Source organism: Juglans microcarpa x Juglans regia, chromosome 2S (assembly GCF_004785595.1).
Source record: "Juglans microcarpa x Juglans regia isolate MS1-56 chromosome 2S, Jm3101_v1.0, whole genome shotgun sequence".
Lineage (NCBI taxonomy): Eukaryota > Viridiplantae > Streptophyta > Magnoliopsida > Fagales > Juglandaceae > Juglans > Juglans microcarpa x Juglans regia.
Genome location: NC_054597.1, coordinates 14,911,520 through 14,983,608, shown reverse-complemented (window position 1 = coordinate 14,983,608; position 72,089 = coordinate 14,911,520). Strand labels below are relative to the sequence as shown.

At 35.7% G+C, this 72,089-nt stretch overlaps 3 protein-coding genes across 3 annotated transcripts; all 3 read right to left on the bottom strand.

The window, feature by feature from the left end:
- Positions 1 to 14,723: 14,723 nt before the first annotated feature.
- LOC121251623 (nicotianamine aminotransferase 1-like) lies at positions 14,724 to 28,820 on the bottom strand. Its single transcript, XM_041150908.1, has 7 exons — positions 28,493 to 28,820; positions 20,559 to 20,898; positions 19,069 to 19,287; positions 18,877 to 18,936; positions 18,281 to 18,436; positions 18,108 to 18,201; positions 14,724 to 15,139 (listed from the first exon to the last, which is right to left on the bottom strand). Exons 1-7 carry the CDS (start codon positions 28,762 to 28,764, stop codon positions 15,021 to 15,023), a joined length of 1,260 nt encoding a protein of 419 aa, XP_041006842.1. The 5' UTR covers positions 28,765 to 28,820; the 3' UTR covers positions 14,724 to 15,020.
- Positions 28,821 to 28,872: 52 nt separating this feature from the next.
- Positions 28,873 to 35,060, bottom strand: LOC121253406 (probable serine/threonine-protein kinase PBL21). The gene is made up of 4 exons (XM_041153423.1): positions 35,021 to 35,060; positions 32,715 to 32,851; positions 32,026 to 32,149; positions 28,873 to 29,144 (listed from the first exon to the last, which is right to left on the bottom strand). The coding sequence occupies exons 1-4, from the start codon at positions 35,058 to 35,060 to the stop codon at positions 28,873 to 28,875; spliced, it is 573 nt and encodes a 190-aa protein (XP_041009357.1).
- Positions 35,061 to 35,150: 90 nt separating this feature from the next.
- Positions 35,151 to 36,909, bottom strand: LOC121253405. The gene is made up of 2 exons (XM_041153422.1): positions 36,676 to 36,909; positions 35,151 to 35,495 (listed from the first exon to the last, which is right to left on the bottom strand). Exons 1-2 carry the CDS (start codon positions 36,907 to 36,909, stop codon positions 35,151 to 35,153), a joined length of 579 nt encoding a protein of 192 aa, XP_041009356.1.
- Positions 36,910 to 72,089: the final 35,180 nt, after the last annotated feature.

Here is a 72,089-nt window from a genome sequence, read left to right as displayed (position 1 = left end):
GCCACCCATAATTCCATAATCCTTGAACACTGCGTTGCATATTAAAATACAATGCTCTTCTGCATATGACGTCGTCTCACATTAGTTTCATAACAATCTCCTTCTCTTAAAGAACCTTGTCCTCAAGGTTGAGAGTTATGATACAAGTCTATGACCAAGTTTCCAATCCCTTCCGGTAGTATTTCTTTGAAAGAAGCACCTAGTAGAGCCAATGAGACATGAGCAACGGACCCTACAACAAATTCCTTGCCAATTGCAGTAGTTGTGTTCCCAGCATCATTGCAAACAACACTTAATTCTGCCATGGCTTGCAAATCGACATGCATATTGTGGCAAGTCCAGTCAACCATTTCCCCATCATTTGGATCATAGATAGTGCCTTCCATATGAAAGATTTGAGTAGCAAAGGTTTTCTCACTCATTGAAGTGTAAAGATGATAATGATAATGATAATGCTTGATCGAATGGCTTTAAGAAGGAAATCAAGAATCTTTTGCTAATGGAGCCCCTTTGGGTCTGTTCTGAACTTCGAACATAAATGTGCAAATATTTGATTTTGCAAGTGTACAGGAAGTTGGCTCCTTTGAGTGAGACTTAAGGCACCTTGAATGGTATTCCTAAATTTTTTGGTCCTAGTGGTCGTAACAACTGAGAATTGTTTTCCCTTCTCTACTAAGACTGCAACCCAGACTAGCCCAACCAACAAGTAGCCCTTAGGAGTTGATGAAGGTTTGGCTGCCATGGCACTCACCCAATATCCATCATCAACAAACACATTGCCAACATTGCTAACTATATTAATAATCCCAAAAATGGGTCCTCTTGAATTCGGCTTGTCAATTAAGACCCTTTGTAATTCCCACTAACAGGGCCACAAGATTGCCCACCATGGGAAACTGGCTCCTCACACGTGCTTGATTTACTTTCTACCTTAACTAGATGTTTGCATATTATAGTGGGGCTATCTAGCTCATTGCTTGTCGTGCAAACCAAGTAGGCAAAGATGACTAAAATAATATTCACTATAACAGAATGTATATAGCTTGCCAGGAAGGTTGCTTTTAGTCCTCCAGCTATTGTGTACAAAATAACCCCTAGTGGTATGAGAAAACTAGCAGCATAAATGTTCACTCTAGTAAGTGCATTTACAATAGCAGATTCACCAAGAAGCAACATTGTTAACACTAATATTAGTGAAAAAAGAAGACAAGGAAAACAATGTGTCCGACAGTTCCCCAACAAGCATTAACAATTTCACAAATAGTATGAGCATGAGGAGCCTTTCTTTTTATCTCTATGGCCATTACACTAGAAAAAGGTACTTGGATGGTAGCTCCACTTGCATACCCTAAAGGTTTGCTAACACCATACTTGTTGAGGTAAATAGTCAAAGTCCCTTCAAGCATTTCGTCAAACAACTTAGGTGCCATTCCTTCCCTCCACACCTGTTTCAAAAACCCATTCAAACAACATGGGTCATACCCTCCCATTTCCAATGATTGCTCGATTATTGTTCCCCCAAGGGGAATTTCATAAATTACTAGCATCACTCCAAATACCTAAAGGCTCTCCTATACCCAGTACAACCAAAATGAAAATATATTACTCAATACAACCTTGTTACCATCTATCCCAAATTGCTTCAGTTGATGGTTTGGAATACTTTCAACAGTCTGGCGGCCATAAGCAGCGGTAAGCTTGTGTTCATATATTGCATTAGAAAATACCAAAAGTTAGGGATGATTTTCTACCACTTGAATCATCTCTTCCAAAAGTCTTTTAGGGATAACAAGCCCCTTGGGGCAACAAGATATCCACATGATTTTACCATCAATGAGCTCAGGATTAAGGTCCCTATGCATCACACCAATAAAGTGACATATATATACAACATTAACATGGGATTTGAGGATTTGATGAGGCTTGTGAATGTGAAAGTGGCAAATACGGGTCTTGCCCTTGGGGAGGATTATTCTAGGGTTAGGAATTTAAGATTGGGCATGAAGAGGAAAGAGGGAAATCTCTTTGGGATAAACTCTCGTACGCACTACCGCAATATCTTCCACCTCCACTGCACTTTCTATGTTCTCCTTCGTCACCTGGTCTTGCCACTCCACGAAGGATTCTTTTAATTGTTGCTTGAAAACCTTGTAATTATCATGTGTTCGGTCGACCAAATTCCTGAGCTGCAAGATTGCTTCAAGAATTCCTTCCATGGATTTTAATCAGTAGCATGTTTTCTTGCTACTTCTTGAATCTTACCCCATCCTCCATGAAGGATCGTATGCCTCTAATGCCAATTGTTAGAAACCTACTGAAGTTGTTGCAATCTTCTATTCAAGAGTTATACATAAATATTGAAAAATATATTGTCATAAGTTTGGGATTGATTCGTTGCAACCCAACCTCCAAAAGTTCAAAGTTCTTACAAGATGGGAATTCAACTTCTCGTCTTTCCCAATTTCTAGGGCTTATATATGGGACAACCGTTAACTAAAAAAAATAACATGAAGTAGTAAATGGAACTCTGGAATTTTTAATAACTAAAAATAGAAAATTATTGTGATCTTGTCAGACATATGCCCAATGAGCTGATAGAACACATAACCAAATGTTGCTTCTAGAATCCTTTCCGAAACACCCACGTATTGAGCCACCCATAATGTCGTAATCCCTGAACGTTGCGTTGCATGTTAAAATATAGTGATCTTCTCCATACGATGCTTTCTCACGTTAGGTTCAGAATTGTGCCATTCAGCGAGATGGCCATGCTGATGTGGTGTTCAACAGATCTATGAGGTGCCCCAAGTTGACTGACTGGAGAAGAAATGTGGGTTTCTAAATAGTATTTAGAAGTAAATTTTACCGTATTTATTTCTAGGGATGGTGGGGATCGACGTCTAGTCTACCCGACCCCGCGTTCAGTCCGGCATTAATATATATAGTTAGATTATAATGAAACAATGTCGTTTTGAGTGTCCTAAAATGGCGTCGTTTCATCACAGTGTTAATGAAACCTTTCCTCCTAAGTGTCTCGAGTCCGCTTAGCTTTCTCTCAATCTCTCTCAAGTCTCGGACCCTCTCACTCTAGTTTCAACCTCTCTCTCTTAACTCTCTCACTCGATGTCACCAAAGCCCAAAACCCCATCTCCCTCCATCTTTGTTAGGGTTTCGGATTTAAACCCTAAACTAATTCTTCCATTGTAGGATGGGTTTCAATCTAAAACACTAATTTTGAGTTTTCAATCCTAAACCTTAATTTATGTTAATGTTTCGGATTTAAACCCTAAATGAGGGGTTCAAATTGAACCCCTAAGTTAAGTCTTACTTTATATGATTGGTTTCAATTTGAAACCCTAATTTATTTTAGGGTTTCTAATTGAAACCCTAAATTAGGTTAGGGGCTCATTATGAAACCCCTAACCTAATTTATTTTGGGGTTTCAAAACTGAAATCCCAAACCTAATTCATTATGATTTTAATTGTTGTGTTATTTTTGCATCATGCTAGGTATTTGGGAGTTTGTGAATCCATAGATTGTAGGTCAAGTCTGAATACTAGCACATATGCTAGCTCCCTTACACCTACACCCACCCCTATCCCCACACTCATGAGCCCACCAAATAAAAGAAAAATTCCATCATGTGAGACACTTTTCCAAGTTAGAAGATGGTGACCTCAATGACACACAAGCAAAGTGTTATCATTGTGGTAAGGTTCATGGATGTCACTATAAACGACATGGTACATCTCAATTGAAAAGACAAGCTACTATTTCGGTTTGTAGAGGATGAAGGGTTACAAGCATTTTCTAAGTACTTAAAACCTAAATTTAACATTCCTTCTCACCACATGGTGGTGAAGATGTTTTTAAATTATACGGTGTACTGAAAGATTTATTAAGAAACCAATTGAAAGGTCAAAAAGTTTGTCTCACAACCGATACATGGACATTGGTCCAAAACTTGAACTATATGTTTTTGACTGCTCATTTTGTAGATAGTTATTGGCGGTTACAAAAAAAGATTCTTAAATTTTGTTTAATCATCAATCACAAAGTAAAACCATTAGGAAGGTGATGGAGTTCGCAATAGAGGAGTGGAGTTTGAAGTGGGTAGTGACAATAAGTTTTGACAATGCCTCATAGAACGATACTGCACTTGAGTGTTTGGAAAATGAGGTTAGAGAGGACAATACCGTAAATATTGGGTGGTGAATTATGTTTGATGTTATCCACATATTCTCAATCTTATTGTGACCAATGATTTGAGAGATGTTCATGAGTCAGTTGCAAGAGTAAGAACTGCAATGAGGTTTGTGAGGTCTTCACTGACTAGGCTTGAGAGGTTTAAGGTGTTTGTTCGTGCTATGGGCATACAATATAAGAAAATGTTGTCTTGAAATTCCTATAAGATGGAACCCAACCTTCTTGATGTTGGAGATGGCCGAGTAGTATAGATTGGCCTTTGAGGTGAGGAGGACATGCACCATTTCTGGTTCTTTGTATGTAATATCCAATAAATATTGTCAACAAGTTTGTTAGGTTAAATAACAATTGGATGAAATGTGCATGGGTGCTGATTCTACATTATAGATGATGGCATTGAACATGAGGCTCAAGTATGAGAAGCATTAGGAAGATTTGAATAGAATCAACATTTTCCTATATGTGGCTATTGTTCTTTACCTGCTGTACAAAATTGATGACATGGTATATGATTTGGAAAGTGCTAAGGGGAAGGGAGGGGCAAATCAACTTGCAGTTAGGGTTAAGAATACTCTCAACAGGTTGTATGATGAGTTCTTCGCATTTAGGTGTGTTAATATAGAGGTTTTATCATCTACCGCATCGCTGTCTCCCAAAGCCGATAGGCCAAAAAAGCGTAAGTGGGGGGTATGAGGTTTGCAGCAAATCGGACTTGAAGAGACACTTGTCAACGGACATACAGCCACAAGCAGAGTAGTTTGATATCTTAGTTTGATGGAAGATAAATGTTGTCAAGTATCCTGTCCTTGGAGAGATAGCCCACAGTGTTTTGGCTATCCCTATTTCTACCATAGCCTTAGAGTCAGCCTTTAGCACCGGGGGTGCATACTGGGCCATTTCAAAGTTCATTGTCTTCTAGCATTGTAGATGCTTTGATTTGCACTTAAAATTGGATCAAATGGAAGTTAATTCAGATTCTGGAGGTGGTAGACTTTGGAGAAAACAACGAAAATGAAGATGTTGATCAGCCTGAAAGCGATAATCGCTCTTAAATCATTATTTTGCTTTCGCTTATAATAGATTGCGTTATATTTATTTGACAAACTAAATTTCAAATTCAATTGTTGTAGGAACAACTTCGGGAAAGGAGACTCCATCTCAATCTACATCAGTTGTGATTTGACTTTGATAAAATATTATTAGTTTGTTAAGTTTGTTAGTTAACTCTTTGTAGTGTGCACATATTCTCATATTCTCTTATTAATAATTTTATTAATTCATATTCTTTTTTTTTATGTTTATTTTCTCAGGTTTTATGATGTCAATTGCCACTTGGAGCAACCATATCTTCTTGCTTCAAGCCTACATGCATTGTTCATGTTGTTACCTTTGTTTCATTATTTTTAAATGTATTTCAATTCTTGAAACATTTTTATTCATTCAAGTTTTTTGTCAATTTGTAATATTTATAGATTAATTTATAATGATTTTAGATTAATGTGTAATAGTTTATAGTACTTGTAATAACTTAGAATTATTAGTTAGAATTTAGAACTTAGCACTTAGCAATTTTATTATAGAACATTTAATTTGATGTTTGATGCATTTAATTTTAATTTATGTTTTATGTATTTAATTTATGTATTATTCAAATAGGTCTTAGGCCAAGTTTGGCTCAAAAAAGGGATTTTAGATCCAAAGATAGCTTAGAAATAGGTTCAGGCCATCTTTTAGCCCAAACTAGGTTTTGAGCCCAATGGGCCAAGGCGGGGGGGTGGGGCTGGGGGCCAACTTGCCCTCTACCCATGTGGGAGTGGTAGTATTGGAACCCAAATTTTTTTGAAAATTTAAAATATCCTCTAAATTTATTCTTAATTTTATGTATATAGAAAATGGCCCCTTCAAAAAAGTCATAATTCCCATATGATGTCCAACATTTTCTAAAATCTCTATATGCATAGAAATGCTTCTCTCCAATCTTTTCTTATAGTCCAAAAATTTTGTCTAGTTTCTATATATTATCCATTTTCAAGGATATGTGTAATGATCCGATCCAATGTTATTAGAGATGTAATATGTATAATTTTATTGGGCCTAAATTAAGTTTAATGAGTGATTTGGATTTAAGCTCATTTAATATTTTAAGGACTAATTGGGCCCTATTTACTTAGTAATTGGCCCAAGAAATTTTCTAAAACCCCAACGATAATTATTGGTCAAGTTAAACTCATTTTAAAATTTAATATCAGCCACTAGAATATTTATCATTTTAAAATCATCCTTGATTGAGGTCTCCTACACAATCTGAGTCACTTCGTGTTCTGTCTTGAATGAATTGCTGATTCTATCTGAAACTATCATGTTTCGTAAACTTTTAACCACTAACTGGATCAATGTTTACATCATATAGATTAACTAATCATTATACAATTATCATTTCTACAATTTCAGACCTTTATAAGAAATTTGTTCATCACCCTTCCTCTTTTCTCGGTGATCATGGCCAGTCTTCACTCTGTGGTAGACACAAAAAAAATTCCAATCAAACACATCGAATACTCTCTCCCATCTATATATACTCCTCCTTGACTCTACAAATTCAAAACACAACAACAACCCACTCACACACATCACCGTAACACTCTTGACATTAGAAATTTCTTCACGCCAAATAAAGTGCCGAAAAACCACCACAGACTAAGACACTCATTAAATTTTATAGCCAAACCACCTCACTGAAACAGCCAAGAGATACTTAGGAAACACCGTTGGGAGTGCTCGAATAGTCTCATAATCTACTAGCTAGCATTCTCCCATTGATTTCGCATTGCTATAGTGAGCACATGACCACCCTTCCTTTCTCGAACTGTCTTGAGCACCTCGTCACTAGCTTCGTCGCCTTAACCCCAGATCGATTCCATCATTTCTGGCCCATCGTACTGTCACGTACTTCCTTCAATCCAGCAAGAACACACGCCAAACAACATAGAACTCAGAACAAGAAAAGGAAATAAAACCCAAGAATCCAAATCTTGATTCTTGGAAGAGGCTTTCGAGGAATCTCCAACCTCCAATTGAATCTCAATCTTAACAAGTCTGGACATTTACTAGGATACAATTTTACAGTTCTTATACTCTTTCTATATTACAAACCAACTACATTTTATCACAGCTAAGGATAAAACGCAACATCAAGATCTTCATTCCCACATGTTGTCTCTTGTCTTCAAAATGCATAGCTTCACTTAAGTTCACCACGCACCGTTTTGATCTCCTTTATGTTAAATGTAGTTGCACCCCAATGCACATCTTCACTTAAGTTCTTTAAGCATCATTTTGCTTCCTGTTAGCTAAAAATCATTGCTCAACTCGATCCTTCTCAGGCCATTAGACTACTTCTCAAACTTAACCTTACAATCTCCTCCCCTTTAAGGTACTTGACCTCAAGGCCCTTACAATTCTCCCCACTAAAGAACCTCGTCCAAAAGGTGTGGATAAAAGGTACGCAGATTCCATAGTAGCTCCCAAGAACTATCTTCCATAGGACTCCTAACCATTTCACAAGCACCACAGTAGCTACATGATTGCATACTTTCTTTAGTCTTCTCTCTAGAATAGACTCAAGCTTAGTTTTAATTTTTCCTTGTGAATCCAGAGGAGGGAGTGTAGGTAATGGAGTGATATTCTGCCCTAGCTTCCTCTTCAAGCATGACATATGAAACACTAGATGTAGTTTTGGAGAACAGGGTAAATTCAACTTATAGGCTAGTATCCCAACCTTCTCAAGGACTTGAAAAAGGTCCAAAGAACCTTGTAGCAAGTCTCAAATTGTGTCACATCACCACTGACTTCTACCAGTATGGTTGAAGTCTCAAGAACACCCATTCTCCAACCTCAAAACTCCTTTCTGTCCTCTTCCTATCAGCAAAGATCTTCATCATCTACTGAGCTTTACTCAGTTTTTCCTTTAACAACCCCAAAATCTGCTCCCTTGACCTCAATTGTTGATCCATTATAGTATTAACAGTAGTCCTTGGAATGTAAGAGAGTAACTTTGATGGCAAATATCCATAGAGGTCTTCAAAAGAACATACATCAATTGAAAAATGACAAGTGGTGTTATAACACCATTCTGCCATAGGAATCCACAGACTTTATTCCTTTGACTTGTCATTGGTATAGCATATCAAATACCCTTCCAATGCTTTATTTAATGCCTCGGTTTGCCCATTAGATTGTGGGTAATAAGCATAACTAAAATTGAGTGAAGTACCTTGTAATTGAAACAATTCTCTCTAGAAAGTACTTGTGAAAATTGAGTCTCTATCAGAAACAATGGACTTAGGCATTCCATGTAACTTAAAGACTCCAGGAAAAAAATACTTAGGTTATTTTACTAGCTGTGTAAGGGTGAGCAAGAGGGAAGAAATGAGCAAATTGGGCTAGTCTATCTACTACTGTAAATATCATTGTAAATACACTAGAAGGGGGCAAACCCTCAATGAAATCCATGGAAATATCCAACCGTGGAGAAGTAGGAATTGGTAGTGGTTGCAATAGTCCAGCTAGATGGTCAATCTCATGCTTACTGGTCTAACAAACATCACACTCCTTTAAAAGTTTTCTAATGTCCTTTCGTATGCCTTCCCAATAAAAATCCTACTTAGCTCCGTGCAATGTTTTGTGATAACCCACATGCCCAGCTTGTGGGTTATGATGTATATTATGTAGTACTTTAACCTTGAATGGGGAATTCTGAATCACCACTAACATCCCTTTTCTCAACAGTAAACCCTGTTTAATTGTGTAATGTTTTGGACCTTCTTGGCCCTGGTGAAGTCTCAAATAGATATCAATGAGTGTTGGAGAGAGTTGATAGCTTTACTTTAATTCCTCAATCCAAACAGGTGTTGGAAATATAATCAAAGCAAGAGTAGCTGTTTCATCTTTTGTTTTTCTTGTAAGGGCATCTGCAACCTTATTATCCTTTCCCCTCTTATAATCAATAGTAAAATGATAACCCATCAGCTTTGACAACCACATCTATTGAGCCTCAATCCCCACTCTTTTACTAAAACAAGTACTTCAAGACCTGTTGATCAGTCTTAATCTTGAAAGCCCTTCCCCACAAATATGGTCTCCATTTACTGATTGCATATACAAGTGCCACAACTCTCTTTCCTATGTTGATAACATCATGGCTTTACTCTTCAAAGCTTTGTTGTAAAAAGCAATAGGTTGGCCTTCCTGCATGACCACAACTCCCAAGTCAACTCCACAAGCATCACACTTAATCGTGAAGCTTTTAGAAAAATCAGGTAACCTAGGGACATGAGGTTCAGGGACAACTTCATTCAATTGCAAAAATGCTAGGGTTGCTTCTTCATTCCAAACAAATGAATTCTTTTTTAACAATTTAGTTAATAGGGCTCTATAGTCCCATAGTTCCTTATGAACTTTCTATAGTAGCATGTAAGGCCTAAAAAACCTCTCAATGCTTTCACAAAATTTAGAATAGTCCATTCCAACATTGAGGCAATTTGGAGGGGTCAACTTTAACTCCATTACCAGATATCACGTGGCACAAGTAAACAATCTCTTCTATTCCAAATTTGCACCTGGACATTTTTACAAAAAAAATTGTGTTGTTTCAACACCTCCAACACTAACCTGAGATGCCCCACATGATCCACCAAACTACTGTTGTAAATTAGAATATCATTGAAGCAAACCTACACAAATCTTCTCAAGAAGGGTTTAAATATATTATTCATTGATCTTTGGAAATTAGTAAGGGCATTAGTAAGGCCAAAAGGCATTACTAAGGACTCATAGTAGCCTTGATGAGTTCTAAAGGTTGTCATCTCAATGTCTTCATCCTTGACTCTAATCTGATGATAACATGATCTTAGTTCTAGCTTATGAAAAAACCTAAGCCCTAAAAAATTCATCAAACAACTCATCAATGACAAGTATAGGAAATTTGTCTATGATGGTTTCTTGATTTAATGCACGATAGTCTATACACATTCTCCAACTGCCATCTGCTTTCTTCACTAATAAAACTAGTGAAGAGAAAAGGCTTTGGTTAGGCCTCCCAACCCTAGATTTCAACAAATCTTGCACAATGTTTTCTATTTCTCCTTTTTTTTTTTTTTGGTAGTGTGGATATCTATAAGGCATAACTGATATTGGGTGCAATTCCCTCTTTCAAGGGAATTTGATGCTCAAAAGCTTTCCTTGGAGGCAGTCCCACTGGTTCCCCAAAGGCTTCTTTAAAATCCTCAATAACCTCTGCCACTTCCTATACTTGACTTCCAAGTTTTTGACTTTGTTCTACTGCCATCAACTGCAGAAATCAACCTTGTTTTTCTAACCAAAGAGGACTTTAAGCAATTCTCTTCAGTTTGCACACTTAAATTGTCACAATTCATACCCTGCAATGTTTCCCTCAACTACCCCTGCAAAGAATCCATGGACATTTTGGTGAAATCCCAATTAATGGGTTTCAAGCTCTTCGACCACTAAACTCCCAACACAATATAACAACCTCTTAAAATTAATACATGAAAAGGAATTGTGAATTTAGAGCCTTGAATCTTGATTACTTCCTCACACCTTCCCTTGCTTAACACCTTGTCCCCATTAGCCACCCTTGTAGACTAGAATCACTACGGATTCTTAACTTGGCTCTCTACACCACAAGTAGATCCAGGAAGTTGGGTACTTCGTGAATCCACTAAAATTTCTTCTAAATAGGCTACAATCCTTCCAAGCAATCTTATAACATTGCTATTAGGATAACTTGAGATAGCATGGATGGATATCTCTAAACCTTCCTCTTCACTCACTTTCTTTTCTGCCAATCCACTTAGTTCCTCACTATCTTCCTCAAGTTCTGGTACTTCTGCTAATTGATCATCCACTTGTAAGAGATAAACTTTTGAAATCTTACACACATGTTGGATTCCATTTCTCTTCACAGTAGTAACAAAATCTCTTTCTTCTTTTTTTAATCTATTTGTACATATGAAATTTTTCTAATTGGGACACTTGATTTCTGTGATCTATTCCCTTCCCACAATGTCTCAGACCCCTTAGTATTTGTTCCCCCACTCCTTCATTGCCTCTTGGTTGTCAACAAATATTCTTCTTGGATTTTTGCCAATCCAAAAGTTGCATTGAGATTAATAAGATTGACATTCATACAGGCAACTGAATCTCATCCTTTAACCCACTAAGGAAGTAGCTCAATTTATGCATTTCAGATAACCCTTTAAGCCTATTGGACAGACCCTCAAATTTAGACTTGTAAAAAACCATAGATGATGTTTGCTTGAGGCGAGTCAAAACCTCCATAGGATCATTATAAGTTGTGGATCCAAATCTAATTTGTAAGGCTTTTACAAAAAAAGTCACACCCAGTAAAAATTCCACAATCGATAGCATCCTAATACCAGACTAGAGCCTCACCCTCCATATGGTATGAAGGCATCAAAAACCTTTGGTTTGAAGGCATTTGATGAAAATCAAAATGTTGGGTGGCTTTAAAAATCCACCCAGTAGGATTGCTCCCAACGAAATGAGAAAGTTCCAACCTCACTCCCTTAGGTTGAAAGAATCTTTCTTTACTATTAACAATTCTAGCCTCATAAGGACCATCCTCTGGGGATTACTTGATGGTTCTCAACTAGATTTTTAATCATGTCGGTAAGCTGATCTAACCTGTCAGCAATGCCATGGATTACATGAAGATGGTCATCCAATTGCCTCTGCAGAGCCTCCTACTGCTACTGCATCCCTTCTTGGTGCAACTTCAAGTTGTTCGAGTTCCTTCCGCCGTGAGGGGATCGACCTCTCTAATACCAATTGTCATGTACTTCCTTTAATCCAGCAATAACACAACCCAAACAAGAACAAACAACATAGATCTTAGAACAAGAAGAAGAAATGAAATCCAAGAATCCAAATCTTGAGTCTTGGAAGAGGCTTTTAAAGAAGCTCCAGCCTCCAATTGAATCTCAATCTTAACAAGTTTGAGCATTTACTATGATACAAGTTTCCAATTCTTATACTCTTTCTATATTACAAAATGATTACGTTTTATTACAGCTAAGGATTAAATGCAGCGTCAAGATCTTCATTCCTGTGTGTTGTCTTGTCTTCAAAATGCACAGCTTCACTTAAGTTCACCATGCACCGTTTTGATCTCCTTTCTGTTAAAAGGCGTTGCTCTCCAAAATGCATAGCTTCACTTAAGTTCTTTACGCACCGTTTTGCTTCATGTTAGTTAAAAACTATTGCTCAAATTGATCTTTCCCAAGCCATCAAACTCAGCTCTCACAGCTCTTTTCCATCTTTCTTGATTTCTCCTTCTTTCTCTCTCTCATGTTATTCTCTCTCTGTCTCTCAATAACTTTTATTTCTTTAATTTTTTTAACATCAGACTTACCACCAAAAACCTACACTAGAAGACAAGTAGCTTTTTCCTTCCTAATTATCGAGTAGCCTCCCTAAAGCATGTCAGATTTGTAAAGGAATATTATTGCAGCCTCCCATAAAGCACATTCAAACTTAGAATGATAGTTACAAAAAATGCCATCTAGCCTATTCCGTAAAGCATAACCCACTACTAATTGAAGACCTTATTACATTATTGCCCTAGTTTACTTCTAAGCCATGGCAGGAAATCAACATTTTGGGCTTGATTTCACCTAATGATTTAATGCGAGATTTTGGAATTAGCATTATGATATAAATAGCTTGATTATAAATTAGGATTAGCATACGTTAGCTAGTTATATATATTATTATTAAAGTCAGTATTTTGGAAACCAATATTTATGTAACACGCATGTCATATTTGCAAGCACGTCATTCATCATAATTCATGATCATGTTTCATTTTGCATATTATAGTTATATATGTATTATGTATGTCATGCATCTTATGTTGTATAAGACACGTAAGCTTTCATAAGACAAGTATTAAGATACATATTAAGATTAATCAGATGGTCATTCAGATGCATGGTACCAATGTAGTTAGGGTGGATGTGCAAGTCATGGACTCAAACGTGATTCACCATAGTATATTATTATTATATCAAATCAGCGGTTCCCCTTGTGGCCACAAAATGTGGCCCAGTGCACAATCTTGCACACAACGTTAAGTGTCTTGGCCAGTATGACAAATATGATAAGTCATATAATTCAAGACAAGCCATGCATGTCATAAGCATACGTAGATCATGATTTTAAATTCTTAGCATGAAATATTTTATGAAAAACCTTACGTTTAGTATGTTTACGTTATGATCAGTTTCTTATTGAGTCTTCAACTCATTTTAGTTTATTTTATGTTTTTAAATTACTCCAGGTGAGAATATTTATGAAGACAGAGCTACAGAATGAGACTTGGCCCAGGGAAGAATGGCAGAGGCCTAGATCATGCACAAAACTTTTAAGTTATGATTTTGTTAGTAACAAAGTTTGAGAAATTTTAATAAGTGCTTCCGCATAGTCTCTTTTATATTTTCAGTATTTTAAACGATTTTATTTATTATAAGTAACTTTATACCTAGTGCTTCTTTTAGAATAAAAGAAAATATTTTTAAAGTCAAGGTCAATAGTAGGACTTTAAAAATATTTCTAAAAACTTCAAGGTCAATACTTTAAAGAAAATGATTTATTCATTATGATTTTCATACTAAGATTTCTAAAAATGACGTCGTTCTTAACCCTAGGGGAGTGGGGTGTTACAATGTGGCTCCATCAAAATTAAATTAAATCTAAGCTTAGGAGAAATGATAAACATATTGATATGGACCCCAAAGTTTTTTATTATACAAGATTATGCTTCTTAATATGGAATTCAAAGTGAAAATACAAGAAACGTCATTTAAGGTTGATGATCTATGTGAAATTAATAGTTGAGAGGTTTTATTTTCTAGATTTCATTGAAAAGAAAAGAAAAATAGTTAAGGTCTTAATTGGAGCATTTTATGCTTAATCTGACACAAAAAATCTAGATTTTACATTAGACTTGATAAATTAGCTTATATACTAGAATAAAATATGGTCTTAGGTCTAAACGATCACTTGATAGTTTCTATGAAGAAAAAAAATTTAAAATATTTCATTACAAAAATAATAATGGATAAATATCATTGCAGGAAACATTGTCATCAGAAATCAGAAACCTGAAACAAATATTAAGTTGTTTTTAGAATTTTATTTCTAAATGTATGTAGCAAATATCGAGATCTAGTTTTATATATAGTTATGTCTTTATGATTTTTCATGAAATTAAGATTATATGTCATTTTTTTATTTTACATAAATGTATCATATAGGAGAAAAGTTGGCTACCCTTTAAAAAAAGTTATAATGATAGGTAATGATTAGATGAAAAAATTTGAGACTTTAAATTGAAAAGTGTATTTGAATAATGTTTGGGAATATGATGAGATGAGATGGATTCCCAAATGAGACTTTAGTCAATTCAACAAAAAGATTGACTGAAATCTTATCTTTTATGTATTGCATAAGAGTATGGATCATACAACGAGATGTTGACCAACATAACAATAACAACACAAGATCATGCAACAAGAAGTTGCCGATCATCGTCCTCTGTCTGTTATGCCTCGTTTGAGTAGCAAAACATCAAAGAGAGAGTTTTATTAACAAATCCCATCACAATTATTTTTCCTGAAATTCATGGAAAGCACTACGAGAAACCTGCTTGAACATGAGATCCAACGCATAGTTGTTGATCACCACCGCTCAATCTTGTAACTTTGAATAGATATTATTTTTTCTTGGCATGCCTTTGACAGAAGGCTGTAATTCTCTCGAGTCCGTCTTCAAGAGTTGAAGGATCAATTGCGAAAGTTATGCGCAACCAATTTCTCATTCCAACAGCGGCCCCTGAAGAAAATAAATTAGTCACCTCGTTTGTTTTTACAACTCTTTTGAATTCATATCATCTCATCTAATCATTACAACTTTCTCAAATTTCCACACAAAATAAAATAAATAATTCAACTTTTTCAAATCTCAAAATAAAAACAATATTAAAAATATATATTATAAGAATATTTTATTCAACTTTTAATTTTAATTTCAATTTTTCTCATCTGCGAAAACGAAGTTTCTTCTCTCCATGTTTTCACTCGTATCTATAATAAAAGAGATGATGCTAGGATTTTACTAGCTGAATTGATTCTGTATCTGATTTATATGTGCAGGTGTGAATATTCTACTGTTATGCCAAAAACTTTGAATGATAATTAAATAAGATAATTAAATTTTAGGAACTTTGACTCTCCTGTGCAAGTTCTGGCTACCACACGGTATTGTTTGTATTCATAATAAGATACATAATTCACAAAAATAATAAATTATGTTTAATCACCATAATATTTAAGGCTCCATTTGGATGGTAAGAGCATTTCAGAATATCTAAAAATATCTGTAAATAGTAATGAGTTAAAACGTTTGCATGGGTTTGGTGTAAGAGTGTGGGTCCCATTGAAAAAGTGAATAGTAGCGAGTTTGAATGTGCGAAGTAAGTTGAGATATATTTTAACTTACTATGGAAAGTTAAAAAAGAGGTAGATCCCATTAATTGAGATGAAATAAATTGTGTTTGGGATGTGTATTCTCATTCGTTCGAAAATATCTTAGATAATCTCCGATATTCTCTAAACCCAAATGCAACCTAATTTGATTTCCCCAACTCCCAACTCCCCGACTTCCTACTGTACCATCCAACTTTCACATATCTGACCAAACTTTAACTCATTATCAGATCACTCTAGTCCGAAGTTTTGGTTTCAACTTACCCAGCCTGCTACTAGAAAAGCGTACCAGAAGGCAGTTTCTTCCTATGTGAAAAATTGAGTCTAAACACACCTTACTTGCACTACCACATCTAAATCATTCCAAATGTACCGTTTAAATATGCATGAATTAGAAAAGCTAAACCTCTCACCATCCCCTACTGTGTCTACAACGCCCAAGCAGCTACACCCACTTTCCTCTCTCTTTTCAATCACTGAAATCCATCTTCTTATGGAACTCATGAGTGATCAATGTTTTGGACCCAAATCGGGTCCAAAAGACAAAGAAGTCCTGATACCGGCCATTCCATCAAACAACACAACTTTTTTAAATCAACCTAAACTACACAATCCACCAATCATAGAACTGTGAACAACATGGTTCAAATAAATACCCTAACAAATCATCTCTGAGAACGTTTTCATCACCTAATTCATCAGCAAATCTTTGCAATTAGCATCAACAATCATGCTGAAAGTGACCACACTCAACTCACACTTGGCCTTCACCATCCTCCTTTGCAAATCCAAAGCATCACCAATCTTTTTACAAAGCCCATTAAGAAAAGTCCCATATATAATCAGACTCTCCATGCCCATTTTTTAACTTAATTTATCGAGCAATTGTGAAATACACAATCAATCTTTAACCAAAGTACTATTTGTCACCATCCAGCTCAAAGCCCCCCACTCCATAATTTCCCCAAATCCGTAGTACTTAATTGCAATAAAATGTAATCAAAATGTTCAAAGCATACAATCAGGCTCAACAACAGCAGAATTCAACCTTCTATGCATCAGCCAATTGCCAAAAAGGGTTGTGCTTGAACCAATCTATTAAAGTATCTCTATGCGTACTGGGCTTTATCTTACCTACTTAACAAACAACCCATACATAATATCAAAACTACGATAGAATCAAAACAGTTTTTCCCCTGCATTGTTTACAAGATTGGAATTGGATGAACTTTGAAAGAGTCTGTAAAAAGAGGGTTTTGTTATTTTGACTGATTTATTGAAGTACCTTTCACTCTGTCAAGTCTCACATCAGTTCATTGATAGCTAAACTAGGCTTTATAATGATTCCAATTTGCCCCAAATGTGACTTGGATGTGATGACCCTCTTAAGTCACACATTAGATGGGAAATCTTTGATAAAGGTGAATGAGTATTATACAAATGCATTGAGTATCAAGTTCCACATTGGTTTCTTAGCAGGTGGAATTGGACGTTATTATGATTCCAAGGAGCTCAAATTATAACCTAGAAGTGGCTTGGATGTTTCCTTAAATTGTTACAAATGGTATTGGTCCTACATTAGTAAACCATGTGGCACTGCATACTCAATGCAAGGTGGCCTCAACAAGGACATTAGAAATTAAAGTGGGTGACAAGGACATTAGAAATTGAAGTGGGTGAGACCATGATTACCCAATAAGTTCAACATTGGGTGGGAAGAGATCTATGATAAAAACGCATTGAGTGTCAAATCCCATATTAGTTCCTTACTACGTGGAACTCAACTTTATAAATTATTCAGGACTTTTTCTTGGCTCTTTACATCAATAGCTAGTACTTTTTTTATGTAAGTAAGAAATAACATCAATAGCTAGTACTTACAACCTTTTTCATGTTAGTCAACTTGCAGTTGCATTATAGGGCTAGTTTAGTCACCAATTGAAGCGAGTGAAAAGAGAGAGATGGTAGCGCCAACAGGAACTAGCCATGAAAGAAGATAGAGCACAGTTTTTATCACTGAAGTAGAGGAAACAGACACACTTTGAAGCCCTTAATTGTTTGACTGGATGGAATAAAGTTCAACTTACTATACCTGTGTTTTTTATTCCCGTAGAGGAGAGGGTGTGTGTGTGTGTTTTGTAGTTGGTATTCATTTAGACACAAAATGGTGCATTTTGCTTTGGTTTAGTTTTGTAAAGACTCAGTTGTTTAGTATTATCATCATCATCATCATCATTATTTCAATCCCCAAGTTCACCTAGTGAAGGAGCTCTTGAGTGACACATCTAGGCGCGTCACAGAAAGACCTTGCATACCTGGTAAAACAATAACTGATTCCTCTTTAGCCAGCTTGAGACAAAACTCCACATCATCATTAATGTCTTCCAATGATGAGATATTTAGCTTCACCTGTGACAAATTCTATAATCAACATCTTCAAATTTTATTATGTTGTATCACAAATATGCCAGACATTTGATGTCCTTACCATCACAAACATGGATCCCTCTGGTTTGTTTGGGCAAATAATGCAAGGGATTTCCTTAATTCTATCATAACATGTGTATGCAGCAACCCTAAGGGCGTCAATAGTTTTTGAAAAGAATTCCTCCCCAGATTTTTCAAGGATGTGTGGAATCGCACCCTGATACATAAACAACCGCTGTTACATTTCAAGCAAGAGAAGGCAGAGAAAAACACAAATGACTATAGTATTGCCCTGTTATTACGTCAAAGAAAAAGTGCACATTGATGATGACCAGATAATTCTTGAAACAAATTCTTGTATGTAGCCACATAGTGGTAGAATCCACCCATCCTTCCAGCCGAAGAGCAATTTAGCCTAAACCCTACGTATAGAGTAAACTCCTGGTTGGGTTTAGAGGTAATAGGAGCTTTCAATATCATTATTTCTCTAATCTGCTATCTAAAGAAATTCTTCTATATTATCTTTCAGGTAAATTTACATGAACAGGAATTAAGAACTAAAGTATATATTAAGCTCTAAAAATGTTTGCAAGATGAAAAACTGATGTGTTCATTCATCACAATATGCTTTCTTAAAAAAAGGCACCCTTTACAAACCTGAATAAATGTTGTCGGATCAGATGTCATCTCCATACAACCCATAATGCATTCTACAACCTGGGAGGAAAATTAAAAGGTGTGAATATCCTATCTATGCTGTGTTATTATCATCCAATAGAAGTGTAATATACTAATATGAGGTAGATTCGTGATCAAGTGGGGAGAGAGAGAGAGAGAGAGAGAGATGACCCCCAATTTTTGAAGGATGCCATTAGGATCACATGTCACTAGCCAACCAAGTCGCCAACCTGGTACTAGCCATCTCTTTGATATAGACCCCAGAGTGATGACAGGCACTATTGATCCAAATGCACCCATTGGCACAAATGGGTTTGTTCCAAATGTGAGGTGGTGATAAACTTCATCTGCAATCACCAGAATGCCCAGCTTTCTTGCTGTCTCTGCAATCTAATATTCAGAAAAACGACCATCACTAATTGTAATTTCAACAACAGAAAACGTACAACTTAAGAAAACTCATGTCTATTATGAAGAAGGTATTAATCATTAACTCCAAACTGTTAAATCAGCCGTTGTTTATCCATTACAAAATTTATAGTTCATTTCTCTTATAAGCTTAATGCATTCCCACATGAATTTAACTTCAACAAGAGGTGGAGTAACACCCTCCAATAAAAACGTGATAGTTCAGTTTTTTAACAAATGATAAAATAGACACATCACAATAGATTACACTCAGTAAAATTTAAACTATTTAAATTTAATTTAAAAAAAACTGGGGGCCGGCCGGCAACCACCTCCAACCCCGGGGACATGACGGATATACCAAATTTAATGCCTTCCCAGTGCCAGATGATGGTGGCAGCAGATTCGGCAGCAGGGAGGCAGTGGACTGTGCCATCCGGTGGCCAAAGTTGGTAGCTTCGGGCGCCTTCCTGGCACCAGATGACTAATGACAGATCCGGGCAGAGTGCCGCATCCACCCCTTCCGGGATGGTTCGCACCAGATTTGGCTACCAGCCGCAACCAACTATATCCGGAGCTGAATTCTGCTTGAACCGGCTGAGTTTTTCAAGAACTGGCATTGACAGACTCTGCCAAATCTGCGCCTTATCCAGCTTGTTCCGGTGAAGCCGGCACTGGTTCTGGCCAATTCTGGCAAAACCAGTTCCAGATCTGGTGTTGTATGATTTTCAGCCACCTCTCAATGTGGCAGCCGCCACCGACCGGTGGCCGATCTACACCCCGAGAAATGGCTAAAGTAGTCATCAAAGGCGATTTAAAATTTAATTAGTATTACAACTCCTCTCAACTCATCTCATCTAATCATTACAACTTTCTCAAATTCTCATACAAAATAAAATAATCAATTCAACTTTTTCAAAAAATAATATTCAAAAAATATATTCTAACAATATTTTATTCAACTTTTAATTTTAATTTCAATTCATCTTCATCTCATGCGAAAACAAACTAGAACTAGTTTTGATTCAAAATTTTTATTTCAGGATTTTAGTAATAGTTAAAAAACTACGGAATCCTTAAGCGGCAGCACGTGGTTGGAGCCAGCTCCTAACCAAAAGTGCTACCTTCCTATATTCTCAGAAGTAATTTGACTCTATTCATGTAAAAGAGATCGGTTAAAACGATGAAGGGATTACAGCAAATCATGAGGACTAATGATTAATCTTGCCAAAGTAAATGAAGGTGTAACCTACCTTCTTCAAATGTTGGTGTGTATAGACACTTCCACAAGGATTGCCGGGGTTTATGATGACAATGGCAGCGGTATTCTCATCAGCAAGGGCTTCAACACCCTCAAGATCAACCTCCCAACCCTTTTCTGGATTAAGATCAAAATGACGGACGTCGAGTTGCAGATATTCCGCACGAGCCTCATAGTATGGGAAACCGGGTCTTGGAAGCAGAATGTTGGCACCCGGGCAGGCTAGAACTGTCAGTATTACTTCAATTGCTTGATTGCATCCCAGTGCGAGATAAACATCATCTGCTGACAATGCGTATGGAAGATCACGAGACAGATAATCTGCTATAGCCCTGACGTCAGAGTTCAACCATCAAATAATTAGATTAAAGCCTCGTTCGATATAAGAAAGTGAGTTTCATTTGGTCGTTATAATTTTATTAAATTTTCATATAAAATATAATAAATAATTTAAATTTTTTTTAAATATCAATTAAATTTTTTCAAATATTAAAATAATAATAATATTAAAAAATAATATTATAATAATATTTTTTTAACTTTCATATTTTATCTAAAACTATTTTATTTTTTCTCTAAATCCAAACTAGTCATAAGGCCCCTTTTGATATATAAATAGTATCATCTCATCTCGTCTTATTATTATAATTTTTTCAAATTTTTACATAAAATATAATAAATAACTCAATTTTTTTTAAATCTCAAAACAATAATAATATTAAAAAATAATATTTTAATAATATTTTATTCAATTTTTAACTTTTATCTAAGATCATTTCATTTCATCTCACTATCCAAACTGAACCAATATTTGATTTGATTATTTGCAAATAAATATTATGTGTTTCATAACCCTTAAATAATAGGCTCTTAGCATTAGTTAGTTTGTATGGTAATTTTAGAAGAGTTCTTCTACTCATTATTTTTATATTTGAAAAAAAAATTAAAAAAATAATAATTAAAATGTAGTGGAACGACGAGTTGAGTTTTCTCTTTTTTTTTTTTTTTTTTTTTTTGCTAATATTTGTTCTTTCTAACAGGCAAGAAAATCTCTGAAAAATTGAACTTTCAAGAAACTGAAGAAAGCATTTTATCTCTCTCAATTATTTTAATAACTTATGTTATATACATTCTTCGTATGAAATAAGTCCAAGCAAATGAAAGTGAAAACGAGGCAGAGCATGAATTTTTACCGCATTGTTAAGGGTTGTTTGGGGTTGAGATGAGAAATTTATATATAATAGTGAAATAATTTGAATTAAGATGTTTTATTAGATTTTAAAAAATGATAGAGAAAAAATTGAATAAAAATATTACAAAATTAAAATATTATTATAATGTAATTTTTTAATATTATTTTTATTTTTTAATTTGAAAAAATTGTAAGATTTTTTTTTTAATTTAAAAAAAGTTGTAATAACGAGTTAATGATTATATAAAAAAAATTGAACAATAATACAAAAAGAAGTGATATAGTTATAAACAGATTTTAAGATAAATTTACATATATTTATAAGAAGTTAAAAAAGATTCTAGGTGTTAGAACCCTTGATATTTCTTCACTCCATTTCATATTGTAATGAATGATGGAAGAGATGGATGGAAGTGGAATGTTACGGCAATGCTCTAATAATCATATGCACTATAGGTGTTTGAAGAATGGAAGCAATGGAAATGAGTATGAAGAAATGCATTGATATTTGGATTGATACGTTGGAACTCATTCGAGGTAGTCCCTTCCTCCTGCAACAAACTATAGCTATGAATTTCCTTAATGTCTGAATGCCTCCACTCAGGCCCCGTCCTTTTCCAAATACCAAAACTCTAACAAATTTTGCAGGCTAAACTAACGTTACTTGCTACTCACTGTGACTGACAGGACACACCGTTTTGGTCATGACCAAAACGTTGCGTCTTACAACTGAATTAAAAGGGAACTTGCATACTAAAGAAACACCTTGTTTTTTGCCTTTAAGAGTGCACACGCTGCGTATAACACTGAAATAAAATTAACATGTTCTTAAAAGCTAAACGCACCGTTTTGGCTTATAAATGCCAAAATGTTGCGTCTCATAATGGCAACCCAATCTAACTTAGCTGCAAACGACGTCGTCCCCACTTCTCTTACTTCAAATCAGTTCCAGTTCACTTCAGTTTGATGCTTCCTGTCTTCATTTCAGCTTAGGGTTCTCTTCTTCATTTCATCGTCATAACAAATCCCCCATTCTTCATAGCACCTTGCCCACAAGGTGTGGGTAAAGCTGCTATAGTTTCCATAGTCTCTCCCACGAGTTCTCTTCATCTCCCAATCCCCTCCATTTAACCAAGATTTCAGTTACCCCACAGTTTCCTTCTTTCTTCAGACGATGATCTACCACTTTTTCAGGCTCGGGAAGAACTTCACCCTGTGAATCGATGGGAGGGAGTGTGGCTAACAGCTGGATTGAGTTTCCCACCTTCCTTTTGAGGCATGATACGTGGACGGTAGGGTGTATGTGGGATGATGGGGGCAGTTTAAGCCGATAAGCAACCTACCCGATCTTCTTCTCTGCTTGGAATGGCCCAAAATATCAAGGAGACAACTTCATATTTTGGCGATGTGCTATGGATTTCTGTCAGAAGGGTTCTAGCCTTAGGTACACCCATTCCCCCTCTTCGAATGTTCTCTCGGTTCTATGCCTGTCAGCTTGTATTTTCATTCGGTTCTTTGCTCCTTCCAAGTTCTCCTTAAGAATTTTTATAACCTTGTCTCTGCCTTGTAATATTTGATCCACTGATTGGTTATTTGAAGTCCCTGGTATATATGACAGAAGTAGTGGTGGGGGTTACCCATAGAGGGCTTGGAAGGGTGTCATCTTAGTAGCTGTGTGATAAGATGTATTATACCACCATTCCGTGAATGGTAGCCATTGTGACCACTTCTGAGATGTAGTTCCAGCATAGCATCATAGGTAACCTTCCAAGCATTTATTGAGAGCCTCTGTCTGTCCATTGGATTGTGGATGGTAGGCAGAGCTTAGATTAAGAGCTGACCCCTGTAAGGAAAATAAAGATTGCCAAAAAGAACTCACAAATATAGGGTCACGATAGTTCGGGGTAGGCCGTGTAACTTGAACACATGATTCATAAACAGACTAGCCACCCCAACTGCTGTGTAAGGGTGCGACAAGGGTATGAAGTGCCCGAATTTTGTGAATCTATCCACCACCACTAAGATCACGTTGAAACCACTGGACTTGGGCAACCCTTCAATGAAGTCCATGAAAATGTCTGTCCATGCTTGTTTGGGCACGGGTAAGGGTTGCAACAACCCCGCTAGTGGTGTTGTTTCATATTTCATTGCTTGACAAATCACATACTCCCTCACCACCCTTTCTATGTCTTTTTTCATACCCCTCCAATAAAAGTCCCATTTAGCCCTTTGATAGGTTCGTAAATAACCCGAGTGACCACTCATAGGATTATCATGTATATACTGCAAAACTTTGCCCTTAAAAGAGGAATTTGATGCAATGACTATTCTGCCCTTCTTTAATAATAAACCTTGTTGCATCTGTTAATTTCTTGGTAAAACAGTAGCCTCCCTGACTTGTTTTAGGATCTCCTTAAGCTCAACTGACTCTTCATAGTTGGCCTTAAGTTCCTCTACCCATTCGGGTGTTGGAAACGTTATCATGGCTAAGGCTCCAACCTCTAACTCACATTCTTCCTCTTTTCTTAACAATGCATCCGCTACCACGTTTTCTTTTCCTTTCTTGTAAGTAATAACAAAATTGTATCCCATTAACTTGCTCACCCACTTTTGCTGAGTCACGATGCCAATGCATTGTTCCAACAAAAACTTTAGGGCCTGCTAGTCCGTTTTAATCACAAATGATTGCCCTAGGAGGTAGGGCCTCCATTTCCTCATCTAGCACGAGAAGCTCATTCTCATATGTGGAGAGAAGGAGTTCTTTTCCCTTTAAGGCCTTGCTCATATAAGCCAGTGGCTGCCCTTGCTGTATCAAAACTGCCCCCATTCCTCTTCCACTCTCATCGCACTCAATTGTGAAGGTTTGAGTGAAATCTGGCAACCTAAGCACAGGGAGCTGTGTTACAGCCAATTTCAGCTCCTAAAAAGCTTCAGAAGCAGCATCATTCCATAAGAAAGCATTTTTTTTAGTAAATCCGTTAAGGGTGCAGTAATAGTCTCATACCCTTTTATAAACTTTCGGTAATAACCCGTCAACCCTAAGAGTCCTCGTAAGGATTTGACATTGGTTGGTACAGGCCATTCTAGCATCACAGCCACCTTCCGTGGGTCAGCCATCACTCCTCTTTCACTGATTATATGCCCCAAATAGTCTACTTCATTGACCCCAAATTGACACTTTGTTAACTTAGTGTAAAGCTGATTCTTTTGTAGTACTTCCAGCATCACCCGCAAGTGCTTCAAATTTTCTGTCCAGCAGCTGCTGTACACTAGGATATCGTAAAAAAAAAAAAACTAACACAAACTTCAGCAAATAAGGCCGAAACACCTCATTTATCAACCCTTGAAAAGTTGAGGGGGCATTAGTCAAACCAAATGGCATCACGAGAAACTCATAGTGTCCCTCGTGGGTTTTAAAGGCTGTCTTTGCTACATCCTCGGGTACCACCCTGATTTGGTGGTATTCGGACCTCAAATCCAGTTTTGAAAAAACCACCAACCCATATAACTCATCCAAGAGTTCATCAATAATGGGGATATGAAACTTATCCTTTATGGTTTATTGGTTAAGTGCTTGATAATCGACGCACATATAACAATTCCCATCCGCCTTGCGGACCAAAAGTACGGGAGACGAGAAGGGACTTGAACTGGGCCTTATTACACCTGATTCAAGTAACTCAGCCACTATCTTCTCAATTTCTGACTTTTGGTAGTGTGGGTAACTGTAAGGTCTAGTGGAAATGGGTTGGGTTCCTTCTTTAAGGGGTATTCGATGGTCTTAGGGCCTTGAGGGTGGAAGTCCCTTTGGAATGTTAAACACCTTTGCAAACTGTGAAATTAGATTCTGCACCTTATCTCCCCCTCCTGAAAGCTGTCCCGCACTAGTTACAGTAACTAGCTGCAAAAACAACCATTTTCTCCTTTGCATAGATGCAAGCATGGCCTTTCCCCCTGTTGCCACAGTGAGGCCTTCTAATTTCAGCCCCAACAAATCCACCTTTTTCCCACCATATACAAACTTCATAGACAACTCATAAAAATCCCAAACAATAGGCCCAAGTGTCTCCAGCCAATCCACTTCGAGAACTACATCGCAACCACCAAGGGGTAAAACATAAAAAGAGGGTTGAAATGAGATACCTTGCACCTTGAGATTGACGTTGCTGCAGAAGCCTAGGCCTTGCACAATCTATCCATTAGCAACCTTAACAGCAAGTCTCTTTGTCTCATCAACCACCAGCTTGGCTGTTTGGGCAATAGAGGGATCGACAAAACTGTGTGTTGACCCAGAATCGACCAAAAGAACCACTTGTGTGCTTCCCATCCACCCCATGAGTCGCATAGTCTTCGAACTAAGGGTCCCTGTAATTGCATTTAAGGATATCTCAGGTTCTACCATGATCCCTTTCTGTTTTGAGTCCCCTTCAATAAGTAAATAAGCAACCATAGAAATTTCCTTTTCACCTTCCTCCGTCTCTCCTGTGTCCTCCACTCCTTGTAGAAGGTACACCTTACCTTTTTTGCAATTGTGGTTGGGGTTCCATTTTTCATCGCCATGATAACACAACCATTTCTTATGCTTTTCATCCCAAGCCGTGGAAAAAACTTTTTTGGTAGGAGGGCTGTATTTCTGGTTGCTATTCCCGATAGCACTACTATTCTTGTTGCTGGAACTAAATTGCCATTTCTCACCCGAGAACTTCATTGGTTTCTTAGCACTAATAAGGTACTCTTCTTGAATTCATGCTAATCCAAATGTTGCCATTAAGTTGTGTGGGTTAAACATGCGAAGAGGCAACCTTATTTCGTCCTTAAGGCCGCTGAGAAAGTAACTTAGCTTATGGTGGTCAGGTAAGAGCCCCTCACTCTATTCGAGAGTGCCTCAAAACTAGCCTTATAGGCTGCTACTGTGGTGACTTGCTTCAACCTTGTCAAGGTTTCCATAGGGTCGTCATAAGCAGTTGGTCCAAAACAAACCAACATAGCCCTCACCAAGGTTTCCCAACTCACAAACTGGGCTGTATCTAAGGCCTCTTGATACCATACTAATGCTTCTCCCTCCATGTGGTATAAGGCCAATAATAGCTTTTGGGTAGGGTTTGTTTGGTGGTATTCAAAGTACTGCGATGCCTTAAAGATCCAAGCAGATGGGTTTTCTCCCGTAAAGTGAGGAAAGTCCAAACGAATACCTCTTAAAGCTGGCCCCCTTTGTTGCACTTGTTCATTATCTTGATGATTTTGCAAGTCCCGTGCCATATTTCCCTGGTGAGCAACTAAGGTTCGAACCATTTCAGTAACCTGGTCTAGCCTCTCGTCAATGGTGTTGAAGCGTGTTTGGTTGGCTAGATGGTTCTCCTCCAAGGCATCAATCTATTGCTGCATTTGTTTGGATCTAGTAGCTTCAGCCATGATTGAAAGATTCTGGGCTCTTGGATGGCAAATGTGTATGGTTGTTTGTGGCTTTTCTGGGTTGTGTATTGTTTTACTGTACTGTAAATCTATTGGGTTGTGTATGGTTATGGGTGAGGGTGTGGAGGATGATTTTGGCAGGATTGGTGCTCAAGATACCACTTGTTAGAACCCTTGATATTTCCTCACTGTATTTCTTACTGTAATGAATGATGGAAGTGGAATGTTACGGCAATGCTCTAATAATCGTATGCACTACAGGTGTTTGATGAATGGAAGCAATGGAAATGAGTATGAAGAAATGCATTGATATTTGGATTCATACATTGGAACTCATTCGAGGTAGTCCTTTCCTCCTGCAACAAACTACAGCTATGAATTTCCTCAATGTCTGAATGCCTCCACTCAGGCCCCGTCCTTACCCAAACACCAAAACTCTAACAAGCGTTGCAGGCTAAACTAACGTTACCTACTACTCACTGTGACTAACAGGACGCACCGTTTTGGTCATGACCAAAACGTTGTGTCTTACAACTGAATTAAAAGAAAACTTGCATACTAAAGAAACACCTCGTTTTTGGCCTTTAAGAGTCCACACACGCTACGTATAACACTGAAATAAAACTAACATGTTCTTAAAAGCTGAACGCACTGTTTTGGCTTATAAATGCCAAAATGTTGCGTCTCATAATGGCAATCCAATCAAACTTAGCTACAAACGACGCCATCCCCACTTCTCTTACTTCAAATCAGTTCCAGTTCACTTCAGTTCGATGTTTCCTGTCTTCATTTCAGCTTAGGGTTCTCTTCTTTAATTCGGCGTCATAACACTAGGTCCCGTGTGTAAAGAAGTATTAAATTGAAAAAGGTTGTGAGTCTCAAGTGTAATAGGTTTTGAGTTGAGATGAATTTAGTAATTTGAGAGTTAGGTATTTAAATGTTAAATTCAGATTAAAATTAGACTGAACTAAGTTGAGGCTATCAACCAAACGCACGCTTATTTTCCTTTTTTGGCTAGCCTTCGTCATAACTTGTAGTCTCTTCCAATGATTAGTGAAAATATTTAAGTAGTGTTAAAAATGTTTGTGAATAATAATGAAAAAATAATATAAAAGTAATATAAAATATTGAATAGTAGTAAAAATAGATGAAAAGTAATGAATAATATAAAAAATAAGTGAAAAATAATAATAAAATAAAAAATAATAGTGAAAGTATTTGAGAATAATTAATATACTTTTGGCTGTCAAACCCAGCTGTTACATTTAAGAATCTACCAAAAGCCATAAATAGAAGACAGTATCGATACCATAGAACTTTACCTCCTTGCCGGCAGAATTCCACCACTGGGTATATAAGAGTTAAACTTAGCGGAGCGGACGGCATCAACAATGGCATCTTCAGCTACGGGGGTAGTTCGGAAGCAGGGAAACTTGGAGGGGTCGCCATGGCCGAGAGGCACAGTTGGCCTTGGATCATCTTTATTAAGATTTCTGATTATCTTCGCGAGAGTGCCTCGTATGGTGGTTTCCGACGTCTTGTTCAGCCTTTCGTTCACCCTAACACGCCATCTCTCAGTCGGCCCGTTTTCCATTTCCTTTCTTGTGGGGATCGAGCAGACGTGAAGTATCTTTCCAGACACGAGACCTAGCTAGTACTAATATATATGAACTATGAAATCGATGCATTTTAATTAAATATTTTAATTTGTCGTTTTGTTAAGGTTTTTATAACCACTAAAGTCTAAAAAAGGACACCTCAAGATGTCTCCAGGTCGTGATAAAATCGGAATTTTCTTGTCCTTCTTCAGTGCGTGGTGCATTTGGATGCTCCTTGACTTCATCAGGTCTTCAATCTCAAGGTGCTGATAGCTAGCAAACCAGCCACGAAGAGCACACTGCTGCTGCTCAGAGTAGCAGGAAGATTCCTTGAGAAAACAAAACCAAGAATAGCAGACCTTTAGGCTATAACAAGCTGCACAAACAATCTTTAGACATCAATTCCCAATAAGAGTACAATTATCATGAATCAGATTGTTTGCTTGATGATATGGGGGATGCATAACGTTCATGGAGTTAGATGTGGACCAAGAAGACTATGGTTTGACAGGAGGTACTTAAATAAATGTTGAGATTTATGCAATAAAACTTGGAGTGCTATGAAATTCTTCCATTATAAATATGGATTGTTAGCAACTTAAATTAGTTGAAAAAGTGTAGTGAATTGAATATTCAGTGTTTGTTCTTGTATGGGTACGGATGAATAGACCTGGTTTAGTTTGTGTGTTGGTCGTGCTCATTTTTTATTTTCTGTAAATCTGTGTTGGATTATGGGGTTTTTCATGTCATAAAATAGGACCATATACGGTTACGTATCCAATTGATGTTTTAAAACTGCACGCCTTCTCTTTTGTTGACGGATTTTGTTATACATCATCTAGTATTTATCCCGATATTCCATATCTGATAGTTTTTATTTTTTTTAAAAGATATGGAGTATAGGATAATGAATAGTAGCTGATAGGAAGATTAATGACTCGTTTGAATAGTAAAATGAGATAAGATGAGATGATTTTAGATGAAGTGAATAAAATATTATTATAATATTATTTTTTAAATATTATTATTGTTTTGAAATTTAAAAAAGTTGAATTATTTATTATATTTTGTATGAAAATTTGAAAAAGTTGTAATTATAGATGAAATGAGATGAGTTGAGAATATTTCTCGTCGTTGACTAAGGTCCTCTTTGAATGTTGAGATGGTCTCAATCCCTTTCATCACATCTTAACATCTACGTATTATTCAAATACAGACACTTAAGTTTCAAATTTTCATCATTTTCATCAAACTATTATCTAATTATTACAACTTTTCTAAACTTCTAACAAAACACAAAAAATAATTAAATTTTTTCAAATTCTAAAATAAAAATAATATTCTAATAATATTTTAATTTTATAATATTTTTGCTTAACTTTTTCTCTTTCATTTCTCAAAATCTCATAAAACATTTTAACTTAAACTATTTCACTACTATTAAAAAATTAATTCATTATTATTCACAAATTTTTCATCCTATCTTATCACATCTCAACTTCCAAACGAGATAACTGGTCTTGTTGCATTATCCTAGAACATGCTATTACACCTGCAATTTGTTATATTATTGTCGATCTACACTAACTGCTCTTTGTTATAATTTCTATTTCCTTTTCGATAACGATTTGTTCTGTTACTATTTATTTAAGGATTAATGCATATATAGATGGGTGCCGATCCTTCTTTGCCACTCTTGCAAGAGAATGAACATGCATGGGGTTAGCGATGAAATTACGGATACCTGTGATACACAACTCCAAACACAAATATGATGCAGTACTATAGTATATCAAATACTGTTTTTTCCTCACAGTCGTGGGAAAAAATATATTCTTAATGGAAAAAAAATTTTTGCCACCAATTTATTCCGTGGGAGACTCGTGTGCGGCACATAACTAGTGGAGACAGTTTTTTTCTACCAAACCATAAGTTCATGGAAAAAGCCTTCTTTTTCCCACGACATCAGTGGCGGTTAAAACCTTTTTATCTTCGTGGCAAATAAGGTCTTATCTAGTAAAATGTGGTGGAAAATAATATCATTTTCCATGAGAAGAGGTTGTGACAAAAAAATATTTACCCATGACAAACCTTTGTAGAACAAGTTGTCTTTGGTATTTCCAATAAAATACTTTCTTAGGAAAAATATATTTTCCACAGAGTATTTTGTCGGAAATACTTATTTACGAAGAAATTTTATCGCAGGGAATAATTATTTTCGGAAAAAAAAAAGTATTTGCCACGATTTGCATTTGCGACAAATGTTAAGAAATTTTAGAAAAAAAAAATTGTAAAATAAAAAAATGAGACCGAGCCAAAAATAATCATAACAAATAGTCTAATATAGGCTAAAATAAATATATCTAAACCTTGGAAATCCAAATTCATGCTTATAATACTTTTTAAAAAAAACATATAAAATTGTGCTAACATTCACAAGAAAAACTTCTAATGAGAACGCAAGAAAGGAAACTGCCCATACAATTTATATATATATACCACACAACCACAAAACTTTATAAGTTACAATTCATGGCTCCACAAAACCACTACCATACAATCCATTCGAGCTTTATAATATCAACATACAATCCATTCAAAGCACTCATTTGTTTTTACAAGCTTCATCCATACCCAATATATTTAATATACATAAATTTGTCTATTAAACCAACATCATCATCATTCTTTACAAACTCACTACAACTTGATCTTTTCGTAAGCAACTTAAAGAGAAAGGAACTAAAATTGTAGTTTAATCAATCCACACTAAAGCTAGTGAAAGAAGGGGAATAACCCCACAAATAATAAACTCCAACTTTATTCCTTATAATTTATTCTAGTGCCAACCAAACATGATTAAAAAAATCATGTAGATAGCAAAAACTTCATTAGATAACTAGCTAGCAAGCTAGTTAGTCTACACATTATACTATAGAGAGCATTTTTACAACATGTAGATAGTCTACACATTATGAACCAAAACCTAGTCAAGCTATAAACTCTTACAAGTGCATGTAGTGGATACATATTCATGGATTCTACCCTTTCTTGCAACCAAATAAAAAGGCATCAGTCAACACTTGAAAAGAAAAATTCAAAAACCTTAAAGGCTAACCCAATTAAGATGACACAAATAAATACAATAGTAGTTAGTTAGTTCAAAAACCTTTAACGGACTAATTGAGATTCAATCATAACTCCAAAAAACAAAGCCCTTGCAAAACTTAATCAATTCTAGTCGGAACATAGCTTACCTGTCATAATATACTCGGGTGCAGCATACCCATATGTTCCCATTATGCGAGTAGAAACATGAGACTTGTCTCCCTCTGGCCCATCTTTTGCAAGGCCAAAGTCAGAGACCTTTGGATTGTAGTCCTATTTGTGAATCATGTATATAAAAACCCAAGTAGTAAGTTAAAAGCTGGTGATTTGATTATAATTTGACATAATAGTACTTTGATTGTACTAGAATAGAATAGAATAGATTTGTCTCCTTAATACATGTAAGTTTCAAGGAATTTGTAATGAATTCTTTATCCAAAAAAAAGGTCTAACAGGGTAAAACGCTGAACTACTTACAAAATGTTTCACATAGATTGTATACTCCTAATCCAATTGGTAAACTTTTGAGGCGGTATAGTAGGAATCCACCTTTCCCCTTACCAAATTCCAACTGTTGTTGGCATTTGCTCCGTAAGTGCCACTCTCATGATATTAATCCCACTAATTTTACTTATATAAAAAAAAAAAAAAATCCAACTGCCACCACATTTTATAGTTAATGCATTTGTATTAAAAGAATAGAGTTCCATCATTATAATCTCTAATGAGCCTTCATCTAAGAAATTGAATGGTGTATTTTTCTATGATATGAAACAAAGGGAAGCCAAATAATTACTTGATTTTATTTCTTCAACAATTATTCAGTTCGTATACTAACCAAGTCTAACAAAATATTAGACGTCTTAAAATCACGATAGATGACAGGTTTCTCAGCTTCATGGAGAAAGTCAAGTCCTTTTGCAGCTCCAAATGCAATTTTCATTCTAGTGGACCAAGACATAGGAAGCAATACTCCTACAAAAACAAAAGACAAATTACGTTGTCACTATTGAAACTAAACTATAGCCATGCCCAACTGCCAACAACAACAGATTCAGAAATTACAGAATCTGTCTAAAAACAACTTCCTAATCAATGTTTTTCTCCAACACTAAGTAAGATCGCTAAGAAGACATGGGTCTTCAAACACCTTAGAGAAAGTTAAACAGCAGGCTTGCCACACCAATGAGAAAATCTTGAGACAAGTTAGTTATATATATATATATATATATATATATCTAATAACAAGTTTAAGGCCCAAGTTTATTTTTTGTTAAGAACTCCAGTAATTGTTATCTACTCTTTAATTCTAAAATAAACATGAAAATATAAAGAATCATATAACTAAACAATAAACAATAAAATAAAGAGAATGCCTGAAGAATAGAGAATCAACGTTATCATCAAAAAAATTTTGATTAGCTCTCTTTATCACCCCTTCTATGTCAACCCTATCTAAAGGGCACATCATTTATTTAAAAAATTACAAGAAATTCAAGAGACGAGTTCTAAGAAGAATTGATATTCTAGGTAATATTTTTTCCCAATCCCACAAAGGCAAAAATCATAGGAACACAACCAGAATATTGCCATTTTATGCAAAGTAGAAAGAGGGGGCAACAAAGCTAAACAAAGCCTCCACCAGACACGCAAGAGCATACTTTCTTCACTACTACGACCGAAGGTAGAAGAAAGAGAGAGAAGACAAAGGTAGAAGAGAGAGGCTTACTGTGTCTCTAGAAGAGAGAGAGAGAGGTCGTGTGGAGAAGGGGGTTGGGAAGGATGGCTGACTGGGTGAGGCGCGCGATGTGGGGGAGGGGGACTGGCTCGGGGTGAGGTCATGGTGGAGGGAGAGGGTCATAGTCGCAGGGAGAGAGAGAGAGATGAGAGTATCGGAGGGAAGAAAGGGGAAAAGAAGGGTTTTAAATTTATTATCTTTTTCCGCAGTTTATTATCGCGGCATAAAGCCAACAATCTCGCCGCAAAAACTAATAAGCCACGAAAGGAAAATATTTTTTATTTGCGGTGATAAAACGTCGCAACTAGGGGTGAGCTCGATCCGGTCTGATCCGGTCTTGGTCGATTTTGTAGACCGGATTGGACCAATTCGGTCCAGGAATTCTCCACCCTGGACCGGACCAAGTAAGGTATAAGACCGGTCCGGTCCGGTCCAGGGTTGGTCCAGTCGGTCTGGACATACCTAAAATGGGCCATTCAGTCCATGTAAATTTGATTTTTTTTTTTCCAAATTTCAATTATTTTCAGCCCACATCAAATTTTGTACATTTTTTTTAACTAAAACTACTAAAAAAAACTTTATCTTGAAAAATATAATAATAAAAAAAAACTAATCTATCTAAAAAACTAAATAATAATAATAATAATAATAATACAAAAGTTATTACAAATTACAAATTATAAATTATAAATTATAAATTACAATCCAAAACTTAACAACTTAACAACTTAAGTACTTAAAATATAATGGGTAAAACTAGTTAATGATATTCTAGCCAGTCTTTAAAGAGGAGTGATGTTCATATCTACTTAACTACTGGAGCTCAAGCTCCTACTTCCCATGTAAGACATCCTTGCAATCAAATTTATGCAATAAAGCAAAAGTTACCAAGGACCCAAAATGAAAAACACCAAAAACCAAAAATCTTATGGCTTGTCAAATTGTCAATACCCAAAACTTACAAATCATATATCTTATGACAAATAGACAAGATTTTTCATATTGAAGTTGCATTATGTAAAACCAAATCCTCAACACCACAATTGGGAGAGAAAAAAGAACAGACGACAAATATCCAGCTAACAATAAACATTTCACATGGAACACAATCCCCACATGCATCCCACTAAATAAATATAGACAGATTAATAAATCATAACCCACATAAAGAGATTATCAGAGCCTAGCTTACCAACAATCTTCTCACCCCTTTAGTCTTTAATCATCATTGGGTGTAGGGCCAGTAGGTATTGAATTTGACCCCTCCACAGAATCAGCAAAGTTCGGGTCTCCAACAAGTTCTATCCATAAAAATTTAAAACAAAACAAGTTAAATAAAGTTATATAACATAGAAGATAAAACAAAATAAACCACAAAATATATCAAAGGTAATTTTATTACATACCCATATAAAGCTGCTTCACGAATTCCTCCACTTCATCCATTAAAGTCCTAAGGCTTATTAGAGTAGAAGAAGAACGAAGCCAGTTTTATGCACATATGAGACCCTTAACACTCATTGGATTTAAACTACTTCAGAAAGGGTCAAGTACACGACCCACAGTGCTAAATGTAGATTCAGAGGCCACAATAGATACCGGTATTGCAAGTACATTGCGTGCAACCTTTGAAAGTACGCGATATCTAACTGAATTCACCTTCCACCAAATTAGAAGGTCAAAACTATCATTTTCATCCTCACATCTTTCAGCTAGATATCTATCAAGCTCTGACTTACTTTCCAAACTATCTTTTAACTGCAACTGTTGCTTAAATTCAGCCATAATTTTTGCCTTTCTACTAGCCACCTTGTCAGCTGAAGAAGCTACATCTTCATGTTGGAAAATTGTGCGCTGAGGAGAATGCCCTTCTTCATTTTCCTTGTATGCCTCATATATGCGGATAAATGTATTTTTCACCTTCCAATTGAAATCAATTTTTTTGCATGATCATGTGGATACATTTTTCCCAACCCAAAATCAAGGTATTGCATCTTGTTGCGAGGATCGAGAAGAACACCAACATAGAGCAACATATTCTGATTTTCCAAGTTCTCCTAATACTTGTCAAACTTTCTCTTCATATTTGTGGCCATTAATCCTACCACGGGGTTTCGTTCTTTACACTCCATATTAATGGCATCTTTAATAATAACCAATTCCGGAAAAAAAACATTACAAGTTACATATTCACCCCCCGAAAATTTTAAAGTTGCATCATGAAATAATGTAAGGAACCTCACAAACAACTGTACCTTCACCCAATCGGATGCATTGGGAAGCCCTAACTTCTTTGACTTTCTCGTATTCACCATATGTTTTATATTTTCATCATCGACATTGTCATCATCATCATCTCTAATACTACTAAGGAAGCACAAATCTTCTTCCTTCAACCGATCAAAAGCCCTTTTAAATTTTGAAGTCCTCTCCAACATAAGATAGGTGGAATTCCACCTAGTCGGTACATCTAGGCAAACTTGGCTTTTAGATTGAGTATCTTCCAACCCCACATATTTCTGAAATGTACTCCAACTTTGAGAGGAGGATTTAACATACTTCACAACACCCCTCACCTTCGCAATAAACTCATCATATTCTTTTAACCCCTCATGAACGATTAAGTTTAAAATGTGAACACAACATCGAACATGCAAGAATTCATGTTCCAAGATCGTGTCTCTCTTATACTTTGTTTTTTTTTCAAATAAGAAACAACCCCATTATTAGAACTTGCATTATCAAGTGTGAGTGCAAGTACTTTTGGTCGGCCCCAATCATGCAAACATATCTCTATGCCCTTACCAAGGGTATCACCCTTGTGATTTTCAACCAAACAAAAGGAAAGAATCCTCTTGTGTAACTTCCAGTCATCATCAATAAGGTGTGTTGTAAGACACATATAGTTTAGGTTTTGCACGGATGTCCATGTATTCGTGGTGAGAGAAACTCGCTCCTCTCAAAGAGCATTTCTCAACTTTTGTTTTTCTTTTAAAAACAACTTAAAGCAATCCTTGGCAACCATCATACGGGATGGAATCCCTACCCACTTAGGGCAAACCACAAGCATAAACTTCTTGAAACCCTCCCCTTCAGCATGCCTAAAGGGCAATTCATCAAGAATAATCATCTCTGCTAAGGCTTGTCGGCAAGTCTCAACACTAAATGCAATAGGTACAAGTTCTCCACTATCACTACCACTTCCTCCCTCCACCTTCCAACCTAGAGTCGTCTGAGATTTATCCGTCTTCTTAAACGAACATTTCTTACATTGGTGCTCAATGTGACACTTCATGTTTTTCGTACCATTGGTCTTCGTATCACATGCATACGAAGCACCACAATAATTACATGCAGCCCTAGGTTTACTTGGATCACCTTTTAGAATTTTTGTAAAGTGATCCCAAGCAAAAGACCTAACTCTACCTCTTTGTGACCCACCAACTGATTGATTACTTACATTGGATGGGCGTGGGGTGGGGGTGGAGGCATGTTTGGTGTTGACTCTTGCACATCATTTGTAGAAGACTCCATCTATAAAAAGGAGTCTGAACAAACAAGACAAAATGACAAAAGAATTAGAAAACAAACATTAAAATATAGTGTTCAAGCCTTGTAAATTCACAGCAAGACCATAATGACTGGACAAATTAATCTAGGTTTTTTCATTTTTCTACAAGTTAATGCATCTCAACTATATATATATATATAATACATAATATATGAGTATATATATTATATATATAATATATATGAGTACATATATGTATGTATATATATGAGTTATGTTTTCTGTGTGTGTAAAAAATATACTGTGTTTGTGTATGTATATATATTTTTTGGACAATTTATTTTTGTAAACTTGGCCATCACAGACTCACATCTAAAATCAAATAAATTGAAAATTACAAACTTCAATTGTGCTTCGAATAAAATACAACTACTTCAACCAACAAAAACAGTAACCATGCAACAAAGTCACAAACCCCAATCCAAATTCATACAATATCAACCATAAAACAAGCCATAAAACCATAAAAAAGCAACCATAATGCTGGACATTACTTTTAAAAGCATGAATGATGATAATGCTAGACATTACTTTCAAAAGCTGACATTACTTTCAAATTCTGGATTGAGTCATTACTTTCTAATATTAGCTTTTCCACTGACATGTATTAAATGAAAACAATATTGGTGGTGTTAGAATACAGTAGTTCAAATTCTGTTTTGTGTTTTTGTGTCCTAAATCTGCTCTGTTTTTGTGTCATGAATTAGTTAAAGGTTTTAAATACACACACTCTTTGTGGCATTCTACAATTAAAGTTTTAATTTGTCATGAATTAGTTAAAGGTTTTTCTATCCTGAGTTTTAATCTGTCTTAAATTACTTAGAGGTTTTTCTATAATAACTAGCACCAACACTAAAGTTTTTGGTGATGAATAACTAAATTTATTAAATGAGATATACTAAAATAATTGAGTTATGCTAAATAGAACTTGTAAAAAGTTTTAATGCTAGGCATTAACCTACAATATGCAGTCATCTCCCAGTTTCTATGGCAAAGGTAATGGCTACAACGTCAACTACCATGTTCAAACAAAAAATCAAGAAATCTCCATCAAAATCAAGAAGTCTCTGTTTTTCTCTATAACTATACAACCACTACTTCCATTGTGCTTCTAATACTACTTCTGTAAATTTATTTTTGGCCACACAACAAGAGTCAAGATTATACAATGTCATCGAATTACACTAGGCCACATCCCAATTCCAAAATACATCATAAACCAGTAAGTTAGTAATCACTAACCACAAACTGAGTCATTGACAATCGGCGATAAAAACCAAAATCAACACTCAAGCAACACCATCAAAATTGAAACTAAAAACTAGAGAGAGAAAGAGAGAGAGTACCAAAATACGCGACGGAGGGAGGCGTCCGAGGGGGGTGGAGGAGGGGGGATATGACGAAGAGGGGTTAGGGTTTTCCCACTTCTCAAAATTGCCTTTCGAGGGAGAAGGGGGGCGAAATGGGGAAGTGAGGGGGTAGGGGGGGAGGGCGACCAAAGGTCCAAAAGTAATGTTGAAACAGCGCCGTTTGGATTGAAATTGGACCCAAACGGCGCCGTTTCAACAGACGGTTTATTAAACAAAAATTGAGTTGCGTGAAACGACAACTCAGTTTCAAAATTCTCCCCCCTCCTGGTCTTAAATAGCGCCGTTTAGGTCCTGTTTTATACCAAACGGAGCCGTTTTGGCTTCTTAGCTTTTAGTGTTTATTATTGTTTTATTATTTTATACTAAATTTCCTTTATACTAAATATTTGTAATTGCTTAATTTGCTTTATACTAAATAACTAATAACTATAGATTATACCAATATTAATAGTGATACTAATACATTAATTTTAATAATACTAATTTAATACTATAGACTTATAGTGATTAGTTATTATGAATCATGATTAATAAAAGTTATAACTATATAATAGATTAATAGTATTAGTAATTTAGTATTAGACTATTAGTATATATATTTTTTTTTCATACCATATTAGAGTCTAGAAATAGAGTCTAGACTATTAATATAATACTTGTATTAGTATAAATATTAGTATTACTATAAAATTATAAATATTACTATTAGTATAAAATTATAAATATTAGTAGTTAATAATTACTTAATGCTAAGTTAGTGATAGGATTAGGTTAATTGGTCAAATGAAAATTATATACTTAATATATATAAATTATATATATATATTTTAATTCGGTCCAGTCCGGTCCGAAAAACCACTGGACCGTGGACTGGACCGAATTCATTCGGTCCTACAAAATTCGGACTGGACTGGCCCGGAACCACTCTCGGTTCGGTTCGGTCCGGTCCGGATCGAATTGGCCAGTTCAGTCGGTTTTTTTGGTCCGAACCGCCCGATTCTCACCCCTAGTCGCAACATTGTTGCAAAAATTAATAATCAATGACACAACAAATTTTTCTATAAAGTTATTTGCGGCGATAATATATCACCGTAAAAACTGTTTCCCACAAAATTTTGTTCGCCGGAAGTGATCTTGTGACTAAAGACTTATTTTTCTTTCCCACGGATAGTTTTTCGTGTCATCAACTAAGTATTTTCCACGATAGTATATCTTGGAAATTAAAAATTTGGTTGAAAAAAGCAATTTTTGTTGTAGTATATAACTTCACAGCAGGAGAAAACAATCTATACTTGTATTGACATGGATAGTTTAGATGTAATTCAAGGGAACGGCTCAAAAAGCCACAAAATTAAAAATACTTCCACAAGTACAAGAAGCCTACAAGTACTCCTGATGTAGTCTCTTTAACAAACCGTTGGCCAACAATCCAAACAAGCCAACATGGTGTTAAAGGTTTTGAACCTATTAATATTAATATTAATATTATTTCTTGTTGAATAAAATGGATGTATAGAAGGCAGCAATCGAATTACCTGGCTTTTCTACAGTGTTAACATACTACTTATAGTGAAACCTAGCTATTTTAATTTAAAAAAAAAAATTAAAACACCAATAATTTATTAACATAAATGATCTGAGAAGTTTCCACATCAACGGTGTGTTGGGTGTATTAAAGAAAATGTGTGTTGAATAGATATTTTAACGTTAAAACAAGTCCGACTATAAATGATGTGTTAACACACCGACTTATATATAACAAATCTCTTAAATAGATTTTTTCAAATAAAAATATGATTAGTAAGATCAAGGAAAAAAATAACACTTGAAATTTAGAACTAAGATAGATCATTGGAGAAGTAAATAAAAAAGCAACGAAAAAACAATAAAACATGCATGATATATAGCTAAAGTGGCCTGTTCAGTAAAACTTTAGCAAAACCAATGCAATAGTAGTCTGGCATTGTCCATTGCTGATAACGTTCGGTATGTTTTTGTTCCATAAAATTTGTAATCACTGTTTGTTTCTTCAATATCAATAACAGTAATAAATGAACCTACGTACAACACATGATAGCTCTAGAACTGATATCCGGATCATTGTCATTATCTACAACTACAACCTGAGTCCCGTATTTTTCAAAATCCTGATCAAACTTCTCAAGGATTAATTGCTATGGATGATTGGGGATTTGGCTATGTAGCTTTTGTATATTGAGCTTTGCTAAAAGCTCTACTAACTTAAAAGTATTTTAGCTGTTCGATGATACCGGCCACATGCCTAAAATACTGATCTATAAAGTTGTTAGAATATTACAATACTTGTTATCTACCAAATTTACTTTATTGTATAAACCAATTAGTATCAATTGGTGTCATTGATTCCTATTGTATTTCCATTATTCTCTATCTTCATTCCCCTATAAATAAAGACATATGATATGTATTCAAGTACAATTTAGAATAGCAAAGATGTAACTCTCAAAGTGTGACGTCCCCAAATTCTACTTGGGATCGGACGGACATCTGAAACATTGGGATATGCAACGCAAGGTTACCTGCTCCCATTCATGACAAATAAAGATACAATGTATCTAACATGCATATAACATTATGTAATATTCGCAACGGATAATTTTTTTTTCCCTTTTGAGCAATACATTGCACTAAACTAAGGATATCCCAAATAATTAAAACATGATCCATACATACTGAAAATATAAACATCCATAATTACAGTACGAGTTTCAGAAGACTGTAATCTCAAAAGTATGGGAGACTGAGCTCAATAATTACATCACCAAAAATATAATTACTGGGCTAGTTCATCGACCAACTAGCATAACTCGACCAACGATGCCATACTATCCAAAAATTTAACGAAGGAGGCCACAAGCTCCACATCGCGTTGCGCCACCTAATTAACCTCCTTCAGTCTGCCAGGCTTCGTTCCCTCTCCTGGTCCTAACACATCTCCTACTATTCGGGAGGATGGTAGTTGGGACTACCACAGTGAGATTTGAATACAAATCTTAGCAAGTTAACATAATACTTTCATACAGGTTAATGATGCATGCATGCAGTAAATGCATGAATGCATATTCAAAGTCATAAGCAAGCATAAAATAACTTGACGTGTAACATGATATAAACTGACATGACTTAAACTGAAACGTGAACTGAACTTGAAACTTGACATAACATGAACTTGATCTGGATAACTTGAACTTGAACTGAAACATGACTGAACGCGTGAACTCAAAACATGACTGAATGTGAAATACATGAACTTGAATTGAATAACATGAACTTGAAAGACATGAACTGAGCATAGCATGAACGTGAATGTGAAATATATGAACTTTGAATCTTGTGTTCAATAAGCATGATAAATAAAAGTGACCATATGGGTGTTACACGAGTCCCTTTGAGTCGTATGTCCCTACCGATTACCGCATAACAATATAGGTATCTGTATCTGCTGTGGACACACGTATTGTATGTATCCCATGTCAAATATCTCCACCTGCACTAGTACGTACAACATGAAACTGAAATGTGGGTAGCACCATCAGCGTTAGTGCCTGACTTTGCTTTGGTGACTAGTTAATTAGGCTTCATTCGAAACTTGTTGATCTTTACCTTGTCAATCCAAGAAATTTCACACTAGTTTAGACACTCCAGCGTGAACAAAAGAGTTCCATTAGGATATTACTTCATCCTAGCACTTAGGGTCATGATAGACGTAAAGAGACTTGATATGAATTGAAAGGCTATTTTCGAGATACACAAACTGTATTCGAAACAAAATGTGACGTGAAACAAAAGGACAGAAATCTTAACATAACATAACATGACATGGACGTGAGATGAAAGACATAACGTACTATGAGACATAAAATATTTTGTAGCATGATTTGACATGTAACATGCAACATTTTGTATCATAGCATAACATGTTACAGGCAAAATTTTGTAATATGACATAATATGTAATAGAAAACATTTCATGACATGACATACGTGTCAGAGATAGCATTATGTGACATGACATAGTGTGATAGATAGCATTATGTGACATAATAAATTGTGTAACATATAAGTATTTCAAGACAGAGTGTAATATGTAACAGACATACATGAGGTGACATGACATAAAGTGACATATAGGATAACAAAAAGACATAACTTACGCATCACGCATACAGATTAATCTGATAATAAGTTAAGTGCTAACTTATAGGGATTGTTGTGTTTTATGAGGCAAAACACAAAACACGAGAAACTATAAGTAGGAGTTCTAAATGTAAGAAACTTTATCACTAATGACTTAGAAACATGAAAAATGCTAACTTAGAGTAAAATGACAATTTTACCCTCTACATGTAAGAAAATGATCATTTTATTCCTAACTTAAGGATTTCACATCCTAACTCCAAAAATCACTAAAATTTACATTCCTCATGTGAGTTTTATCCTAAACTCAAATATCAACTTAGAAAAAATTAAAAGCAAACAAAACTATGAAAAAATCATAGGGCCAAAACTTCTAAAGGCCGTATATCTCTTGATTTTTGTTGCAATTTCTTCCAACTTCAAAACTCATGATCAAACTAAAATATTGCAACAAAACACCTCCTATCTTAAGCTTAAAAAAATGCTTAAATAAGAAAAATCTTCTTCTCATAAACATAAAAAATTTTAGTAAAAAAATCTAAACTTTTTAACTAAAATGCAAACCCTTAAATCAGAAGGTTTTGACCCTTTTCAAAACATCTCCAATAACTCCAAAAATCAAAAAATTTCCTTCTAAAATGCTCATAACACATTCTTAATAAAAAACATGATTTGAATCAACACATCAAAGTCACCAAAAATCACAAAATCTCACTTGAAGTACTCTGCTCCAACACTTAGTCAAAAATAGAATTTTTTTCTCAACTTTACTTTGATCAAACACTTGATCCGAGGCATACCATGATGAGATCTTCAAACCAAAATATCATATGGTTTAAAAATGTGTCATAAACTTAAAATGTTGAGATCCAAGCATTAAACTTAAAATCACATGGCTAAGAATAAACCAAAGCATGAATCTAGCCGAAAACATCAAACTTTCGACCTAACCGAGTATTCTTTTGTAAAAAATATCATATCATTGGAACTAACATAAAAAATCTTTGAACTAAAATCATAAAATGTAGACCAAATGCTTAGTATCATCAAATAAATTTATCAAAGTTATGGGAGTAAGAATAGACTACAAAAGATCCAAACTTTCTTAAAACAGAAACTGTTTTTCCTCTTCCAGTTTCTAACCTTTTAAATCTAAGAAAAGCTTTCATCAAAAACTTTAATCATGCAATCTCTAACAAGCATTCATATAAACATGTTAACAACAATCCATAAAATTTTTGGACCAAAATCTGTCCATTAGCTTGGTCAAAAACTCTAAAATACAACACAATATCCAGATTATTGCCCAAATTGACCTTTCCATGGCTAAAATAACTTTTGACCGACCAAATGACCATGAAATCAAACAAAAAAGGAACCCACGAAAACTAGACTCAAATATTAACAACTTTCATGAGGAATCATCATGAGAAAATACTTACAAGAGTTTCACAAATGGCATGCAAAAGACTCAAAAAACTGTCTAAGAGAGCTTCTAAGTGTCCTCTCCAAGATTGGAAATCAAAATGGGTGAAATGAGTGACAAGATGGCTTGCACGGCTAATACACTTGTGAAAAGTGAAGTATGAGCTTGAGTGACACCTTGATGAGTGGTGATTAGGTCACAAAAAGGTACAAATAGTGAATAGGAATGGGCTGATGCCATGGGCTTTCCTCTCGCATCAAGGGATTATTTGGGGCTGCCATGGGCAGAGGTTGGTTTGCCATGGGTAGAGGGAAAATATTTCAAGAAACTTTGTCAGGGTGGCCAAAATTCGTGAACCTTAAACATGTGGGCTTTATTTTGGGGTTTAAAGAGGGTTTGGTTAGGGTTTGAGAAGCTTTCAAGCCCAAATCCAATTTAAGGAATTTGAGGAATTAATAGCATGTGGAAGTGATTTAATAAAGTGATTAAACACAATACTAGAAATCAGATTAAATAGGGTTTGGAGGCCAACTTTTAGATTTGGAAAAACTGTTTAGAGTTTTGGTTTCAATCAAGATTTTGGGGTTTCAATGAGATTCCAACCATTTAGGATTTTACTAGAGTTGAAACCCTCTTTGGTTTGGTATAATTTGGATGGTTGGATGGAGTAGGATTTTACTTAGATGGCATATCTTAGACCTTGACTTTCTTCACAATTCCATCTCATGAGTCCTCTTAGTGCCAAGTATTCAATACTATTCACCAAGTGTAGCTAAGATTTTGTCAACTGTCCAAATAAAACTACTGTAACCTAGTTTGGACATTCCACATTGTGATTTTGAAAACACCACACTTGGTATTACTATTGAGGTTACTATTCACTCTAGGAAAAGTAAAAATAAACTTTATGCTGTAAAATCTTAAACATACACACTAAACTAACTCTGCAATTCGTTTATTGAAATTCAACTCCGAAGTGACTCGAAATAAACAAAACGAGTTTTCGAACAAGGATTTCGTCGAAAACTGAAAATTGGATTATTGAGCCATAAAATCCTAAATAATCAACTGAGTATAATAGCATAGACCATATCACATTTTGACTCTTCTAACTACCTCAAATAAATAAAATCAGACTTCTAGCATTATAGTGAGTGGTAACACTGACTATGCTGATAGATTAAAATCTATACGATTCATCGATTCATAAAGACTTACGGAGTTTTCACGAGGTTTCTAAAACCTATAGAGATTCCACCACTGAATTTGTAGAGGGATGTTACACAAAGTCTCTCCCTTATTTTGTCTCTCTCTGTCTTCCTTTTCTTTTCTATATTTTATTTTATTTTCTACAAAAATAATTTTTAGCTCATTTTATAACAAAACAAAAAGTACTTTCAAAAACAAGAAATGATGAAACAAGAAAAGGGAGATGGAGAAAAGATAGAATATGTGTAAAACATTTTTTTGTTTACACGCAAGAAAAGACAGACAAAAAGTGCTTTTAGAAGCAAGAAAAGATAGCTTCATTTCCCAAAAAGTGCTTCTAAGTGTTACGTTGCTTAGCAACTTCTAAAACATAACAAAAATCATTTAAAAGATTGCAAACAAAGTTATGAATTTATCACATTTAGGACTTCCACTCTTAGGAAAAAAGAAATAGAGAGAGAGAGAGACAATAGGCACCACCTGGTAGTTATATTTCACCTACGTGGCCAATCTTAGAGTTCCACGTGATAACCCTAGAGCACCCTAAAAGGAAGTGACTGACCGACTCCATCAGGTGCTTATGACATATCACCTAAATGCTTGGCATTTGGCATCCACTTGGACCTGTGGATGACCACCACATCATCAAGGCCATGCCGCATCACCAAGGCCTTGCCATGTATTTAACCCCACCAGGATGAACATTAATTGAACATTCTTTAACCACCCACAAACTCAAGCTCAACCCACCTCTAGTCAAAATTGTGAAGCTTTTTGGACAAGTGTCTTACATTAAGACATGGTTGACCATTAAGGACCAACCCATACCCCCATCCTCCTCCTTTTGGTCGAAACTGCCACGACCAAGAGCAACCCATTTCTTTAAGATTTTTACATCTTACACATGATCCATTAGCACTACATTTGTACATGTGGATAGAAACCAATTTTGGGACCAGTGGGTGATCATACAAAGAAAAACCTAGGAGCTCTTTACCCCTTTTGCTCGCCAGTCACACCCACTCTCTCTTGCTCTCTTGTTTTTCATGTTCCTCTAACTCTCTTACCTTCTATTAAGCTTTCTTTCATGTTCACTTCCTCAAAAGATCATCTCCACTACACTCTCTATATCTCTCAAGATAACCGATACTTGCCTGACCCTAGATAGAATTAGAATTAATCTGCCAACTAGTTGTTAACCGAAACTAGGGATTGAGATTGATAAAGATGCAAATAGAGAGTAAACTCGGAGATTATATTTTATGTTAAAAATCCAAAGTCTCCTTTCGAAGCCCACAAGCCGGGCTTAAATAGTTGAATAGTCTAGGCGACTGCCCAAATAAGGAGTAAAATAAGTATCTAGCCAAAATTTGGCCCGACATCTAAAATAAAAATCATCTCTCAAAACAAAAAACAAATTATCACCATAAAATAAAAAAATAAATAAATTAGAGGAAATGGTTGATTTCAAGGTTGAGATAGGAACAACTAGGCTAGCTTGGTGACCAAGATGTGCACCCGGAAAGAGTTTTCTGAATTGGGGTCATATGCGCGATTCTGATTCCTTTAATCAAAGTAATGCCCAATATACTGATGTATGTGCAATCTCCCCCAAATCCCGAGATATTCACCTTTTCCTGCCATATTTGTGCCAATTTGCCTTTTTGAGGTAGTTCAGTGCCATCAACGTAAATTTGTCAACTCAGTTACATCATACCCTATTCTCCTGCATTAGTCTCCCCAAGTTGGAAAGAACTTGCCCTCGAGTTCATGTCAGCATCGACAAAGCATGGATTGAGATGTTTGATGTTGAACATGTCAGAGGCCCTCAGATGATTGGGAAGGCACAGCTTGTATGCATTGTCGTTGATCTTCTGAAAAACTTCACAAGATCCAATCTTCTTGTCATTCGACTTATTGTACCCACCCGCAGGAAAATGATCACAGCTTAGCACTGCCCAAACAAAATCCTCAACATCAAAAAGTACCTAGCGAAGGTAATTATCAGCTTGAGCCTTGTTCTTTGCATTGCATGCTTGACTTGACCGTGTACTCCCTGAAGGTGTGTTGTTGTAGCCTCTACCTTCACGTTCTCGCAACCAATACAGGGAATAGGAGCCAAGTCAAGTATGCCCGAAGGATCCCAAGATAAGGCAAGATCCCACTATTTCGACTTAGTGTCAGCCAAGCTCCTTAGAAGGCTACCCATAATATGGTTCAACACCTTGGTTTGTCCATCTATTCGGGGATGGTTGGTACTACTAAAGTTCAGCTCTGTGCCCATTTTCTCCCTTAAATGTTTCTAGAAATTACTCATAAACTTCATATCTTGGTTAGAGGTGATGGACTGAGAAATGTCATGCATGTGAACAATCTCCTTGAAATATAGATAGGAAATTTGTATGGCGCCCATGGTCTTTCTACAAGCCAAGACAAAATCCATCTTGATGTCAAACTATAGACCCTCGAGTACATATTTCGAGTGTAAAACCCAATATTAGTGAGGGTCCCATTCATTTTCTAGCAGACAAAACATCTCTCCATGTAACGTGTAACGTCACTGGTTAATTTGGGCAAACAGTAATCTGTGATGAAAAACATCAAAGTCTTTCCTCGCCCAAAGTGTTGTTGTAGGCGATGAAAGAAAAAGCTGTTTTGTAATATAAAATCACTTTGGTTTCCTTTAGTTACCACCATAAGAATCTTCCCGAAGGAAGGATCTCCTATATTCAAGTCTCAGAAGGTGTCATAACCTGCCACTCTGGTGGTCATGGTAGTGAGGTGGAGGGCTAGGGGAAGGTCCTCCAGTATTAAACCTGCAAACTTAGATGACACCTATGGTGTCTCTGCTAGTGAATCATGATCATCTCTGCCACTGCCATCACATGGAACCAAGGCATACTGTGCTTTATCAAAATACCTCCTACCAATAAAAGAATACCAATAAAAGAAGAGACCAAACACTATCGGTCGATTGTGATCTCACTGTCTTTCTTCGACTACGACATCTTGTACAGCTTTGGCTAACAGTCTATTTTGAGTTGGACCTTCTTAACTACTTCCCCAGAGACCTCGTTCTCACAACTACCACTATCGATGATCGGTTTACATAAATTCTCAAAAATAGTGCCAATAGTGTGAAAAATATTGGTCCTCAACTAGTCTTCTCCTGAAACACCTTTGGGAGTTAATAAACTTTTTTTGATGACAAGGGTCTTGTTACCATCTCCGTACTAGACATCGCCACCATTGTCTTCCTTGTCATAAAAGGGTTCTCCAATCTCCTCAACGTCCTCCAAGTCATCCATGTTATTCCAAAGGCTTTTCCCCTTATGATTGGCAGACTTTCTACATTCATTTGCCCTATGACCAAGCTCCCCACATCTGAAACACCGAATATTAGTGGCGTTCGAACTTTGGCCTTGAGTTAACTATGGAGTAGGGCGAGTCTCTAGCAGATGGACCCCCCATATGTCCTGATCGCTACTAGGTGTAGGTCGCCTTGTCAACTGCTTCTCTACGATCAAAACATGCTAATAGGCCTCATAAATAGTCCAAAGAGAGTAGAGGTTGAGGACGTCCTGCAAAGATTGCCGCAAGCCACCTAAATACCATGCCACCATCTACACTTTAGTCTTCAAAAGATCATTCTGGGCAACAACTGATAAAACTCATCGGTGCAATCATCAACGAATCTTGCCCCCTATTTCAATGTGTGAAATTGGTGAAACAAGGTTTGAGTATATCCAAATGGCAAAAAAGTGACCCTTCATCTTCTCTCAATCACCAATCTTGGCCTTGCCCTGTCACTCCGTAGATCGTTTCAATTGCTCCCACCAAGCAGACGCTCAGCCCATCAACTTGATGGCAACTAGTTTTGCCTTCATACAATCTCGGACATCCTTGTAATCAAATATTCATTCCACCTCGTGCAACCAATTGATGAAGCCCTCAGCCTACATAATACCAGAAAATTCTGGTAGATCAACTTTGAAGCTTAGGTTTCTAGGTTTCCACCTCGCTCCTCCCTACCACAATACTCCCAAAACGGAGCATGATTGTGATAAGGGTTCTCAAAACTAGAATAAGGCCTCGTTTGTTTTCGCAGATGAAATGAGTTGAGATAAAAGTTAAAAATTGAATAAAATATTGTTAAAATATATTTTTTTAATATGATTATTGTTTTGAGATTTGAAAAAGTTAAATTATTTATTTTATCTTGTGTGGGTATTTAAGAAAGTTGTAATGATTAAATGAGATGAGATGTGTTGTTGAAACAAACAAGGCCTATGAATATTGAGCATACATCTGACCCTCCATGTTTTGCGTCTCTAGGCATTGGGATAATTTTGCTATCTACCTCTGCAAGTCTACAATCATCACGTCCTATACATTATGGTTGTAGCGAGCAACTTCCTTAATTAGAGCCTACCCAGGCCGACCACGACCTCTACCACCAGTCATCAAAATTGTTAATAAATCACTCTAGGAAAATGCTAAAGCTTTGATACCAACTGACTTCGGGCATAATAAGAATTAATTTGGTGGCTAGTTGTTCAACAAAAACTAGGGATTGAGATTGAGAAAGATGCAAACAGAGAGAAAATTCTAAGAAAAACTTGGAAAGTAGGGTTTACTATTAAAAATCCAAAGTCCCCTTCTAAAGCCTACAAGTTGAGCTTCCATAGCTGAAGAAGCCTAGGCGACCGCCCAAATAAGGAGTAAAATAAGTATCTTTCCAAAATATGGCCCCACACCTAAAATACAAAATTATCATTCCAAAAACAAAAAGCAAATTATCACCATAAAAAGAAAAGCCAACTTAAATCGATGATTCAAAAAGGAAAATGGCTGATTTGGGGTTGAGACAAAGACCACTAGACATAGCTTGGTGACCAAGACCTGCATGCTAAAAAGAGTTTTCCAAATTGGGTCATTTGCGTGATTCTAATACACATAACCAAAGATATGGCCAAAATACAGATGCATGTGCAATATTGCCCCAAATCTTGGGATCTTCGTATCTCGGGATCTTCGTATTTTCTTGCCATATTTGTGCCAATTTGCCTTCCTGAGATAGTCTAGTGCCATCAACATTGAATCTATCAGCTCAGTGTTTTCAAACCTTTATCCTCCTGCATCACTACCCTCACACCCTTACCACTCCAAAAGCTCTCATCGCCATCTAGCTTGAATATCCTTGGAGTTTTCGTTTTAGGCTCAAGGTTTGAACATCCTCTCTACACCTTTTCTATTGTTTGAGTGTTAGATAAATGGTCTTGAGTGTGCCTTGAAATGAGCTACGATGGTGTAGTTATGGGATCTAATGTGACATAGGGTTTCAGGTAGGCTCGTTTATTCTCTTTAGTGTGAGTTTTGAGTAATGTGTTTTGGAGACTTCAAACCTTGATGTTTTTAGAACGAGGGTTGGAATGGCTTATGAAAATTGTCATTTTGATCTTGTATTGGTTGTTCATTTGATTAAAGGAGACCATGCTTAAATGTTTTATGTTAAGAAACCAAGAAGGTAGTAGTTATAAGAGTCAAATTGTATTTTTTTTTATGGTTTGAGTTTCGGGTACTTAAGCATTGGGATGAGAATTCCTATAAGTAAAAGGGCTAGTTTGACAAGTGTTGATGATGATTTCCGTTATGATGATGAAAGTCTTGAAATGTAAAACATATATAAAGTTAAATGGTTTCTAGGCTTTGGCTTCTTGAGAATTAGCATGATGTTTTTGCAAGGAAATGTCTTTAGAACTTTTGTACGCTTGGTCTTGTTTGAGCCGAGAGGTGTAATGTGAAATTTGTGAACAAAACTTGATTTTGACAAAAGGATGATTTCAGTTTCTTCATGGATGAAAAGTATGTGTAAGTTGGTTTGAGCATGACTTTTAATAACCCTAGAAATGTAAACAAGAAAATGTGATAGTTCAGATAAACACCCAAAGAGGGACTTAGAAGGAAGGGATGGAGCCCTTAACGTTCTTGGGTGGGTCCAATGGGGCACCAAGGAGGAACTTCTGCTTTAAACTGGTAAGATTTCTTAGCATTCTTGAGTAAACTGGCTTAAATTAGTGAAAATGAATGGAAGTAGAATAAGGGGTTGGGGGTTGAGTGGTACTAATTCAAAATTGTAGGGTCTAGTGTAATTTTGGCCTTCATCGATGGCTTGATTGCAAGGTCAACCGTCTTAGTCAACTTCCTAATTTACTTGTACATCTTCTTAGAAATTTGTATAGGCTAATTGAATTGTACTCTCTCACAAACAATAAACACAAAAATGTTCCAATAGAGTTTACAAATTCAGGTAAGTTACTCTACGACCATGCTTATGAACATGTGATATAAGATCGTATGTCATGCATGATGTTCAAATTCCATGTTAGTTATTTAGTGTCATCGTTGCATTTATTACTTGCCTATGTATCTTATATCACGAGCATGCTTTATACAAATTGCATCATTTTCTAAAAAGAGGCATAATGGTTGTATCACAACCCTAAGTTTGGATAAGGCATTATCTTAGTTTAACTTTTCTGGCCACTCTAGAGTGTCTAAGAATGGAGTAGTACTCATTGGGTCAAGAATGTAATAATCTAGGTCGAAAGGCTTGCCTCTTAGCTTATGGAGGCTAGAGAAGCGTAAAGTGAAGGACGGTTACATGAAAGTTTGAGTGTTCTTAAGACGAAATCACATTGACAAACATTACTCGTAGTCGTGATGAAGGAAATTGGGACGTGCATATGAATCTTTATGGGTGGCCGCGACGTACATTTAATAAGGAACAAATGAAGAATTTTAGAAATGAAGCTGTTGAGGAATCTAGATAAAAATTCTCTTCGCTGCGTTTCTTTCTCATGCATTATCTATCCGTGTGATATATGTCATTGTTACTATCAGGAGTTTTGTCACAGGGTTAGCTTGCTGAGAGTTTATAATCTCATCATGGTAGTCTCACTATTGTATCGACCATTAGAATCGTAGATTTTGTAGACCTGTACAATGAGAGAATCTTCGAGCAAGATATCTAACTACACCTGGAGGAGTGAAGAGGGTGTCCTGACTTTTCTATCGGTGGACCACTTATTGGCCGCCCACAATTATGTTTCATTTTACTTGACGAGGAAAACTTTTATCTAGCTTCTGAACAATCTTATGGTTATGTAATAATTCAATGATACTCATTAATGCATTGGTGACTTGTGGATAGTGTTTGACATCATTGACATGTCTAGGATGGGACAAGAACCTATGATATTGCCATTAGACAATTGTGCTACTCCAAGGCTAAGACCAACTTCCCTGAGCCCAATGAAGATCCAAAGCCCCAGCTGCAGCAGGACTATTGAGTCGATGAGCTCGTAGGCCACTGAGCATGGTGTCATGCACCTCTAAAAGAGAGAAAACAAAATAGGTCTTATGGATTGAAGAAGTTTTGAGGCTCCTTTTCCATTCCTAAGGGATGCTTGGGAAATTATATAAGATGAGAATTTTATAAATAGTAATAAAATGGTTTGTGAATAGTGGTGAGATAGTTTAAGTTAAGTATTTATTGAGTTTTGAAAAATGAGAGAGGAAAAGTTAAATAAAAAATCTTATAAAGTTAAAATATTGTTAGAATATAATTTTTATTTTGAATATTTGAAAATATTGAATTATTTTTTGTTTTTTATTTGAAATTTTGGAAAAGTTGTAATGATTAGTTTGAAAGTATTTGTATTTGAATGATGTTTGGAAAGGAAATGAGATGGGATGAGATAAGATGAAAACTTTTTCGAAATATCCCCTAAATCAAAAGTAATATGTTAGGGGAGTTGTGGGAGTTTCCCATATCCGAGTATAGTCTTATTACTTGACTTGGTCGGTTAGAGTTTGTGGTTCGGTGTAACACCATATCTCCCAATGTCAAGTCCTATCCTAGAGCATGTTTCTCACATTGACTATAATTTGAGGTGGTCAAATAATTTAAAACATAAAAAAATGAGTCAAATACTCAATAGGCAATACATTACGTAGTAAATATAATATAAATATAGGTTTCTTTAAAAATATGCATACTCATAAATACATAATTTAACATGTACTTAAATTGTGCAAAAATGCCTTAACTTGTCTTCCAATTTCCTTCTTGGTCGAAACTGACTTTTGACCCCATGAGTTGGGATTAACGATCTTGGCGATTCTGATTCCGTTGACAGGTTAAGAATCTGTACATGAGGATGATGACACTAAATGCACTACCAGTATGCCTATCTTGGCAATGCAATATGCCAGCGCCCCATGGTACCATCATACTTATCATAACATGGGCCATTACATATCTTAGCTATAATACATTCACTCATAGTTATACCTGCATGCTTTCTTGTCACATTTTATCTTATCAAAATGGATGGACATCACATAAAATCATGACTGTAACGCCCCGATCCCGGAAGTCCGGAGAGTTAACTCTTAATATCTAAAATCAACTTAAATAACACAACTAAAAATCCAGAAAATCTGAAACAATGTTAATTCATTTAATCAATCCAAATATCTAAGTTCCTCCATGGGGACAATAAAGAGAATCTCAATAACATAACTTAAAAATTCTCCAAAACGCGAAATTATCCTTAACACATCAAATCAAAATATCCAAAAAATAACATCAGTTTACTAACTACAACTCTCAAATAAGCACTTGTACCCTCAGGCACTTATTTCACTTCGATCATCACAACTTGCTAAAACTTCCTACTCTTGTTCTCTAGCTGAACCATCAAAATTATCTGAAAAATATATGGAGATAAGGGGTGAGTTATCAACAACTCAGTAAGCAGAGAACATATACCAATGTGTAAACATGATCATTTACAAAATTCAGAATGCAGAAACAAATATTTTATTTCAGAATGCCGAATCAGAATAACATTTTCATAATGCAGCGTCAGACCATGTTATAAAAAAATATCAGAGCGAAAGTTCAAAAAGATTCATAATCAAAATCCCTTTGGCATAGCATAAACTGAAACATCACATCTTATCTTATCATATCAAAACAATTACCATGTTTAACCCCCGTGGTAGGATTGTGTAAATCCCGGTAGCTAACCGAGCAGAAACAGAATGTGAATCTTCCCCTTATCATTCTCGAAGCCCCGAGTGTACACATAGGAAAGACCATGCAGAAAATCACTTTGTTTCCAAAGTGGGTGCACCAGAAACAGAAAACTTGGTACCAACCCGAACAGATGCCACAGTTTTACACCCGTGGTGAGGTCAGAATGAAACAGAAACAGAAACAGAAACAGAATGTTATGCCAGAGGTTTTCAGAAATCACATCAGAGTACAGAGAATCTTCAGAATAGAACAAAATCATATCATAGCATAATTTATGCACAAAATTTCATATTCGCTCTCTTTTCAAAGTTCAGAAACAGAAAGTCAAAAATAAGCTCATGTATACACCAGTCATGACAGAAAATAATTTATTCTTAAACAGAATCTCATGAATAATGCAGAACAATTAACTGAAGTAGTTCAAATTTCTTTTCATAATAAAATATGTATATTTTCCAAAAATAACCTATCATAGGAACCCCGCTTACCTGGACTTCTTAGCTTTTTTTCGAAATTTCCTCAAAATACCGAACAATTATTAATTGTCACCTATAAAAGTTAAATAATTTTCGTAAATTTTCAATCAACCACGTATTTCGATATTTAAACTTAAAATGCTAAAAGAACCTATTTTTAAAATCTCAAAACCTAAAATTCTCATTATTCCTAAAATACCAACATCGCTTTCTAAACTCATCAATATCCAACATAATAACTCCGACTAAAACATTAAATTCTAACTTATTTACGAATGAGATCTTACTAAAATTTATAAAACTAAAATAACATAATTATATCGAAGTCATTATAAGTAGATAATCATACTTTTGTTTAAATCAAAAAATATTCTTTTAAAAGGATTCAAAATAAGATTTTGCACTTACCGATCACTTCAAAAAAATTCATCAGTATTTACAAGATAAATATTCCATTAAAATATCAGTCTCTTACAAAAACCAACTTATCAAAATCATTTCAGTAAACATGGAAAATTTTAAAGTTTACAAATACTTATTAAAGGTTTAAAACACAATAATGAAACTTGTAATTCAAAGGTAATGATGCAAATTTATTCATTGAAAAATGACGTAGCCTCTCGGAAAGACAGGTCCTAACGAAAACACTTGCTCAAGAAATAAATGGATAAAAGGTAAAACTGTAATTGTATCTCAAGATATTTGCTAAACCTACGGAAGTTTACGGAAACTAACCACTTACACTAGGCAGCGTCGTTGTGCTTGGAGAGTAACGGCGGACTTTCCGTGAGGGAAGGTGTGCGGCGCTGGTGCGGTGGAAGGTGGTGAACTCGGCGGAGCACTGAGAGAGAGAGAGAGAGAACAACATGGTGAGAGAGATAACAGAGAGAGAGAGCGAGGGCAACGCTATGCGTTTGCGGTTGTTGGACCAGGTTGTTTCTGGTGGAGTCTTGCGGTGATGAAGGTCATACAGGGGTTGATTAGGGGGTTGAGAACGTGGAGGCTAGGCTTTTAGGGAGGCGATGGCGTGGAGGATAGGGGGTTGGCCGTGGTGCAACTACTCTGTTTCGGGGAGCAAAAACAGGGGAATTTCGTGGTTTGCAACGGAGGCTACGGGAGGCGTTGGGCGGCGGCTTAGTGTGGCTGGGCACGGTGGCTTATGGTTTCACAAGGGGCTGGGCCAAGGCCAGAGGCTTCCGTCGTGCAGGGGAAACTCGCACGGGGGTGGTTTCCGTTCGGTTGAGCTCATACGGGCGTGGGCTTTTGTGATGGTGAGGTCATGTAACTAGGCTGCAAACGAGATCTAACGTCATGGTTGTGGAGGTGTAGAGACAGCGACGGTACTCCATGGAGGTTATGGAGGGTGGCGGCTTGTGGTGGATGATGCTTTGTGGATGGAGATGCTTCTGTGCGTGCGTGGGTGGAGATTGCCATGGGAGTTTTAGCAGCAGCTATAGGTTTGGTAAACTAACATGTAGGTACGTATAAATATATATTGGCGATGGAAAAACCCTAGAGAAATGAGGGAGACGTGTGTGGGAGTGAAAGCTGAAAAATAGAGTCGTGAGTATGTGCAAGTCGTGGACGAAAGGAACACTACGATGAAAAAGAAATATAGATGGAAAGAAAGAAAAAAAATAAACATGCGGGGAGAAAAAAAATAAAAATAAAAATAATAAAAAAATTATCGTGTGAAGAAAATAAAACAAAATAACATGAACAAAATAAATAAATAACAAAATCAATAAATAATTAAAAATTGAGTTTGATTGGATCCTGGTGTTACAATGACACTTATAATTTATCATGGTGCTTAAACCAACTTTAATCATGACATGAGTATGTAAAAATGGCCCTCAATGTATAGGTTTTACATACAATAATGATTTCAAAACCATGATATCATCAATGAATTTTTCGTTTATAAAATGCAGTCATAATTGTTTTTATTAAATATGCAATTTGAAACTACTCACATAACTTTATAAAATATGAGTGTCCATATTGTAAGGGGTTCCCCCCTATCTTAGTGGCCCTGAGAATGGCAACTATGAGAATAAGAAACAAAGGCACAACCCAGAACAAGTAGACTCTTCGGCCTGGCCCACGGGTAGGCCCCCTGGATGCAAACTTCCCTCAAGGGAGTGTACTACAGGGGATGGGACTCGCTGTCTAGGAGACCCCTCGAACAACATCCAACCCTTGAGTACATGTCCACGTAAACGGATGGGAAGTAAGGGAGACTCTTGATCCTCTAACAATGAGACATCGATGGACCACCAAGGACACCAGCAGGGTAAGTTAAATCAGGAAATCACGCCATATTAATAGCACCAATACCAGAGCTACATGCCACATCAATGAAGCCGTCATAGAGGCACGTCGCATTAAAGGACTCTGAGAAAAAGAACAGGAAAAGGACACAGACTCCATGGGGGCAGACACGATCTGTCCCCCCTAGACTCCCGGTATAAATAGCAACTTCCAGGTATGAGTAAACCTCTCTAATCCCTAGACTCTTTCATTATTTACAAACCTTCAAAATACTCTACTAACTTTGGCATCGGAGACACCCCGGCCCCAGGCCCACCATCTCCCAGCTTCTTTCTTCTTCGTTTTCACAGGCCCAGCTCTGAAGACCTGAGTTGCTGGAATCTGGCCCAAAGACATATGAAAACGACGTTAACACATATGGTATGGTCTTATTACTTACATAACTTAGAAAACATGTGCGATAATAATGGGCATGATCGTATTAGTTGCATAATTTAGAAAACTTGCATGATAATGAAGATGTGATCATATTACTTACTTCACAACTCTAAATAACAATTAGCGTGTCGATAATCACCTATTCACTAAATACAATATCACATCAATTTATAATCTTGTATATCATTACCTTAAAAATTAAAATTTCTCTTTATTGGACTAGCTAAATACTTGTTGAGTTTCTAAATATTCAGTTAGTCCTTAACTTTTGCTATATCACTTTAATCATTTTAGTCCATCATACTCCATCACAATTCATAACTATGCACTCTAGGATTTTCAAAATGAAGACATTGTATCCACATAGAGTGGCCACCGATGAAAGCTAATGATTTGTTGTTGTTATTTTTCTTTACTTAATGGTTAAGGAAGTATTTTCTAATAAATTTAAGTTTTTTTTAAAAAAGATATTTAAGGGGGTTTAAAAAGTATTTGAAAAACAATTACACATTCGGTGGCCACTCTCGGTGGCTGTAGCATGATCCTTTTCGAAATAACAAACTATCATTTGCAAAAAAATAAAATACATGGATTACTTTTATCTTTCCATGAGCTAGCAAGCAAAATACTCAAGATGAGACCCCTTTGTTGAGCATAGTGAAAAATACCTTTGCACATAAAACAATGAGATAATGGGATAATGGACATCTTTACTGTAATCCTTTTTCGAGCATGAAAATCTCTTGTAGCACCCTATTGAGAAGAACTCAAAAGAATATGATGCCATATACATCGTAATCAAACCAGTTCATTTGTTAACAAGTCTGGTTTTTCCTTTTTAGCTCTAAGAAATTCTCATTCAACCTTATCTTAGGCTTTCCTCATATCTAGTTTAAGAGCCACCTACTCCTTTTTTTCATTTAATCTTTGAGTTTATAGAGTATATTGTCTCATATGCTACCAATATGTTGTCTAAGATTAATCTTCCTGGGACTAGAGCACATTGGTTCTGGGATCTTAACTAAGGGATGACAATTTTAAGCGATTTGCGAGTACTTTGGAAATGTTTTTGTAGTGGACATTACAGAGATATATGGGTCGAAATTCTATGACTTTATTAGGGTTATTAACCTTTAAAATTAGTGGAATATATGTAAATTTGATCTCTTCTATGCTAGTGCTTGAGTTCAGAAGAGCAACAACTTTATTGACCTTTTCTTGAAGCACATGCATATACTTTTGGTAGAAGCACACAACATATCCATCTAGTCAAGGAGCTTTTAAAGGTGCCATCTGATAAAAAAACCTTGTTCAACCTCTTCAACTGAGAATGGCTTTGTGAGCTTTTCATCCATATATAGGGATGCTCTTTGCTCTACTGGGTCTAGACACTTTTCAATGTCTCATGGCTGGATGAAGTAAACAAGGCTTAATAACAATATGTAAGAAATTTTGATGGGGAACCATGTGCTAGGTCCAATTTAGAATATTGCCTTTTTGCGGCCAATTTGTTTCCATCCCCATATTAGAAATCGATGCTAATACTCTATTTTTGCGTCCAACCTAACGTCGTTGCAAAGTTTAGTAACTAATGTTGTGATTATATGTTTTCTTTGTTTAAGATTTTTTTTGGGGGCAACAATATAGGATTTTTGCAGCAGTTTTTTATTGCCGCAAAAGATTAACTTATTTTCCCACAATAAGCCCTAGTTGTGATGAGAAACTCCTCTTTACACCATCTCATTGGAGAGAATCCCCCAAATTTTTTCTTAGCCCCAAATCTACTAAACCAAAAGAGAGTCTATCCTTTCCAATTTCTTCACATCATTTCGATTGGTTCATTCCATCTCTTCACATCATTCCAATATTTTCTCAAAATCATTCCATCGTTGATTTTATTTTGAGTAGAAGGACCACATACATGGCACATCCTCATCAATGGTTTGGAGAATTGTTTATCACAAACCTATTGAAATGATTACAGGTAGGTCCATGCAATCGACTTCAATTCTCTTCTCTTTTTTTTTTTTTTGGTGATTAATTGTACATGAGTAATGAATCCATGAATCGACATGTACTCTGTGAATTTCACCTCATTTGCTACTTTGGTTTGGTTTCATTGCTAGAATTGATTTCCCTAGCTTTATTTGCACTCTGCGATTAAATCATTTTCCCATTTTTGGTTCATAATAAGTTGGGAAATTTTCCCTTAGACCATCTTATCCATTAAAATAGCTTGATTTGTAGATGAAGGTTCGAAGATGTAATCTTATACTACCAGTTGTATGGTTTTCAAACTCTCATACTTGTTCCAAAGGTGGCTCGTGAGCCAATGTGATGGTCTTGCATTGCTGGTTAGTTGAGCTAAGTTAGCTGCCAATGTGGTTCCTACCAAGGAAATGCATGTTAAACAGCCCTGCAAGTTGGAGAAATGATGAAGTTAGCTGGATGCATTTTGGCTTTTCTTTTTTAGTAAGTAGATTACAAACAGTTGGGATGTGACGCCCACAAATTCCGCTTGAGATCGGACAGACATCCACAGCATCGGAACATGCAACACAAGGTTATCTGCCCTCGTTCGTGACATATAAGATGCAATGTTCCTAACATGCATCTAGTATTATGCAATATTCGCAATGGATAATTTTTTTTTTAGCAATACTATACACTAAACTTATAATATCACAAATACTTAAAACATACTTCATACATAAAGACATACTAAACAACTGAGATCACAACACTAGTCCAAAATGGTTGTAAACAAAAGGGTGGTGGAGATTAACTCCACAAAATACTAGTAGTAATCTAAGGTAACTATATCTACGTCGCACTGTCACTTAGTCGACCATTTCCAGTTGGTCGATTCCCGGTTCTCCTTCAGATTCTGTAACAAAATCTATCATTCGGGAGAAATGGTAGTTGGGACTACCACAGTGAGATTTGATTACAAATCTTAGCAAGTTAACAAAAATCCTTCACACAGGTTAATGATGTATGCATGGCAATAAAGGCATGAATGCACAATCAAAGTCAATAGTAAACATAACATAACCTGACATAACATGGCATTAAATAATAAGCATAACGTGACTTGACATAACATGGCATGAAATAATACGCATAAAGTGACTTGACATAACATGGCATGAGCTGACATAACTTGAACTAAAACCGAAACTTAGCTTGACGTGACATAAACTTGAAACTTGACATGAACATAAACTTGAATATAACATAATGTGAAACATGACTTGAACGTGAAATATATGAACTTGAAATCTTATTCAATATACTTAATCATAAAGTGACCATACAGATGCTACATGGGTCCCCTTGAGCCATGTGTCCCTGCCGATTACCGCATCACAACACAAGTGTCTATACCAGCTGTGAGTGCGTTAATACGTACTCTATAGTTGTTGCGGCCTCACATATTCTACATGTCACAATTGTTGTGTCTCACGTAGTGTATGCTCCACAGTTGTTATGGCCACATGAATTGTTTGTACCACACTTGTTGTGGACACACATAACATAAAGTATGGCTCCATTGGCGTTAGTACCTGGCGCGCTCAGGTGACCAGCTAGTTAGGCCCCATTTGCAACCTGTTGACTGTATTTTGTCAACCAAGAGAATTTCATACCTATTTAGACACTCTAGCTTGAACAAAGGAGTTCCACTAGGATATTACCCCATCCTAGCGCTTAGGGTCGTGATTGACATGAATGACTTAACAAGACTGTTCTCGAGACACACAAACTGTATTCGAGACGAGATGACATGAATACGAAAGGACAGAAGTCTTGACGTACATAATGTGATGTGAACGTAAGATGACAAACATGACATACTTTGAGACATAAATATAACAGAAAATATTTCATAACATGGCATACATGTGACAGAAAATATTTCGTGACATGACATAACACGTAACAGACAATATTTGGTAACATAGCATAACATGTGACAGTGATATTATGTGACATGATATACATGTAACAGATGACATACATAATGTGACATACTTGCAACAGATAGTAACATATGACAGAATATATTATGTAACAGATAAGATTTTCACGACAGACTAATTTGTGTAATAGATAAACATGTGATGACATGGCATATATAACAACATACGAACTTAAACTATAGTTCCCTTACCCATCACACATACACAGTAAACTGATAGTAAGTTAAGAGCTAACTTACCTCGATAGTCGTGTTCTATGATAATAAAGTGCGAAACACGAGGAACAGTAAGAGGGTATTCTAAAAATTAGAAATTAATTTACTAACAATTAGAAATGTGAAAGAGACAACTTAGAGTAAAATTACCATTTTACCCTTTACATGGAAGAAAATGATCATTTATCCCTAACTTAAAGATTTCACATCCTAACTCTAAAAATTACCAAAATTTACATTCCTTATGTAAATTTTGTCCTAACTCAATATCAAATCAAAAAAATTTAAAACCATTCTCAACTATAGAAAACTCACTATGGCCAAAACATCCATAGGATTTTTCCCTTGATTTTTTGTTGCAATTTCTTCCATCTTCAAAACTCAAGATTAAACCAAATTTTGTAACAAAGATCTTCCTATCCTAAGTTTAAAAGCACACTTAAAATATCCATTAAGAAAAAGCTAATCATCAACACTAAATTTTTTTTTTTTTTTTTTTTGTAAAAAGACTCAAACTTTTTAACAAAAAGTAAATCCTTGAATCACAAGTTTTGACCTTAATAAAACATCTCCAAGAATTCCAAAAAATAAAATCTTACTACTAACACATTTATAACATCATCATAAGATCAATCATGTTTTAAATCATCAAACAAAAGTCAACAAAAATCACCAAACAACACTTGGAGTTTTTGGTTTTAAACTTAGTCCAAAACAGAAACTTTTCTCTCCACTAATTTCGATCAATCTATTGATCCAATGCATAAAGTCATGTTATCTTCAAACTAAAACATCTCATGGTTTAAAAATGTGTCCTAAAGAATATCCAACCATCAAACTTAAAATCAAATGGCTAAAATTCAACAAAACATTGATCTAACCCAAAAACATCAAATCTTAGGCCAAACCGAAATCCTCTTGCATAGAAAATCATATCTTTAAAACTAATACTAAATATCTTCGAAATAAAATCATAACATGTATATAAGAGGTATAGGATCATTATATAAAAATATCAAAACCTTTAGAATAAGATTAAACCACGAAATATTCAAATTTTCAAAAAACAAAAACTGTTTTTCCACTTCCAGTTTTCAACTTTCTAAAGCTAAGAAAATCTATCATCAAAAGCTTTATTCATGCAACAAAACCTCAATGAACATTCTTAAACACACGCTAGCAGCACTCCATAAAATGTTTGGACCAAGATATGTCCATTAGCTTGGTCAAAAATTCCAAAACATATCATACTCTCCAGTTTCACGCCCAGAATGACATTTCCATGGTTAAAAATACTTTTGATCAATCAAATGAGTATATAATGAGACTAATAAAATATCCACCAAACTAGACTCAAAGGCGAACAATTTTTATGAAGAAGTTATCATGAGAAAATACCTACAAGGGGTCTAAAATGGCGACGCAAAAAGACCCAGAAATCTACCCGAGAGAGTTCTTTTGGGTTTCTCTCTAAGAACGGGAAAATAGTGATAAAATGGAGAGAAATGTATCTTGCATGACTTTAGACTCCTGGAGGGGGGGAAGTTATGGGCTTTAGAGACCCTTGATTGGAGTCAAAGGACTGCCTGCAGCAGCTGTGAGAGATGGAGGTTGATGGAGTGGACTTCTCCTTCACATCAAGGCACTAATGGGTGCAGCCAATGGCAGTGGATGGTCTGCTATATGGAGGAGGAAACTTCTTCAAGAAACTTTGCCAAGGTGGCCAATTTCGTGGGCCTTGATGGGTCTCAACCAAGTGGGCTTCAATTTGGGGTTTAAAGGGGGTTAGGTTGGGGTTTGAGATACTATCAAGTCTAAAACTAATTTTTCTTTGCCCAATCAAAGTTTCAAGGTTTGAAAGGTTGGATAATGATATCATAACAAGGATTTGATTAATTAATAGTATGTGAAAGTGATTTAATCAAGTGATTAAACACAATGCTAGAAATCGGGTTAGAAAGGGTTTGGAGGCCAACTTTAGGGTTTGGGAAACCGTTTAGGGTTTCCGTTTCAAGCAAGCTTTTGGGGTTTCAATTGGATTCCAACCATTTAGGATTTTGTTAGGATTGAAACCTTATTTGGTTGAACAGATGAAACAAAGTTTTGCTTAAGTGGCATAATCTCACACCTTGATTTCCTTCACAAATCTATCTAACGATTCCTCTTTGTGCCAAGTGTATAATATCATTCACTATGTGTGGCTAAGATCTTGCCAAGTGTCCAAATAAAACTTCTCTAACCTAATTTGGACATTCCACACTGTGATTTTGAAAACATTGCACTTCGTTCATTTATCGAGGTTACTATTCACTAAAAAAATGCATAAATACTGAGTATTGAAAAAATTCTAAATATTCATATTAACCTATAGTGAAAATCTTTTACTGAAATTCAACTCTGAAGTGCTCCGAAAAATAATTTCACAATTTTGAACAGTCGTTTCGTCCGAAATTCTGAAAATGGGTTATTGCGCCATTAAATCCTAAATAATCAACTGAGCCTAATGTCATAGACCATAATGCATTCTGACACTTCTAACTATCTCAAATAATTAAACTCATATTTCTAGCATCATAGTATGTGATAACACTAACCATGTTGATAGATTAAAATCTGAGCAATTGGTCAATTCGTAAAAACTTATGGAGTTTTCACGAGATTCCTAAAATCAATAGAAATTCTACCAGTGAATTTCTAGTAGGTTGTTACATGGGCTGCCCTTTTTACTTTTATCTAAGTTATTGTTTTACACTTGGCTATTGTTGTTTTGTTGGTTTGTAACTGATTTCCTAGCATCCAAGTTTATATTCATTTCAGAATAATCTGCCTTACTGATCCATTCTAGAGTTTATGTATGCGAAATGAGGGATTTTGTATGTCTGTCTTCAACTAAATCTTGAACGTTACACTAGCTACGCTAGTCCATCTGCAATAAGGATATGAGATGTTGTCTACAGTAAGAACTACCCCAAATGTGAGTTGTTCACCTTTGTTGTTCTATGCCAAATAAGACTTTACATTAATCTTGTTGGTTGTAATAGAGGATTTTATTGTACTTTCTTATTATTACTATTGTTGTTAATAGTCAATATATATATATATATATATGCACACGTATGTGTTAGAGTATTATATTGGCCTCTCCCATGGCATTATAAAAGTACACTTTGATTCTCAATCACAAAAAGCTGTTTCTTTGTCTTTTTTTTACATGAGGAGACTTTCAAATCTGTATTTTATTCAATTTTCGGAGTTATTGTTAAGTACTTGGTCATTATGCCCAGTTAATGATAGCAGAATGTTTATACATAGTCATCTAGGGGCACACTGTATAGCATAGAATTTGACTCATAGTGAATTTGATGGAGAACTTATCCACTTTCTATACATTGACAACATTAATAATACGAGTTCCCTTGTATTGAATGAGTAACAGATCATGTTCATTGCTCCACAAGAATATTGTGTTCATTTTCCAACTTCAGCAATATAGTCTGAAGAGTCATGGGAAGTTCTGGAAAATTGTTTTTACAAACTGATATCTAGACTTCATTCTTCAATCTCAACCCATATTGATGTTGTTTATTTACTCAATGAAGCTAGAAACTTGGTACCAAATTCCATTTTACCACATCCTTATACACTGTTTGGCATGGACTATTCTTAGAAAAAAGATGATATAAATGGTGTTTGTTAATAAAATATATTTTACCTCTTTGGCCAATATATAAAGTTAAAAATATAACTTTAAAATAACAAACACAACATTTAACTTGAAATTGACTATCCATCAATGTTCAAAATTTTGGTTAGCAAAAGTTACCTTATGTACATGATCTAGGCTGAAACTTGCTTTCTAGATCACTTGCATTAGAGTTGCATAATTTTAGACTAAAGTGTAACCTTCTTTAATGCTTCTAGTGAAGTTAGTAATACTATATTAACATATTTTTTTTGTTTTTTCCTTGTAATATTCTTACTTTCAGTGGGGTCAAAATCTCTCGATGCTTTTTTGAGTAGTCCTATGATACCCAAATTGTGTCAGAAACCTCCATTAGAACCAAGCTAAGCGGGAAGCCTTAGAACACAACTTCCTTGTTCAACTATAAGCCTCCTTAATGATCAGGAACGAGAAGATGAGTTTAAGAAACATGGTACACAATTGGAATTAGATTTCTGAATTTTTTTTTACAAGTTAGTACTAGATGACATTCCAATTTCTTATCATGACTCATTTTTTACAGATAGAAAAAAGTTTGGTGTATCTCACCAATAGGTTTAGGTCAAGGGAATATGCCCAAGGGGTTAGACAATTTCTCACAATGGCTCGAGCTCATGCTCACGGAAACAGCCGTATCAAGTGTAAACGTAAGATTTCGTAACAATTTGTTTCTACCTATAAGTGAAGTTGAACAACATCTATTTATATTGGGATAGATCAAGATTACACTGATTGGATCTTTCATGGGGAGCAAGAACCTCTGAACTTCAATAGCAATGATGAATATGATAATGGTAATGTTGACGATTCTTATATCGATGACATAGATGATATGTTAGGTGACATTCATGCTACTACCGTTGTCAGTGTTGATGAAGACATGGCAGTGCATACAGTGGGTCCCTCTTCAATTGAACTTGAACCAACCAGTTTTGAGAAACTGTTGGAAGATGCTCGTCGTCCACTTTACAATGGTTGTACAACATTTTCTAAATTATTATTCATTGTAAAGTTGTTCCACATCAAAATAGTTGGTGGGTGGAGTGTAAAATCTTTTGACATGCTGTTTAAACCATTGAAAATTGCTTTTTTCGAATCACTCTTGTCAGACTCTTTCGATGAGGCATGATCATTAGAGTGAGGCCTTAGATTTAGATACATAAAAATGCATGCATGTCCAAATGAGTGCATATTATATTGGAAGGAAAATTCCAACAAGAAAGAGCGCCGTAAGTGCAAGGCATCCAAGTGGTTGTCTACCGCACCTCAGCAACGACCAGTACCTCAAAAGGTAATGCGATATTTCTCACTTAAGCCAAGGTTGTAAAGACTATTTATGTCCAAAAAAACTGTTGTATCCATGAGGTGACATCAATCACAAAGGGTGGAGGATAAAAACACTTTGAGGTATCCTGGGAACTCTGAGGTGTGGACCACATTTGATAGAGAGCATCGTTGGTTTGTTGAAGCAGCTCGTAATGTCAAGCTCGGTCTTGCTAGTGATGGATTCAACCCATTCAATAATATGAGTAAACCATATAGTATATGGCCAGCAGTTATGGTTCCATATAACTTGCTTTCATGGTTATGTATGAAAGACTTATTCTTCATGATGTCTACATTAATTCCTGGGCCTAAATCACATGGAAATGAAATTGATGCCACCTAATTGATTTGTAGGAAAATGGGATAGATACGTATGATGTGATGGTTGGCCAACGATTTCGATTGCATGCAGCTTTACTGTGTACTATTAATAATTGTGCTGCATACGATAATCTTTATGGGTGGAGTACTAAGAGAAAGCTGGCATGTCCTTGTTGCAAGTTGGATACAGATAGCCTATGGTTGTGACATAGTCGGAAGCATTGTTGCATGGATCATCACCGGATGCCACCTAGACAGCTATTTGGAGAAAATATAACACATCAATTAAATAATATGGCTCAGGTGCATTTTGGCAAAGGTTCTAAAAGGAGAAAACACACCCATGAGGAGTTAAATTGGACAAAATAAAGTATGTTTTTTGAACTGTCATATTGGGCATATCTGAAACTTAGGCATAATATTGATGTGATGCACATTGAAAAGAACATTTTTTACAATGTGTTGGGTACATTGATGAATATTTAGGATAAAATAAAAGATATTATCAATGTCCGACAGGACTTGGCCGAACTTGGTATAAGAAAAGAGTTACACTTGAACATGGGGATCGAATTGTAATCCTTCATGCCTATTTCATGCTACATAGAGATGAACAGAAAGAGTTTTGTACATGATTGAATGGAGTTAAATTCCTTGATAGTTTTGCATCTTATATTTCTAGATGTGTTAATGTTAGTGATTATAAAATATTTGGTGTGAAAAATCATGATGCCCACATATTCATGTAAACGCAACTAGCAGCAGCAATTAGTGAGTACTTAAGACATGATATACGTTTGGCATTAATGGAACTTATAACTTTTTTTAGGGAATTATGTGCACGAACGTGTAAGAAAGATGTAGTGACGCGTCCTGAGACTGACATTGTCCTCATTCTTTGCAAGATGAAACATATATTTCCACCAAACTTCTTTGACATAATGGTCCACCTAGCATTTGCCCTGTGAGTTATTGATCATATATTTATCCCGGGAGTTGTTGATCACAGAATCAGTTCAATACAGGTGGATGCATCCGTTCGAGAGGTATTTGGGTAAATTTAAGCGGTACGTAAAAAATAAAGCCTGCCCAAAAGGTTCCATTGTGGAGGCATATATTCATGTAGAATGCTTGACATTTGTCTCAATGTATCTGCATGATGTACCAACTGGGTTCATGAGAGAGAATCGAAACATTGATATTGGTGTGCAAAGAGCCAAAATACCTTGTTAGTTTTTCACAGAAAGTACATCCACTCGGGACTTCAATTCCTACACAATTAGAGAAGAAACTATTTAAGACCGCCAGATTGTGCATCCTCAATAATTGTTGCACAAAAATTGAGCAGTACTTGGAGTAAGAACCTACAACCATACTTATCAATTTCTTATGTCATTTGGAATGCACAATCATTGTGGTTAAATGGCTATTAACAAAAATATTTTATTATTTTTTCCTCTAGGGAGCATTACGGCATTTTGAAGGACCAGAGCATAACTAATATTGAAAGGAGGCATAACTGAATTTCCTTCGTGGTTCAAAAAATGCGTAAGATTTTATTATATCTACCCGACATTGTTTTTCTCAATTCGTCCCGTACTCATTGGCATTTTTTCATGTTCTCTTCTAGTTAATATTTTAGATTCAAGTCTTCGTGCTAGGGACCCTGACGAAGTATCTAATGATCTTTATGCAATAGCTTGTGGTCCTGACCCTTGGGTGGCATCATATACTGGTTGTATAATGAACGGTATAAAGTTTCATACAAAGAATCGTGAAATAAACCTTAGGACACAAAATAGTAGTGTGCTAGTTACAAGTGAACACCAATCAACTATGGTAGATTTCTATGTGTTTTCAATGACATATTGGAGTTACAGTATATGGGATGGCAACATGTCTGGTTCTTTAGTTGAGATTGGTTTGATGTTGGTGATACCATTCGAGGATACATGTTAGTAAGCACGTTACAATTGTCAATATGTCTCGAACTTGGTATAGGGATGATCCATTTATACTAGCATGCCAAGCATCACAAGTTTTTTACCTAAGAGACACAAACTTATGTGGGTCTTAGCACATCATGATGAATATCACATATAGGAATGTCTATGATATTCCCCAGTTGGAATTAAATGATGACGGAGATGATTCTAGTGAGAGTGATGTATATCAAGAAGAACAGCCGTCTAACGTTTACAGAGATTTCGAGTTCGACCAGAATGGCCTTCAATCCTCATGGCTAAGACTATATGTTCTTCCACAAACCATTCCCGCTGTTGAATTAATCGTAGGAAATAATGACATTCTTGACGACCAAGAATTTATCAACGACATATTGGAGGATGACAACTCTGATACCATGTCCATTGCTTCCACTGATGAAGACCCACGTGAAGACATAGATGCAAGAGACCAAGGATGTTTAAGGTATCCTTACTCTTTCTTTATTTTTATTACAGCTTCAGGTTGATTATGCATCTAAATTGTACACCACACTCTCAAAATATCCCAAGTATTTTAGCTTGTATTATGCATACTTGAGCATGTGCCCCTTATTAGATGTTTGAATTTATTACATTGTGGTTATGAGATATTTTCAAACATGAATTTCCATTGCATCTGCTCAAGTATGTTGTCCTTTTCTTTCCTGAAAACTCAATATCTTTAGTTCCATATTTTGTATAACAAATGGGTGTTCGCTTGATACAACATATATTAATTTCGAAGACAATAATGACTTTCCTTTATTGCATTACCTATATAGAATAGGCTGCCTTTAGTTGGTGGATATAGATAAAGACTCTGCTAGTGCATTGCCTATTGTTGAGTGGGCTGCTAGTTATATTATCGAATTTTATATTGGGAGTAGATTATTGAGTAATTTATACTTGATCTATGAAATTTCCAAAGCATGATACACCATTCTCTTGCAAAAGAAAGTTTACTTTTATGGCTTATTACTGATATATGTGTATATATATACTTCTTAACATTGTGCTTTATGATAGGTATGTCACTTACATGTTATTAAATTATCTGGAAGTTTCAGTTGTAATTCTTTGGTGATTAAGTGTTTCTTCATGTCATCGGGAGAAGAGAAATCTACTCTTCAGGTAATATTCTTGGTTTTATTGTGGCATGTTTTCTTGTTTACATTAATAGTTTTTAGATGCCCTGTACTTTATGATCGACTGTAGGTCAATAAATTTAAAGTTCATATCTGTTATCAAATAATACAAAAACCCTTTTATCCTATTACTAAACTTAACAAAGAAATAAAAGGGGAGTGGTTTATCTTTCCTGCTTCTGAAGATGAAGAGAAGAAAAGAGACTAATCAATTAAATTTTACTACAAGATGTCTCATACTATGCCTTGCAACAATGGAGGTTCTGCATTATTCTAGAAGACGTTTGCCATTCTTTTGTTGATTACAAATAGCCAGCCTTTTCCTCGTTGGGGGTAAATGACAATGGAGTGGTAGGTTGTGAGGGAAATGTAATCAATTCCATCCAAGTTTTTGATCTATTGAATGCTAACGTTGTGTGATGCTATCATACAAGGTTTTTGCTATGTATTTTGATTTGAAGGGTTTAGACCAACGGCATTTTGTACTTGATATGATGTCCTAGTTGTATTTAAGAGGTCTGTATTTTGTATTAAAGGGTTCACTTTGAGAAGCGGTCATTGTAATTGATATGTTCTCCTAGTGGTATTTCAAAGGTCTGCATTTACATTGTTGCAAAAGAGCTTATGAATTACATGGAAATTGTAGCAGTTAATATGAAATATTACAACATTTTCATGTAGAAGTCGTCCCATGGTGTTATGTCAGTGGTTGAAGATAGCTATTATTTTTGTAGTGTTAGGATCCTATGTGTTTTTTTAGCAATATCTCCCTCGTGATTTGGAATTTTTAACAATAGTCATTTCTATTACAATTTTTGCTCATCACCGTTAACAAGAACACATAGCCCCATAAAAAAGGTCACGTGTCATTTTCTAGTTTTTAAAAAAATTTCACTAAATATGTTTTCAATATACTTTTTTGTAAAATAAATAATGAATTTATATTATTTAGAAAAATTAAAAAAAATACAAATTGTGATGGTTGTGTGGTGGCTGAGATTTGGCCACCAAAGGGTGGCTAGATCGAGCACTGGCCACCATAGCTCGATATGGCTGCCCGTGGTGGCCACACAACAACCATGAGTCGATTTTTTTTAAATTTTCTAAAAACATATAAAACATTTTTTATTAAAAATGAATATTTCTTATTCTTTAAAGTTAATATTTTAATCAGGCTATATGCCATCTATTGACTGTGATAGACAAAAATTGTAAAAAAATTGACCATTGCTAAAAATTTCAAATTATGAGAAAGATATTGCTAAAAAATGCACAAGGTCATAAAATTTAAATTAGACATAGAGAGTGTCCCATCAAAATTTCCTAGTTAGTAGTGGCAACCCGAGTCTCATATGCTAATGTGTAAGAAACTCTATTATCATCAATCACTTGTATTATTATACTCCAAAATTACCTTTGAGATGCACTGAGATGGTAATATTTAGTATTGCAGTCACCTTTACGTTGGTAGTTCATCTTTGCCCATTCCTTCCATTTGAGATTGTCCATTTTCTAGTAGATAACTTTAATTCCTCCATATTGTCCATAATACTGTAATTCCTTCAGATTGTCCAATTCTATGAGTTTCTTCTGTAGTGTATACATTTGTCCAATTGCCTTCCTTTTACTCCATGCCTCGAGTTGTTTTTGACAGCCATTTAGTTTATGCATCATTTGTGTAGTTTACCCATTGTGAGACCTAGTTTGTTTCTATTAATTTGTAATCACTTCCCCAA

Excerpts from the sequence above, each read along its gene's own strand:
- LOC121253406 (XM_041153423.1), bottom strand. The coding sequence starts at position 35,060 with ATGGATGAAGTGGAGGAATTCGTGAAGCAGCTTTATATGG. Across the intron at positions 32,852-35,020 it reads CGTGAAGCAGCTTTATATGG|GAGTATTGCTTCCTATGTCT; the intron begins GTATGTAATAAA and ends TTGTTTTTGTAG. Across the intron at positions 29,145-32,025 it reads ACCCGAGTATATTATGACAG|CTTGTTATAGCCTAAAGGTC; the intron begins GTAAGCTATGTT and ends TTGTTTGTGCAG.
- LOC121251623 (XM_041150908.1), bottom strand. The coding sequence starts at position 28,764 with ATGGAAAACGGGCCGACTGAGAGATGGCGTGTTAGGGTGAACGAAAGG. Across the intron at positions 20,899-28,492 it reads GGAATTCTGCCGGCAAGGAG|GGCTATAGCAGATTATCTGT; the intron begins GTAAAGTTCTAT and ends CTCTGACGTCAG. Across the intron at positions 18,937-19,068 it reads GCATCCTTCAAAAATTGGGG|GTTGTAGAATGCATTATGGG; the intron begins GTCATCTCTCTC and ends TTTTCCTCCCAG.
- LOC121253405 (XM_041153422.1), bottom strand. The coding sequence starts at position 36,909 with ATGAAGTGTCACATTGAGCACCAATGTAAGAAATGTTCGTTTAAGAAG. Across the intron at positions 35,496-36,675 it reads TCAAGAAGTTTATGCTTGTG|GAAAATGAAGAAGGGCATTC; the intron begins GTTTGCCCTAAG and ends GAGGCATACAAG.